The 72,089-nt window shown below is 40.5% G+C and overlaps 1 protein-coding gene across 1 annotated transcript; it reads right to left on the bottom strand.

Moving 5' to 3' along the window:
* Positions 1-2,677: 2,677 nt before the first annotated feature.
* sf3a3 (splicing factor 3a, subunit 3) lies at positions 2,678-40,045 on the bottom strand. Its single transcript, XM_060847156.1, has 17 exons — positions 39,868-40,045; positions 35,896-35,943; positions 34,089-34,141; positions 33,453-33,558; positions 31,452-31,524; positions 29,843-29,934; positions 27,785-27,867; positions 26,581-26,719; positions 24,280-24,348; positions 22,715-22,782; positions 22,047-22,151; positions 20,079-20,148; positions 14,812-14,976; positions 12,312-12,422; positions 8,549-8,639; positions 6,466-6,521; positions 2,678-3,213 (listed from the first exon to the last, which is right to left on the bottom strand). Exons 1-17 carry the CDS (start codon positions 39,961-39,963, stop codon positions 3,136-3,138), a joined length of 1,503 nt encoding a protein of 500 aa, XP_060703139.1. The 5' UTR covers positions 39,964-40,045; the 3' UTR covers positions 2,678-3,135.
* Positions 40,046-72,089: the final 32,044 nt, after the last annotated feature.

A 72,089-nucleotide genomic window follows, 5' to 3' on the forward strand; every position in this document is an offset into this window, starting at 1 on the left:
GAACCTTTCAGCTCAGCGAGCAAACCTACATCCAAAACATAATTCAATAATGAGAATTTGTCTTTTTGGTTTGGGACATCTTCCTAATTAATTTTAATTGACTTCTAATCGAATAATCACAGATCAGTTGAAATGGATGAAACCCAGTTGGGGTATCTGTGGTAGCAAATAGCAAGAAGCTTAATCTTTTCTTAATTCTGTGGGCATTCATGAAGTATGGCTTAAATGTGTTTTTGAGAGCCTGATGGTACCTCTCCAAAGCTGCCTGTGTTATTGAATGATACACAGTTATTTCAACTGTATTATACCCAAACTGCTAATAATCTCCAGGAAAATATTCATTCACAATGAATTAAAGAAGAGTCAACATTTCAATGAATACCTTAACTGGACAGGTCCTTAAGGAATAACTTGTGGGATTTCGTTTGTCACTTCTGCAGTCATAAGAGTAGACTGACTTTGGTAATGGTCCGACCCAATCTTCTAACACTTGACTGGTTCTTTAAAAACTGGTGTGAGTATCAAAAGTGCTGGTTTAATTACGTGTTGAGGTTTTCCTACTGACATGTTTACAGACCAACACATTTTTATGAGATCTTGGCCGTGTAAAGTATCTATTTACCATTTGTGGTTGCATTTTTCATATTCTGATACATGAAGTTGCTTTGGCAGGATGTATTATTTGTAATGAACCTTTTGGTGAACTACTATTCAGTGTCTGTGAGGCTGGCTCCACTTCCTCATCCAAACACATTTATAATTTAATTGCAAGGAAGCTCTGCAAGTGACAGGTGTGATGATGAACGATTTCTGCATTGAGAATCTACTGTCACGCATGGACAGCAAAGACATTACTGGGAAATGCTGCTATTAGAGTTGGTGCAGGTGGTTTGGGGGAATGGGGGCAGCAGAATGGAAGACAGCAGTGAGATGTTACAGGCAATAGTGAGAGCAGCAGAGCATAAGCCTTCATGGGAGGTGGGTGCAGGAACAGAAGTACAAGGATTGTGATGCAGCAGATGGTAGAACGTGCTCTGCCAGAGCACATATGGTCACTGACTTCCTCCAGACCATGGGAACCACATTGATACTAATAGTGACCTCTGAAGATGCTGCTGGGTAAAAAGGCATGGCCTCCTCAACTAGCACCAGGGGAAAAGATGTCGCCCTTCCTCTGCATGATTCCATCAACCAAAACCCCCAGGACCCCATTTTCACAGCAGGGCATCAATTTCCACCTGCCTGCCACATTCAGAGAAAAGGTCACAAACCACGCACAGTAACTCTAGGCACTCAGCACTTGACCAGCATTTAAAGATGGCAGGAACAGCAGTTACATCAGTCAGTTCCAAGATATCTGGTGAGTGACAAGTTCTTATGGCGAAGACAAGTGACACAATCAGGCTATCATTGAACAAAAACGGTACCATGGGGAGTGGTAGATAATGAGGTGAGTTTGGGTCAACAGAGTGAGAAATCTTGCTAGGCTTTATACAGAGAAACCTTTGTGAAATTTAGCAAAGTTGACACAGCCAAAATATTCTAAAATTCAGCCCATTGGAACTTACAAACATTCTTAAAGCGCTAAACAGGTTAAATGCAGAAAAGTTGTTGCCCCTGGTTGTCAGGTTTTTGAGGCGTGGAAGAATTTAGAACAAGGCACAGCATCGAAGTAAGGGGAAGGCATTAAGGGCAGAGTTGAGGAGGAATTTCTTCATTCAGGTCAGTGAATCATTGGAATTCCATAGAGTGAAATCTCAGCTATTAAGGATGTTCAAATAATTGACAGATTTCTCGATATTAATAACATCAAGGTAGATGGGAATAGTGTAGAAAAACATTGTTGAGGTAGATGAAGAACCAATATCTGAGTTAATCATACAGGTTTAAGCCGCTAAATGCCAATACTTGCTCTTTCATTATTTTCTGGGTTGGAACATTTAAGTGGCACTTCAGGAATGAATTGCCATCCTTTGAGGGTCCTTGGGTTGCCATGCATCAACCCTGACGTTAGGTGGCAAATTCATAGTACAAATGTAACAATTTCTTCAAATTCATGGTGAAGCTGATGACAAGTTCCCATTTTCATGAGGCGAATGACAGAAAATCTGATGCGTTGAAAATCTTGAGGGTTCTTGACAAAGTATACGAGAAAATTACTTTCAATGGCAGAAGGATTGAAAACCTGAATGCACAGCTTTGGCAACATAACCAAATGGTGACTGGAGGAGGAGAACTTTTTTTTATTGTGCCAAGTGGTTAATATCCAGAATGCACCTTCTAAAAGGTTGTTTTCGGAAGGTTCGATTGTGGCTTTACATAAGGAGTCAGATTTGCACTTAAGGGGGAAGAAAAACTGCAAATTTATGGAAAAAGGGCAAGAGAGTGGAGTTAGTGTGGGTCCGACAGGCTGAATAGCTCTGGTGCAGCAGCAAGTTATAATGCTATCGCCCTAGAGGAATGCAATCTTGCCAGCAATTTACAACACTGGCATGCCCTTTCTGTAAATTGCTATAATCTGTATTTACACCCTAACAGAACACCCATTCACTGTTATATTGCCATTAAATTCTGTACCCAGTTAAATGCTTCCACGAATATGTTGCAAACAGACCAAGTTTAAAATCAGATCTGAGGATAATAAAAAAGTCACAACGTTTCTTTATTAAATTGTGAAGAAAATGTCAGAAACAGACTTGTGGAAAGGTGACAATAAAAGTACAGGACGAAGAACTTGTTTTTAAGGAACGTACACTGCTTACTGTACATTATATTGTTCATCAAATTTAAGCCTAATCTTAAAACTTAGCAAGTTCACTAACAAGAGATTTTTACTACCATCAAGAGTTTCTAGTTTCCTGGTCAGAATAGAAACTCTTCTTCCATGCTTGTTTTTACAGACATAAAGCAAAATCCACAAGAAGTTACAAAATGTACCACTTTTGCAAAGCTAAATATTTCCATCAGATTTGATGTCAGGCATCACATTCCTTGACAGCCTTTTGAGTTTGATAAAAACTATGGACAACACAAGATACAGTCCTTGAATAAGTGAGGGGGAGAAGAGAATCTAGACAAAGCATCTTTGTTTCATGTCTCCAACAAGTTATCATTCAAAGTTCTGACAGTTACATTTTAGAGCAATCCTTGTCGTTTCAAATCTTCATACGTTTTCTTGTTAACTACATTTCCACTTGAGTCTTCATATTCTTCCTGTAATTTAAGAATACAAATAACCATTTAAAACACTGTCTTACTGAAAGCATTCAGCTTTTACTCTCAAAATGTTTATTGAGATTGCAAGTTAAATTCCACATTTCAGAAACTTTGTATAATACTTAAAAACAAGTACAGCGCAATATGAATTTAGACCACAACAGAATGACCATACTTACCATCTCAGTCACAGAATTCAACTCAGTTGGTGGCACTAACCAGTATCAAAAGTCAACTTCCATTCTCAATCCATTACTTGATCACATAGCCAAATACTAGCACTTCTCTGGAGCTCACTTTAAGAGGGGTCATTGGTTGGGCAATATGTTAAACTAAGGTCCAAGATTTATGCAAGGGATATCATAGCTCAATCTGAGAAAGAGCAAGAGAAACTCTCCTGGTGTCTGGGCAAACCGAGTTTCAAGCATTACAGTCAGATTAACTAGCCATCCACCTAACTGCTCTTTACAGGTGCTTGCAAATTATTTGCTTCGCTTGTCTGTAATATAACCATGGTCATATGTGAAAAGTGCCACCTTGACTGTGCAGCATTTGGGGTCATTCCAAGGACATCAAAAGGAACCATGTTAAGAGCAAGGCTTTTAAAACTACTTTTGACTTCACTATATTTTACATTCAAATAAAAAACATGTTTTGCCACACTGAGAAACAGGATGTTACAAAAACACTACAGACTCACTAAGCAGATGGTTGCCCTGTTTCACAAAGCTGGTCAACTCCAATTTCCCAAAGCCAAAGTGAACGCTGAGTGAATATGGCGACAGGCACAAACATGTGCAGGAAGAAAGCAGTCTGTGGTTTAGTTAAGAAGACAGAAATGCCAACTTTTTCCATCAGTTTTCAAAGACTGCATCATAGAATCCATACAGTGCAGAAAGAGACAATTCAGCCCATCAAGTCTGCACCAACCTTCAGAAGAACATCCACCCACACCCAAGTGCCCCAACCCCCCAACACAAATTCTCCTTGGCTAATCCGCATGACCTGCCAATCCTCAGAGTACGGGGGAATTTAGCATGGCCAAAGCACCTAATCTGCACACCTCTGGACTGTGGGAGGAAACCAGGGCACCCTGCGGAACTCCAAACAGATGGTCACCCAAGGCTGAAATCAAACCCATGGCCCTGGCACTGTGAGCCACTGAGTTGGCAGACTGTCAATGAGCAAGTTTGGTAAAATTTGCAGAAACTTTGAGTCATAAAGATTAGTGAGGATCAATTCAATTACCAAAGATCAATAAAGTGCACATCAGCAGATCTGAATAAAATCAACTGACTCAGTGTTTCAAATAGCTTAGGCCATTCAACAGGGGAGTGCTCTAAATCACAAACACTCATGTTAAATTAGAAGGTGAATGAGCATCAAAGTAGGAAATGCTTCCTATAACAAATACCAAACATAAATGGTGAACTAGATTCAAAAACAAGCTGGTAAGCTAAGAAAGAACAAACAGCTGAATGTACTGCAGCTGCATTCATAACACAACAGGGTGGGAGGAAGCGACATTTTTTGAATAAGTGGGTTTTGTGAACAGATGACTTCTCAGACTGGCTACTACTCAGAAATTACATTGCCAGGAAATTATGAAAGTGTCTACAGTTTCCTAATTAGTAAAGATAGCTGGAATAGGCTGACACTGAGTGCAGTGAAAGCAGCCAACCATTGGCAACAAGAAATTTTCAAACTAAAACAGGCATTGTACTGTACATGTTGCATGATATTGTGACAATTCTGAATATTGTTGAGGAAATATTGAGAACTGGGAATTTTCATAATTGTATAAAAAGACCCTTGTTGTACAGTGGTAGTGTCCCTGCTTCTTTCAAGTCTCCCTGCCCAGAAACTGTATAATGTAATCTCAAAAGGTTGATTCAAAAATACCGAGAATTATGTACAAGTAACTGGCCTTTCTATTACAAGCTAGTTATCAAATTGTAGGCATGATGTTTTATTGAAGGATGAATATAACCTGAATTCTTTAGTGGAACATTCAAACATTGCGACCAACTCGCCTAAACAAAGACATAATTTATTTGAATGAACAGCTCACCTTCCCCAGCTTCACCTTTAATCTTTCCAATGCCCTCCAAGACATTTGTACTTCAAAATCTGATTATTGGGTATTAAACCCACTTACTGTTTCATTGTAACAGCAGTTATCATTTCTGTTCTAATTCCCTCCATGTCTGGACTTTGATCTATGCTATATAATGTCCAATAATGTGAGTAACGATCATGTATTTTTTGATGCTGATTAGATATAGCGAGTAAAAAATGAGGTCTGCAGATGCTGGAGATCACAGCTGCAAATGTGTTGCTGGTTAAAGCACAGCAGGTTAGGCAGCATCTCAGGAATAGAGAATTCGACGTTTCGAGCATAAGCCCTTAGATATAGCGGCCTTCTATCTGTCGATTTGCTACCTGTGGATCTGTGTCCTTGCAAATTAGCCCCAGAACCAACCTCATTGTTTTCCCCAGAGGCTTTGCATCGCACCAAAATGATTTGAAATGTCTCCAAAAGAGCTGGGGTACATATGGATGCTGTTCCTCTGCATGAGTATAGTCATACACAATTTCAACTGAATTATACAATGTGCTCAATAAGAATTAAAAGAAAAAAAGGCATCACACCTCCCCTTAACGATATTTGTTACAAAAGCCAAACTAGCCACAAAGCCAGAAGAATACAATCCCAGTGCCTCTTCCCCACTGCTATCTTGTTCTTAGCCTCCAACTCCTAGGTCAAACAGCTGTTATTTATTAAATATCTTTAACTTCACCCTCCTCACCAGATTTACCTGTCTTGCTACCAATGTTACAATCATTATGAGCATGCCATACTACAACTGTTTTTAACTTTCTCAGTTGCTCTTACTAAATGTGCATTTCCACGCTAATGTTTTTAAAAAGTAGCATATTCCTTTTAGGTTTTAAACATTATGGGGCATAAATATGTTATTTGGAGATGTATTGGGCACATTGGAGAAGGCCTTTGCGTTATCTACATTGGTTATCAGAGGAAGTCCATGGCCCCTTATTCCTGGATAATGGGGACTGAGTGTATATCATAAATTTCTACTGTTTTCAGTTGAGTTCTCCTGCTTACATCATTACATTACTCAATGCTGGGACATCCTCAACCACTTTGAAAGCAGAACTAGCAGTAAGTAGACGCAGTAAGTAATATGCTTCACTCGCCCCTCAAGCAGCTCATTTACATAAAATTACCTCTGTGTCGGGTTGCCATCTCTCTGCGGCCTTTGAGTGCTTCAGTTTCGCCCACACTAATTGGAAAAAGAAACTTATTATTGTTCCTGTCCAAATAGAACAGTAGCATGAAGTATTTCTGCTCAACCAGTCACAAAAAAATACTAAACTGTCTGAAGTCAAAGCTTGTTCAAATGCATGCAACTCATTGTTTGACTTTAAAGTTAAATTAAATATGGCATGGGAACAGGTAGCACAATGATTCCAATTAATCACTGACAAGCAAATAAAATTAGCAGTGTTATTGTTTCAGCAGAAAATTTCATATCCACCAAAAATGAACAAATGAATCTAGTGTTTTTTCATGTCTGTTCCTCTGACTATCTTTCAAAATGGCTGCCCTCATCATGCATTTTCACAGTGGAATTTATACGTTTTGTACTCTGCGACTGTTTAGGTACCAGAAATAACAACAGACAAAAATGGAGAAGCTGGATTTTAAGAACATCAAAAACAGCCAGTCAATGATTTGAGAACTAAAATGAGAAAAGAAATTCTGCCATTTATTTCTTGAATGCATTTGCCATTCTGGGTGAATGGTGAAGAATTAAAATATCAAGTAGCAATTGGGATTAGAATACAAGGGATAGGAAAGGGAGGGTTAGCTTTTGTTTTGAAAAAGACAATTTAATCAGCAAGTTTCATGAAAAAGAATTTAGAAAGATAGAATATAATTTTAAAATTAAAATTCCAAAAATTCCACATAACAGACAGATTAAACAAACTTCCATCTCAGTTGTTATGACCTGTTAAATCACAGTATGGATTTAACCAACAACTTCCCGGTTTCAAGAAGCTCAGAACCCATCTTACACAATGCTAACCCCACCAGGGAATGCAAGGCCCTGGTGAAATGAGTGTTTAAAAAGAAGTGCAGTGAAGAGGAAAGTCTTATGACTGTGCAGCAGCATTTCAAAACAGGGTTTACTTTGGTGAGATGCAGTGTCCCAAATGGACAAATCTAAGACGAACATTTCAGTTGTTGCTACTACAATTTAGTGATCTCTGAGACTGTGTGTTAATTAGAAAGGAATGTGAACTCTTATTTGTCAATAAGCTGCATACAAGAACACAAAATTGCAGAGCAAAAAGGATTAGAAAGAAGGACCACAAGTGAACTTTGTTGAAGGAATGAAACTAAATTATTTGACAATTTTTAAAACATATAATTCACGTGTAGCATATCTTCCAATTTCTCAATTATTTATTTTCAGGAGTTTAGGATTTAAGGTAGAAAAATAATTAGATAGTAGATTAGTACCCAGAGTACATTTCTGAAATACTATATTGCTCTTATATTTTCTAATGCAAGTTCTAAGAAGCTGCTTGTCACTTGTTTGCTTCTTTGATTGTTGAAAAGTAGAAAATTAAAAATGATGTCTGTAAAAGAAACTTTGCTGTTAACTATTGGCTTAGACAAATATAAAGCATCTTTTCAATAACCTGTAATGATTATAAAGGACCAATGTTCCATTTCTTTCTGAAACTTGTTTTATAAGCGGTGATACTTGGAAATATTTACAATATTGGAAAATCAATAATCCACAGAACAAATGGATAGATGTACCAATAAGCAGCATGAATCATTAACTTGCCTTTTCATTCTAGATGCTGATGGATCTGATGCATATTTCCAGCATTTCCATGGTTTTAAATAAGCTTTGGGTATAGCAGCTGCATTCTTGCTAAAATTATCTGACCGTTATGGATGTTGGACATAAAACTATAAAAGGCTACAGAAAGTAATAACTCTGTACAATTGTTATCATATTTCAATTTAAAACGTCTATTAATTTTAGGCAAAGTACCGAATTGCAAAAATCACAAAAAAATTCCACTCATTTGAAGCAATGCCTCTGTAATCACAGCCGCTGGTAAAGACAAAGGCTCAGTATGATTTGTCTGATATTGGTGGCTATTCAGGATTAATACAACCAGTGAAAGCTGTGATAAATGATTAATAATCATTCTAGGAAATACTTTAAACTAGTGAAGGTTCACCTGTGATTTTTTTTAAACCAGTATTTGATAGAAGAATACTTACAGGACACAGCGTCCTCAATTTGGGTGACATTTGCAAAATGTGCCGTGTTAGGGATTCCAAGACACCTCATGCCATGGGCATGGCGCCATTCCTAGAAATTGTACAAGAAAATTCACATATTTGGTAAGTAATTGAGGAAACTTGAGCAAACCTAAAACTTTCTACATCATGCCATTAACTGAATAGCAGCTGGCTGTGATTTGGTTAGCAGTTCGGTTTTAAAAGTGCATAACAATTTATTCAATCATATCAATGTCAGTGGTACTGATATCAAAAATCAGACTGTGATAATGCATCATTGAAAGGTACAGTAATCCCATATCTTTGTGATCCTTGCAGCTAAGATTTCTTGATCACTTTTTTTAAAAAATCATTCATTGGAATATAGACATTGCCTGCATTTGTTGTCCATCCCAAATTGCCTTGAGACATGGTAGTGAGATGCCTTTTTGAACTGCTTTGTACCTGTGCTGGAGGTAGACACACAATGCCGTTAGGGAGGCTGTTCCCATCAGGATGGTGAGCAGCTTAGAGGGGAACTTGCAGCTGGTGGTATTTCCACGTATCTGCCGCCCTTGTCATTCTAACTAGTTATATTCATGGGTTTGAAAGGTACTATCTAAAGAGCTGTGGTGATTTTTCTTTGTGGTGCATATTGTAGATGTACACACTGCTGCTACTGTGCGTTGCTTTGTGGATCTGATGCCAGTTAAGTGGGCTGCTTTATCCTGGATAGTGTAAAACTTCCTGACTGTTATTGGACTTGCAATCATTCAGGCAAGTATCGAGTATTTGATCAACTACTTACTTGCACCGTGTAAATGGTGGACAGATTTTGGGACATCAGGAGGTGTGTTACTCACTGCAGGATTTCTAGCATCTTGTGGCCCCAGTCAATATAAAGTGAGCGCAGTTCAGTCTTTGGCTATTGGTGGCTCCCAGGATGCAATGGGAGATTCAGTGATGGTAATTACAATGAATGTTGAGGATGGTTAGAATCCCCTTTGTTCGAGATTGTCATTACTTGATACTATATGGCACAAATGTCAACCCAAAGATAGATATTGTCCAGGTCTTGCTGCATTTGGAAACAGGTTTCTTCAGTATCTGAGGAGGTGTAAATGATACTGACAATTGTGCAATCATCAGTGACCTTGGGATGGAAGGAAAGTCATTGATGAAGCAGCTGAAGATGGCTGGGCCTAGGATACTGCTTTAAGAACGCTATTTGTCCCTTCGAGCCTACTCTGTCATTCAATATGATTTTGACCAATCCTCTAACTTAAACCCTTATTCCATTTTCTCTCCATATGTCCTTGATGCCTTTAATATTAAAACTAATTCTCAGTATCAGCCAAAATGAACTTTGCTGCACTCTGATAATTATATCCACTCAGGTAGGGAGACTAAAACTGCATGTAATACCAAGGCCTTGTATAACTGCAATAAAACATCCCTACTTCTGGACTCAATCCTCTTGCAGTGAAAGCAGACGTTTTGCCTTCCAAATTGCTTACTACACCTGCCTGTTCACTTTCATTGACTGGTGTACAAGGACATTGAGATCCTTTTGTACATCCATCTTTCCTAATACGTCACTGTTCAAATAATACTCCATCTTTTGGATTTTCACAACAAAGTATAAAACTTTACATTTATCCACATTACACTTCATTGACCATTTGTTGCCTACACACTGCAAAATCATCCCAAAGCCTCCTTGTGCCTGCTTCAAGTTACAATCCCACCTAGTTTTCTGCCATCAATAAATCTGGAAATATTACATTTGATTCCCTCATCCAAATTATTTATTAAATTGGAGGTCACACGACACCAGATTATAGTCCAACAGGTTTATTTAGAATTGCAAGCTTTCAAGGGCTGCTCCTTTGTTAGGTGCTTTTGTAACTTTACCTGATGAAAGCGAAGTGCTCCGAAAGCTTATGATTTTAAATAAACCTGTTGGACTATAAAAATGGTGTCTTCTGACTTTGCCCACACCACTCCAATTCCAGTATCTTACTTCAAATTATTTACAGATCTGTGAATAGCTGGGGCCCAAGCACTGATCTCTCCAGGACACCACAAGCCACTGCCTGCTACCCAGCAAAAGACTGGTTCATTCTCACTCTGCTTCAGGTCTGTAACCAATTTTCAATTCATAATAGTATATAACCCCCAACCTTGTGTACTTTAGGTTTGCCTTCTAGCCTTTTATGTGCTCCCTTAAGAAATCCAAATAAACATCCACTGGTTCTCTGCTCATCTATTCCACTAGCTATAGCTCCAGTGCATAAGTTAAGTGTGATTTCCTGTTCATAAACCTGTGCTGACTTTGTCTAACCCCTTTAAGGCTTTCTAAATGCTCTGTTATCAAGTCTTTTATAATAATCCTCAGCATTCTCCTTCCAATTATGTTAAGATAACTGATCTGTAATTTTGCTTTGTCTCTCTCTCTCTCTCCCCAATATTGAATAATGGGATTAGATTTGTAACACACTAACATTTGCAGGGATGTCCAGGGGTTGAGATAATTGAGCTCAAATAACTACAACTATCTTCCTTTGTGCTAGGTATGACTCCAACTAGAACAGACCAGACCCATTCCTTCTAATTCCTTTGTGCAGATGGTGATGCATGAGTTGCGAGAGGAAGTAGTGGAGTCTGGTACAATTACAACATTTAAAAGGTCTCTGGATAGGTTAATGAACAGGAAGAGTCAAATGTGGCTAATATGTCAAGGGTAGTCGCTCTCACCTCACTTCTGGAATTTAGCTCTTTAGGTTAAACTATTGAGGTCAGGAGCTGAGTGGCCCAGACAGAACCCAAACTAAGCATCAACGAGCAGACTATTTGCTAAGCTGGTGCTGCTGAATAAAATTGTTGTTGACACATATCCTTACTTTACTGACTATCAAGAGTAGACTGGTGGAGCTCCACATAACTGCAAAGCACCTTCCCATGGGTCTACGTTCTCTGAGCTCGTGACAAAACATTCTCATGACTAAATTAATTGCAATCTCCATATGATTGATTTTAGATTAGATTCCCTACAGTGTGGAAATAGGCCCTTTTCTCCAACCAGTCCACACTGACCGTCTGAAGAGAACCCACCCAGACCCATTTCCCTCTGAATAATGCATCTAACACTATGGGCAATTTAGCATGGCCAAATCACCTGACCTGCACATCTTTGGATTGTGGGAGGAAACCAAAGCACCCGGAGGAAACCCACACAGACATGGGGAGAATATGCAAACTCCACACAGACAATTGCCCGAGGCTGGAATTGAACCTGGGACCCTGGTGCTGCCAATTTATGCCACGTTGCTACAGGAAGTAGGGACTGAAGTTACTCCCACAGAGTTTAGAGCACATGCAGAGAGTCTAGAAGCAATTTGTTTTCTCCTTGGCCTCTTAGCTCTAACTGGAACCTTGTTTAAGGAAAGGCTATAAGGAAAATTACAATTCAGATAGACTGTCACCTTCAGAATAAAACCATTAAAATCCCAGATATGCAATTCCTCATTCAAGGCACAACAAGCAGAAGTTTCCCCAAGTGTCAGGGGAAGAGGTCTGCATGGGAGCGGCCCAAGAAACCTCAGTATTTCACCAGAAGCCAATGAAAAATAGAATTAAAAAAAACGATACAGTCAGTCCCTTGTCCAGGAGTTAGTGTACAGCACAGGAGAGGGAAAATATAACCAGTCTAAAGAAAACCCTCAGAGGTCAATAGTTTCCATATGAAGTTCATTATTCTTACAGCAAAATGGCGCTGGAATGCTTTGGGTCCTCTGTATGTATAATTTCCACAGATTTCACAATTATAGTTGATGTTCAAACCATGCAGCTTGTACAACCAATATGGAATGGGCTGAAACAGAAAGTATAGAGTCACAACAAACCAAAATGATAAAAATACAATGCAAAATAATACATATTGAATTATAAATTCATTAGCTCTGCCATCTACTGGTGGTCTGTAACATTGCTGGTTGCTGAATCCTACAAGTGGGAAATAATTTCTAAAGCATATTGAAACATCAACGTGTCATACTAAACACAAAGAGACACCTTCAAAGTAACACAACCTGCGCCAAAATCAAACTGCTACAAAACACAGATTACAATAGTTATCAAGGACACATAATTAAACTCCAGCCTAGACATAAGTGAAGCTACTAGCTTTTGAGATTTAATTGTATTAGATATGCCATGCCATTAGTCATGTCAACACTTTTGAGTTTTCAAACTACAATACTGAGAAGAAAGGGTTACATGTGACTTTTAAGGAACTTTATTTCTAAAGGACTTGAACACAAACTTGTAGAAATATAGAAAATAAGATCTGATTGAAGATTTGTAGCTCGGGTATCCGTTGTTGTGGTTCTGCTCGCCAAGCTGGAAGTTTTTGCTGCAAACGTTTCATTCCCTGGCTAGGGAACATCATCAGTGCTGTTGGAGCCTCGTGTGAAGCGCTGCTTTGATGTTTCTTCCGGTATTTATAGTGGTTTGTTCTTGCCGCTTCCGGGTGTCAGTTTCAGCTGCAGTGATTTGTATGTGGGGTCCAGGTCGATGTGTCTGTTGATGGATGTTCTTGCCGTTTCCGGGTGTCAGTTTCAGCTGTAGTGGTTTGTATATGGTGTCCAGGTCAATGTGTCTGTTGATGGAGTTTGGGGATGAATGCCATGCTTCTAGGAATTCTCTGGCTGTTCTCTGTCTGGCTTGTCCTATGATAGTGGTGTTTTCTCAGTCAAATTCATGTTGCTGGTTGTCTGAGTGTATGGCTACTAGAGATAGCTGGTCGTGTCGTTTTGTGGCTAGCTGATGTTCATGGATGAGGATTGTTAGCTGTCTTCCTGTTTGTCCTATAGGGTCAGCTGAAACTGACACCCGGAAACGGCAAGAACATCCATCAACAGACACATCGACCTGGACCCCACATACAAATCACTGCAGCTGAAACTGACACCCGGAAGCGGCAAGAACAAACCACTATAAACACCGGAAGAAACATCAAAGCAGCGCTTCACACGAGGCTCCAACAGCACTGATGATATTCCCTAGCCAGGGAACGAAACGTTTGCAGCAAAAACTTCCAGCTCGGCGAGCAGAACCACAACATTATAGAAAATCCTGGGAGACCCCATTTGGAGTACAGAGAGAAAATTTGGACACCACATCTTAGGAAAGATATACTGGCCTGGAGGAGTACTACATAGTTTTACAAGAAAGATACCTGGACTTCAGGGCTTAGGTTATGAGGCTAGACTATAAAAATTAGGCCTGTTAGCTCTAGAATTTCGATGGTTAAGGCATGATCTGATTGCAGTCTTGAAGATAACAACAGGAAAAGACAGTAGATAAGATAAGTTATTTCCATTGGTTAGAGTTTCTAGAACTACAGGGTATATTGCGAGAATTATGGCCAGATCATTCAGGAAAGATGTTAGGAAGCACTTTTATATGTAAAGAGGGGAAGATGTTTGGAACTAATTTCCACAAATGACAGTGGATGCCAGATCAGTTGTTAATTCTAAATCTGAGATAATTAATTTTTATTCAAAGATATTAAGGGATATGGGGCAAAGGCAGGTAGATGGGGTTAGACCACAGATCAGCCACAATCCCATTAAATGGCGGAACAGGTTTGAAGGCTGAATGGTCTACTCCTGCTCCCAAGTTCCTAATACTAGGAATCCGTGCCAGGCATTCTGGATCAGACTTCAGTGTTCATCTTCAAGAATGCAATACCTGGTTTTTAGTATCTGTTTCCTTGAAAAAAAAGCCTAAGTTTACTTTCCTTTTTTGGATCCTCCCTTCAAAGATGATTGATTACTTAAGGGCTTACTGTACTTAGAGTACACGCACTTTGCTCCGCGCAGTACTCAATTCAAGGGTGAGGAGGAACATTCCTCATTGATCAATTATTAGGTCCTATTATGAAATAGAAAATATACTATGGTTCTACATTTTTACAGTGATTTACTCCCTCTTTCCACTTAGTTAAATCTATATCTCAAAAAGTTAGGAATCACTAAGTGCCATTTTTTAATCAAATTTCATAAACATGTTTTGATTGCAACCATGAGCATATATGGAGAAATAAAAGGACAGCAGAACATGGATTACTAGGTATACAGATTAAAATGGGATTCATTAGTACGTCCGAAGTCAAAATTAAAATTCAGCACCTACAACATTCTATTGGCTTATTATTTAATCATCAAGCATGATCATTGACCATTTTTCTTTAAGCTCACCTTGCCATCCCAACCCAATGGCAAATTCTTGGGATTGTAGATTATTTCATTTTCCTCATCTTCACTTTCACTCTCACTGACATGCTCCTCTTCCTCCTCCTCTCGTTCTTCACCAGTCCGAGCTTGCTTGCGTTGTACATTTTCTCGGGTTAGCTGTCTCTGTTCCTGTTGAACAGATTTTAAGAAAAAGTAACTCAACAATCAAAAGGACCACAAGCGCATGACTGCATCAAAATAAATACAAAAACAATGAGGGCACAATTCACAATCCTGAGAATAGGGAACTAATTTTTGATTGTACAGATTCTATAATCATCAGCAGCAATGGACTGATTTTTTTAGCAGCATTCTAAACAACAGAAAGTTTGCATACAGACATGGAATCTTTATTTTGACAATGGGAAATAACTCCATGTAACAAATTGCATGGTCACAATAAGTACATCACTTGTTTATTTTCACTGCAATTGACACTGAAAAAGAATCAAAAACCTTGTTCTTCTAAAGGACCATAGAAATATTTACTCATTTGCCTTCACATCAAAATACTGAAGTATCATTTTACCACTGCCAAGATTTCTCCAAATTTTGCCCTCCCAGTAGCAGTGGTGAACTCTCCCTCTTTATGGTCATTTAAGCGGGCATTGGATAAGCATATGGAGGTTATTGGGCTAGTGTAGGTTAGGTAGACTTTGGTCGGCGCAACATCGAGGGCCGAAGGGCCTGTACTGCGCTGTATTTTTCTATGTTCTATAAAGTGTTCAAAAACAACACACTCTTTTGATACAGATAAATTTCTTTCAACTTTGAGTTAGTGAATACATTTTCTGTAAGTTTAATGGGATCTATAATTTCACACAAAATTTTAAAAATTTCTTTGCAATAAATGATTAAGAAGTCTTATACAATCCTCTTGAAAACAGGTTACTCTTAAGAATGTACACAGGGGGCAGTGAAGACTGCTGACAGCCAACAAATAACATTTTAATAGCTGCACTTCTGGGATTTAAAATTCTTCTTCTTAAAGATTAGCTTTGCTGATCTCTCAAATACAGACAACAGATAGGTCGCACCTTCACAAGACTGGAACCAAATACCCTTACAGAGAGGTTCACTGGTGGTCAGGAACGTTTAGATTAAATCAGCAGGGAGATGAACACCAGTATAGTGAAGTAGCAAAGACGAATAAAGCACATAAATAATGAGGGTATTAGATAGTAATAGAGAGGGAACTAGCCCCACATAAGAAGCTGACAAAGGAGGACTAAAAGCACAGGTTTACAACACATTTATGTCAGTGTACAATTGATGGTGACTACTTAGATAAAACACTGGCTAGGGATATAGTTCCATGGTGAAAATGAGGACTGCAAATGCTGGAGATTAGAGTCAAGAGTGTGGTGCTAGAAAAGTACAGCAGGTCAGGCAGCATCCGAGGAACAGGATGAAGGGCTTTTGCCCGAAACGTCGATTTTGCTGCTCCTTGGATGCTGCCTGACCTGCTTTGCTTTTCCAGCAACACACTCTCGACATAGTTCCAAGGTGTCTGTAGAGAGGGGGGGGCCTGGGGATTCAAAATTGCAGATCCTTGAAGGTGGCAGGGCATTATGAAAGTAATTAGCAAAGTATGAAATCTGAGGTTTCATAAGGAGGCACAAATAATAAAGCAGTTAGCTGAATCTTTAAGCAGCTCTAGTTGAGCTACAACTATAATGTTCAGTCCAGTCACCAATCTTAAGGATGGAGGTAAGGTTCTTTCGGGTATGAGGCATAATAATTCCAGGGATCAGGCATTTTATATACAAGGTTAGTCCAGAGAAACTGCCATTGCTCTCCTTGCTGCAAAGGAGGTTGAGGAGAGATTTGATAAAATTGTACAAGATTATGGCCGTTTTAAATAAGGTAGACAAAGAAAAGGATTTCCATGAGCAGATGGTATAAATGTGAAGAGACAGAAAGTTAAGCTTTATTAGAGGTGAGGAAGAACCTGTCTTGTGCATAGGAATAAAAGGAGGCCATTCAGCCCGTCAAGTCTCCTCACCATACACAATGGCCATGACTAAATGAACACTTTAATGCCTTTTACTCACCTTCATTCCCATAAATCTGTTAATCAGAAATCCATCACTATCTTCTTCAAACATACTCAAAGACTGAGCAGGCCCTTTGTGGCAGAGAGTTCTAATGGTTCATAACTCTATGAGTAAAATAATCTCATCTTAGATTCAACTAGCATCTCCCTTGTTTTGAACGGTGCTCCCTGACATTAGCCTCTCTAACCAGGGAAACATCTTGCCTAGATCCACGCAGGCTTTGCCTTAATGTATTTTGTATGTTTCAATGCGATGGTCGCTTATTCCTGGAAACTCTATAGAGAACACAGGGCCCGATTTGCCAAGTGTCTCTTCATTGGAAGTCTGCATCATCCCGGGAACAGGTTTGATAAACCTTTGTTGCACTCCTGTGGCCATAATATCTTTACTGAGATAAGGAGAAAAAAAAACTGTGCCCAGTACAGTACTCCAGGTGTGGTGTAACCAAGCTATTAAGCAACTGAAGCAAGACTTCACTACTCCTGTATTCAAATCCTCTTTCAATAATGGGTCACATTCCACTAGCCTTGCTAATAGATTGCTGTATCTGCATATTAGTTCTCAGTGAATTATTGACAAGGTCACCCAGGTGCGTTTGTGCCCCTACACTTTTCATGCTTTATCACTTAAGAAATGCTCTGCACATGTGCTTCTCCTAACAAAGTGGTTAAGATCCCAGTTTTGCAGATGATGTTCCAACTGCCGTGTTCTTGCCCAAACACTAAGCCTGTCAAATCCTCCTTAAGCCACTTTGCACCTTCCTCACAACATATATCTCCACTCAGCTTTATATCATCTGCCAATCTGAAAGGATTACATTTGGTCTCAACCTCCAAATTATTGATATATATTGTGAACAACTGGGACCCCAAGAACTGATCCTTGCAGTATCCCACTAGTCTCAGCCTGCCAGCCTGAGAATGACCCATTTACTCCTTCTCATGGTTTTGTTTCTTCACCAATCATTAATCCATGCCAGTACACTGCATCTTATTCCACGTGCATTAATCTTTCTTTATCAAAAGGCTTCTGGAAAGCTAAGCATACATGTCCATCGGCTCTCCTTCACAAATTTTATTAGTAATATCTTCAAAAAACCGCACTCATTCAATTTATCTCATAAGAAACAGAGACATATCCTTGAGGCACCAACAACTCTACCCAGCCAGATACTCAGACATACATAACTGAGTTATGGTGTCTCATCCTCCAATAATTGTGTCTTGGCACAAGTCCCACATCACTAGCCACCTTTTACACAGCAGTACAAAAAAAAAATCCCTCTCTGAAATACAGCAATGACCATGTGCCTGAACACTCAGAAAATGTGGCAACAATAAACTAACTACATGTATAGATTTCAACTGATGAATAAACTGTAGCTGATTCTGCAGTATTATCCCCGAATAGAGTTTATGGATTACTTATGGAATATAGAATAGTTAGCTTGCAAAAATATAAACATAACACAAGTAGGTTGTTACTATGAGAACAAACGATTGTAAATAACATCTATGTAAAGTAATTCAACTTGTATTATATACTCTTGGACGTCACTTTATCTACAGCAATGTGAATGGGTGGTTTGATAAGGGCAAGAATATTAATCTACATAATTCACAATAATTATGTTCAGGTGGAGATTTCTCTCTTTGAAATTACAATGGCAAACCATAGATTGGAGAAAGGTTAATTGACATTTGGTCAGGAAATTTTGCAAATTGAAATGTGCTTGGCAATTTCAGGCTTCGGTTAGAAATGTATATGAGAAACACCTTTAAAAAAAACTGTTTAGTATCAGCAAGTGTGTGAGAAATGCTGTTTTAGTAAGTTCCTCATAAGCTCCCTCTGGCATGGCTTATGGCAAGTCAAATATTACATTGTTTTGAGAGGTAATTTAGAATGATCAGTGTTAACAGCGTGGACAAATAACTTGCAAAAACCAGTGCTGAGACACAGAGAGACAAGTGTTTTCTTATTGAATATTCATCAGAAACCATTAGAGGAAATTAAAATAGTTATCCTTGTGTGTTACAGAACATTTTTACCCATTATAATTAGAAACAATTGTTAGCATTGCTGCGTCAGTCAAATCTTTTTACTTTAATCATCATTTCCAATTTCTCAGCAATTCTCAAACAAAATAATTATCTCCTGCTACCTGGGACACCTTTCCGCATTCCATCTTGTTCCAAAGTGAAAAAAAGTATTTAAAGCTTGTGCCACCCCAGAATCTGTCAGAAATCATTTGAAACAAATTATTTTGTTTCAAATAATTTGGGAATAACCAGCTTAACTACTGTTAAAGGCAAACAAAATTCAAGCCTCATTTTCAGATGGAGAAAATGTAACAAAATTGTTTTTAAATGTGCAATGAAAAGTATATTCATGCTCAATTGTTCCACTTGCACTGTGTCTCAGAGTTTTACAAAAAAAGTAAGTACTTAATAACAATTTTCTTGTGAAATTTTACCTCAAGTTTAAAATTTATATTCTGGCTTGTTTTCAAATCATTTGGAAAAACAAGACAATAAATCTTAACAAAGGAAGAGATTCTTAGAAGTTACATCGAGTTAATGCCAATGAATAAATAAATGCTCTTTCCCTTGTAGGAACCAAGGAAATGCAGGAACAGGCAGTTCTGGCAACTCTGTTTAGCTGACACAGAGCTCTCTCTGGGAGAAGTATCAACTTCAAGCTTGCTATGCTTTAGAGTACTACAGCTTTGTGCCAAAACATTTTATGCAACTAAACTAATTAAATCATTGCTTTTTTTTATAAAATTGACAGATTTTGTTTATAGGTCAATAAGAGCTCGTATTTATTGCCATTTATGAATAAGATATATAAGTTAGTATATAGCAACATAAAACGTGCCTAAGCACAGCATATTCCTGTGATACAAGTGCCCCAGTTCATTACAACCGTGGTGTTAAGAGCAGATTCTTTCACTATAATTCACAGCATCTGTATTTTCCATGAATATACTAAATTAAATCTTTTACGCAAGGTACACCAAAATAACACTCTACGGGTCTCCTGGAATAAAAGCCAGTATCTGCTGTGACAAAACCAAACAAGTTATCAATTTTAGTTTGAAACAATGACCATTGTAAAATCTATGCCTGTCTAACCAAATGGGTCAGCCGACAAGTAACAATCTCAGAAACTCACCCCAAGGATTTCTATGTATTCATACACTTGAGCTTCAAGAAAAGCAATTTCTTTGTTGCGTTCCGAGTCCCTGCAGTGGTAGTGGAAGAAAAATTAATGAACTGTTTTGAAATATATTAATTCCATACAGGGAGGCATTACCTTTAGACTTTCATGCTGCAGAACACACAACAGCTTAAGACTTAGGAGCAAAATTAGGCTAATCAGTCCATCAAGTCTACTTGTCATTTAATGAGATCATGACTGATCTGAAAATCTTAAACTCCACTTTCCTGCCTTATCCTCATAACCTTCAATTCCCAGACTACTTAAAATCTATCCACCTTAGCCTTGAAAATACTCAACTGCCCACTGACAATGGTCTCAATGGAAAAAAAACCCTTACCTCTGTCTTAAATGGGCAACTCCTATTCTGAGGTTATGACCTCTGGTGCGAGACTCTCCCATAAGGAGAAACAACTTTGTGTCTCCCTAAGAATCTGAAATGTTTCAATAAGGTTGCCCCTCATTACCCTAAATTCCAATGAGTGCAAACCTACTCTTTTCAAACATTCCTCAAGAGAAACTCACTTCACATCTGGAATGAACCTAGCAAATCTTCGCTGAACTACTTCCAATGCCAAAATATACTGCTTTAGATAAAGGAAGCAAAATTGTTCATGGTATTTCTGCTATGGTCTAGCTAGTGCCTTATATAGTTTTGCAAGACCTCCCAATTTCAATACTCCATCCCATTTGAAATAAAGGCAAACATTCCATTTGCCTTGAGAAAGCAGAGTGAATATTTTGGGTCCAGTGACCATTCTTCAGAACTCTGTTCTGAAGGAGGGTCACTAAATACAAAACGCAACATTACTTTCTTGCCACAGATGCTGGCAGAGCTGCTAAGTTCTCTAGCAATGTCAATTTATTTTTCCAGATTTCCAGCATCCACTGCTCTGTGTTCTATTTTATTCCGTTTTCCTTCCCTATTATCCGCTGAATTTAAATGCAGAAGGACCTCCAAGGCCCCCTGTGCTGCAGCTTTCTGCCGTCTCTCACGTTTAATAACATTCAGCTCTTCTATTTTTCCTGTAAAATTGCATTTCCTTACATTTTCCCACATTACATTTCATCTGCCAAATTTTTGTCCAATCACTCAATTTGTCTAGATCATTCTCGTCATCCTCAATGCTTGCCTTCCCATCTATTTGTGTCATTTACAAACTTGGCTATCGCACATTCACTTCCGCAGTCCAAGCCATTAACTTAAATTGTAAATAATTGTGTCCCAGCACAATTGCTGTAGCACTCTATTTGTTACAGGTTGCCAATTCAAAAATGCCCCCTTTGTCCCAGTTCTATCTTGTGTCAGTTAGCCAATCATCCATCCATTCATGCTATTATATTACCCCAACACCACGGGCTCTTAATAAAGTATCCTCATATGTGGTACCTTATCAAACACCTTGTGGTCAAGTGTAAGTATGTTACATCTACTGCTTCCCCTTCATCTATCCTGTTTCCCAAACAACTCTTTAAAAAAAAGGTCATGATGACTCTGCTTGATCATCAGCAAGGTCTCCACTTTAAATAATTTTTAATTTTATCATGTTGGGTTATATGAACATTTTTTTTGTTTTTAAATGGCTGTAACCCATCACAGAGACTCAGGAATTTCAAGACATGATTGGACTTGGTCAAATAACCAACTGACGCTCTTTGCTTCAGCCAATACATGAAGGATGGATGGATATATGGGCAATGTACCAGACAACATTATAGCAACGGAACTCAACCCTAAGTAACTGCAGATCAGAAGAAGGGGAATAAGTTAAAGCAAGGTGTAGAGTTTTTTTTAAAGAATTTTGTGAAGAAAGTTCTGCTGAATTGATAGAGAAAGAAAACTGGAAGAATGGTCTCCTGCAAACTGGACTTAGCCTACCTGATACATCACAGGTCAAATACACAGTTTTGTTTTGTACTAACTTTTTAGTGCCTTTAGATTTAGACTTTGCAAATAATGAAGGGTCCAGAGCCTCCAGAGACTTCCCTTTAGTACTGAATAACCTCTGGGCTCTCTCTTCTAAGGTTCTGAAAAAAAGGAAAACAAATAATGCATTTGACTGTTAATTAAAAGAATAATTAAAAACAAAGCCTTCAAACTGCATTTAAAGTTAGCAGCCCAGTAATTCTAAAGCATAACTATTACAAACCTACAGACAGTGAATTTCAGAACATCAGTTTACACCAACTGCTCTCATACTTGCATATTCCACAGTTTAATAGTTATAAATTCTTTTGCAGAGTAGTTTCCAAAACATTTATAATTAAAGCAGAAATTTACAAATTAAATTTATATTCTCTTTCAAACACCAGTTTCAAGACTCTTTGTTCATCAAGGACCCAGGAAAAAAATTTTCCAACCTTCTTAAAAACAAGTTTAAAAACAATTCTTAAAAAAAATAACTTTTTAAATGCAGTTATGCAGAAGATATCGATCTTGGGCAGTGGAGCAAAATAGTGACAGTAATGGAATTGAAAATACTGTGCTGTTTCCAGCAGGCAGATGACCCAATGCTACTTGTTTTGCATCGCTGTCTGTGATGAATTTTTACTCCATTGTGTTTAATCCCTGTTATCAACTGGACACTTACCCACCACATTTCAGACCCAAAGCCATTAAGGCGGATTTCAGTCTGTCCAACCCCAAGGAAGCCAACTCCTGTTGGTTCAAAAGTATTTTTAAATTTATAAATGCCCTATGCAGTCATAAATGAGCAGAACTGCTCAGTAAATAAAACTGCAAACAGAATTCTCATGAAATACAGTACTTTTGTAATTGTATCAAAACAAAAAAGGACTCAATCAAATGATAAATCAAACAGCATCATCGAATCTCAGTCACAGCAAGTACACGAACCACTCTGAAAAACCTAGGGATAGAGTTGCAGTGTAGCATGGAAGCAGAGACATGGGATACTCAGCCACAAGTGGCAGGATATATGTTTGGTTAAATAGTGAACCAAATGACGTATATGTTCTGAGCATGTACATGTACTGGAACTTACAGCAGCATGACAATTTATCGAGAAATGCACGGCTGGTGGCCTCCCAGAGACTCCTTTGGCCACTTTGGGCCCAGAGTCTCAATGACATTCTTGGAACTTGAGTGGGCACAGTGGCACCAATAGCCACTGCTCCCACTAGTGATAGGTACACTGCATGTGGCACTTCTGCAGCCAGAACCTTGAGTACAGGGAAGCCCAATGATGGCCACTTAAGTACACAAGGATACTGGATTCTGTAAGACCTCCCAAATACAACTAATGCAAGTCCCCCACTGGCTCTCCAACCACTGGACATGTCCTTGTTATCCTGACAAAATCCATGCCTCTACAGTGTGTTCCTAACCTTCATAAGCTTGTAGATCTGTATAGCAGAAGAGACCACTTAGTTCATTGTATCCATGCTAGTCAACAAAGATCAGACTTCACTAATTCTATTTTTCAGTTCTTGACCTAAAAACAAGACGACTGTGTGGCAATTAACACAAGATATTACTTAAATGTTATGCGAGTTATGACTCAACCACTATTTCAAGCTGTATGTTGTTGACTCCCACTCTCCTCAATTGTCCTTATAGTCTTCTACCTGTTACATTAAATGTATGCCCCCTGGTTACTGACCCCTCCCGTAGATAAAGTGCCTATCTTTCTAGATGAAATTGGTCATGGTAACCCTCAGGTGAAACTACCACCAGTTGTTTTTCTCTAATGAGAGAGCAGCCCTATGGCCTTTTAGGAACAAGACAACATTACCTTACCTAATTTAGACACATCTTTCCCATAATGTAGTGCCTAGAACTACACAGTACGCGAGTTATGGTCTAAATAGTGTTTTATACAGTTCCAGCATAACCTCAGTGCTTTTACATTTTATGCCTCACTTAAAGAAGGCACTATGCTTCATGTCCCTTTCTTTATTTTAATATTGTGAAAATAAAAGTTTAAAGCTATCAAATTATTACTTCGGCACATTAAATACAGACATTTTTAAAAAGACAGTTGTACAACTTTTTCACTTTCTACCATGATAAAGTACAACTTTTAAAAAAAATTAAAGACACAGATCATTTGCCTGAGAGATTTTGAATAATGATCATCATAAGCTTCAACATAGACCAAAGAGAATAAAATAATAAACTAAAAGGATAACCTACTTCCCAGGATGAGAAAGCTGACAGATCTAAATGAGCACCAGCATGAGTCAGGGCACTGCTTGTCTCTTTCTGTCAAGACAAGTGACAATTACATTAATTCAGTCAAGATAAATAATTCACATATAAACATCATCAACATGGACATACTATTTCATGCAATATTACAAGACTTAGTGACTTAGCTCAAACTACCAGATTTAGGCTTACTACAATTAAGTGATCCCTTCATAGCACATACGTTTGATAAAACAGCTATGGTCATAGAATCATATTTAGATTACAAAGTTTAAAAATGTTTTAAATCTGCATTATAGTCCAGTGCTCAACTGTGTGAAAATGTTTTGAACTGTCTCGTAATTAATTGCTGAAATTCCAGGTTTCCTTGCATACAAATGATTCAGGTCTGGGTGAAGTTTTACCTTTTCTCCTCCTCACTGTAATAAAAATGACCATTTCGTTATACACTGTCTAGCAATTTGGCACACTCCTGACATTTTGTTTCTAGGCTAAAGCAAAGGCAGATTTCCTTCCCTTATGACATGAGTAAACCAGATAGATTTCTTTGACAATCTACAGTGGTTACAGAGATACCATAGGCCTGCATTTTATTTTTGATTTTTTCTGAATTCAAATATCACCATCAGCCATGGCAGAATCTGGACCAATGTCCCTAGGATATTAGCATGGGGCTCAGGATTATTAGCCCAGTGATGTTACCACTCCATCAAGTAAAAGTTTCAAAACATGTACCAACAGATTTAAGAACAGCTTCTTCCTTGCTGATATCAGATTTGTGAACAAACTTGCCATATTTTAGAGGTGATCGTTCTCTCCACCCTCTCTGTAATTGTAACACTATATTCAGCATTCTGTTCTATTACCCTGATGTACTTATGTAAGATATGTTTTATCTGGTTAGCACCCAATTTTTGAACTGTATCTTGATACATATCTCAATAATAAATCAAATTAAAACTACTTCCTAGCTATATTTATCTTGCTGATTTTGGGACTAGAAACATGATAAGGTACTCTTGGTAAAAATTCACATTCTATTGATTTGATTTAATTTGGCTTGATTCAATTTCATTACTTAAATTGATTTATTAGAAATTCTATAAAGAGAAACCATTTAAACTATCAATTGGCAGATGAGAAAGAGACATATGTAATGCTGCATTCTGTAAATAAGCCCATTATCAAGAAGGTATTACTGTCTAGTTTCATACTTCTGCATCTGGTTTGAAATCAATATAATACAATAGGACACTATCAGACGTAATTTAACCTGTTGTGGGCAGCTCAGTGGTTAACACTGCTGCCTCACAGTGCCAGAGACCTGGGTTCAATTCCCGCCGCTGGCGACTCTCTGTAAGGAGTTTGCACATTCTCCCAGTGTCTGCGTGGGTTTCCTCCAGGTGCTCCAGTTTCCTCCCACAATCCAAACATGTGCAGATTGGGTGAATTGGCCATGCTAAATTGCCCGTAGTGTTAGGTGAAGGGGAAAATGTAGGGGAATGGGTCTGGGTGGGTTGCACTTCGGCGGGTCGGTGGGGACTTGTTGGGCCAAAGGGCCTGTTTTCACACTAAGTAATCTAATCTAATCTATTGTATACTCATTCCCCCAACAGCTTGGTGGAGTACAATAGACAACTGACAATGCTGTCTTGGTTATATCCTAGGGGCTGGAGTGCACCCTGAAATTGGGAGAAAAAGTGAGAAGAGAAAAATAAAGAGGGGCACACAAAGTGAGAGGAAGAAAAAGATAGAAAGACAGAAAAGAGAAATTCTGTTGTTTAAAAAATGCCTCAGCATCAATTCAAACCAATTTCTAGTAATTCTGTAACGCTCCTAGAACCACATCTTCTAATAACTATTTTACTTGAAACGATTGTTTTTATATATTGTGCCCTACCTCAACCTAAAAAGGAATATTTGAGCCTCAGTATCTTAACATCTCTCACTCTCAGAACACAAAAGAGACATAATGCAATGTACAAGAAATGTATTCTACCACCTTTGTTAAACAAACAACTTTGCAAATGCTCAGCAGTAGAGTGATGCTTTTCTGTAGTTTTAACTCTCAAATGCAAAAGATTGATAGAGCCTGGCTTCACAATTGCTTAGGAACACTGAAATATCTCTAATTTTGAGGTAAGAGGAGAGATGCCAAGCCAAGTAAAAATGCTGCTGAATATAAATATTCCAAAGTTATGGTTGTCAAGAAGTTAGTTTATTTTGAACAAACATGTTTATTGCAATATATTGTCATACTACAATAATAATTAACATATTACGTACTGGCCAGCCAGGAAAGGTGCCGTTATCCCATTTTTTCTCAAAGTCAATTTGTATTTTTCCAAACAGTTCATTCTGATCCAATAAAGGTTTCACACGGTCAGTATAATCCTGGAGGTAGTCTAACAACATTTCCAGATACCTAGAGGAATTAAAAATTGACTTCAGTTTAGTTGAAATGGAATTTAACTTTCCAGTTATGCACTCTCAAGAATAACAACACCATACTAAACAGTGAAGAGGATAGTGATTCACATTTGACCCAGTTAAAGCAATCCAAACCATTGACAAGAAAGTGTGTTTGTGACTCAGAAACCTAATCAATATTAAATGAGAAGTTGTGGCCCTAAGGTTTAATTTTTGTACTGGTTTCTCCTTACTTTATAATTTTTTTAAAATCAGTCCATGGGTATTTTAAATTTTTTTGAAGACATTCATAAATCGTACTCAGACAAAAGTGAGGACTGCAAATGCTGGAAACCAGATTCTAGATTAGAGTGGTGCTGGAAAAGCACAGCAGGTCAGGCAGCGTCCGAGGAGCAGGAAAATCGACGTTTGGAGCAAAAGCCCTTCCTCAGGAATGAATCATACCTGAGGAAGGGCTTTTGCCCGAAACGTCGATGTTCCTGCTCCTTGGATGCTGCCTGACCTGCTGTGCTTTTCCAGCACTACTTTAATCTAAATTGCACTCAGTCCAGTTACCTTCCTCATTTCTGCATTACTGTTTGACTGCTGAGAAACTGCAAACTATTTGCAGAACATATGAAATAATGACATAAAGATGCAAATTGCTGTTAGCCTTCAAAATAAATAAAACTTAAGTGCAAAATTAGAATAATTAAGGCTGAGAGAAAGGAGAACTATATCAACATGCAGCATCACTGCCAGATAAATTATTCAAATGATAATTTTCACACTATCATAAAAACAGTTGTATTGACAATGTAAAATATAGCAATAGGCCATAACCCGCTCCATGATTTAATGAGACGATTATTTTTATCTTCTTGGCCTCAACCCCACTTTCCCGCCTGTTCCCTCTGTAGCCAGATTGTTGGACTGTCAGTTGACAATACTTCAAATATCTTAGCCTCCACAACTCTCGGAGAAGATACTTTTAAGAGATCAATAACTCAGGAGAATCTTCTCTTCATCCCCATTGTAAAAGGATTGGATCAATATACATTAAAAAAGTATGTTCACTTACCGCTTATATTCTGCATTTTTTCTCTCTTTTGGAATATCAAAAAGTTGGTCAAATGTGATCAAGTAAGTAATATAATCACATTTCTGTAAAAAGAAAACTTGTTGTAAAATTCACAGGAATTTTATAATCCATGTGCACATTCTGACAAGAGACAGCTACCGGAACTCTATCAACAAACACATTGACGTGGATCCCATTTATCACCCCTGAGAAAAAGAACAGGAAATGATCTGTGACCCAAGGAAACCTAAACATATGAATAAAAAGCAGGCCATATCACCAGGCTTCACCAGAAGCTCACTGATGATGTTACCTAGTATGGTGACAAAACGTCTGAAAACAGACCTTCCAGCTCAGCTCCAACTTACATCCTGAGACAGCTAGAAGTAGATAGAATTCCAAACACTAACATGATCAAGGCATGTGAACTAGAGTACGGCATTGAGACAGAGGATCAAACATGACCAAACTGAGTGGGAGAGCATGCTCAATGGGTTGAATAGCCCATTTCATGATGCAAGTAACAGTCTCCAGACCAACAGTACATGAGGTACCAGCTGTACCCCAGGAAACATCTCTCTCACTAAATTACTGACTGGAGGATCATATGTGTTTTAATCAAAATTCAAAATATACCTTTGGCCCAGTTGCAAGAATAATGCACAGGCTTGTCATAACCCTTTACTGAAATGTTCATACTACTGCAGATGGTGGTAACATTTGGATTATTTAGATAACCCAACCACTTTACGTTCCAGTGGAACTCATCTTTGTAGATATAATAGTTATAGCTCATGTTCTATTTTAGCACAACTGGAAGACAACGAGAGGCATTGACTTCAAAATGAACATACCATAATGCTTCAAACAGGCACTTCAGTTGAAATTAATGTTTCATCTTTTAACAAAATAATCCACAGGGGTACAACTATCTGCTGCAGAGGGAACATTATGCAAAGTTCTTTATTACCATGTACCAGATAAATTGTACTCTTGGATGACTATATACTTTCACAGAATAAATGCACTATGCAAATTCTTAATAAATTTAAATGAATCCATAGAATCAGTCAATGTGTGGCTACTTCATTAGTGTCATTCCATTATCTCTATTTAACACAATTTATATGAATCGATAATTATAAAATCTAAAAGAAAATGAGTACTTTAATATAACAAACAGGAATCAAATTATGCTAACACTTCAACTGATAATTCCTTTGCATTATTTACCATTTTCCATTGTCTCAATACTACAGATACTCCTCAACCACTTTAGAACTGAAAAACATGAACTGACAATGCTGAATACCTATCTCGTGTCAGTCTTTGGGACATCTTTACTCTCCCTTGGTATCTTTTTCTATAATGCTAGCAATGAACTACTGGAGAATTGCAGGATTACATTACAATAGAAACAAGCAAGAGCTCCAATGTGTTAAGACCGCTGCATTATCCTTAGCTTTAGTGAACTTCTGTCAGACCATAAGATCATAAGACACCAGAGCAGAAATTAGGCCATTTGGCACATCAAGTCTTCTCCACCATTCAATCACGACTGATAAAATTTACAAAATCATTCTTCTGCTTTCTCTCCATAATCTTTGATTCCTGGACAATCAAGAATCAATCTGTTTTGAGTATATTCAATGACCTTACTTCCACAACCTTCTGTAGCAATGAATTCCACAGATACACCATTCTCTCGCTGAAGACATTTCTCCTTATCACTGTTCTAAGGGTCTTCCCTTTACTTGAAAGCTGTGCCCTCGGGTCTTAGTTTCTCCTACCAATGGAATCATCTTCCCAATATCAACTCTGTCCAGGCCATTCAGTACTCTGTGACTTTCAATTAGATCCTCCTTCATCCTGCTAAACTCCACTGAGTATAGAACCAGAGTCCTCAAATGTTCCTCATATGTTAAGTCTTTCATTCCAGGGGTCATTCTCGTGAACCTCCTCTGGACTTGCTCCAGGACCAGTATATCCTTCCGGAGTTACGGGGGCCCAAAATTGCTCACAATTCCAGACAAGCCAATTTTCTTACTTCTTACTAACCTCTGAACCTTTCAGGTTAATGTATTTGAGGTAACAGTCATGAAGGTCAAGATAACGTCCATATCCTTCCTCATCCGTGAACTCCACGAGATCTTTAAGAAACAAATGGATTTAGTTTTCATTTGCATGTATTTCAATCACAAGCCAGAGCAAGTCATAGAGCCATATAATCCCACAGCACAGAAATAGACCCTTCAGTCCAACTAGTCCACACTGATCGTGCCTTCAAACTAAACTCCCCCCACTTGCCTATGTTTCGCCCTTATCCCTCCAAACTTTTCCTATTCATGTACTTATCCAAATATCTTTTAAATGCTGTAACTGTGCCTGCATCCACCACTTCCTCTGGCAGATTATTCCACACACGAATCACTCTCATCCAAGTCATTTATATAAAGACAAACAAAAGTAGACCAAGTACCTATTGAACATTGCTGGTCACAGGCTTTCAGTCCGAAAAACAATCCTCCATCACCACCCTCTGTCTCCTACCATCAAGCCAATTTTGTATCCAATTAGCAAACTCCTCTAAATTCCATGTGATCTAACTTTACTGATTAGTCAATCATGCTGAACCTTATCAAAAGTTCAAATAAACAATGTCTACCTATCTGCCTTCAATCTTTTTGGCTACTTTGTCAAAAAAACTCAGTCAAGTTTATGAGACAGATTTTCCTTCACACAAAACCATGCTGACTATTCCTAATTACTCCTTGCCTCTCCAAATGCATGTAGCTGCTACCTTTTAGAATCCCCTCCAACAACTTACCCACCATCACTATCAGGTCTATGGTTCCCAAATTCTACTTACAGCTTTTCTTAAATAAAGGCACAACATTAGCCATCCTCCAGTGCTTCAGCAATTCACCCGTGGTTATAGACGATACAAATATTTCTGCTGGGAGCCCCACACATTCCTAACTTTCCACATTGCCCTGAGATACACTTGAACAGGTCCCAGAGATTTATCCATCTTTATGCTTTCTAAAGCCTCCAGCTCTTCCTCTTCTGTAATGTAACCAGTTTGAAAAATATCAATATTACCGCTTGTTCACTAACCTTAGTTTATATAAAAGACATTCACACCTAATTCAGGAAATTGTAATTTTAATGCATGGTATAATTAGCAAAGTATCTTAACTTAAATATTTTGTAAAGCATTTTAACTGGGATACATCCTGTAATAATAACCTGTCATTTAGCAACAGAAGGTGTCCATAGCTTTCAAATATGCATCAATGTGGTGAACAGTTGTTTAGTAAGGTAACCTCATACCTGTCCGTGGTGTTGTAGCAGCAACAGCAATAAATACTAAATGTAGTTGCCACCATTTACACAATCATTAAGCAGATTACAAAATTTAGAAGGAAACCTCCAAACTTTAAATAAAAACACTATGTTTATGTATTGCATATTATGCATTGCTGCTATTGATTTGGTAATTATGTGTTTAACGCAACTGTACATTAAAAACAGGCTTGTTACAGTCTACTATCTCAAATTTATTTTTCATTTTGACCTGGTGTTGAATTAAGATTACTCAATGATAATAACACTGCATTTTCTTTTTAGAAAGAGCAGAATGCTTAAAAACGTTATGCAGACTTACTCTGTGCCTCCTCACTTGGATTATCCCTGGTCTTCATTAACTCCTCGAACTCCACCGACATTGGAATACTTATCTAGAAGAAAAAGGAGAAAAGCGAACGTCACTTCAAACAGTCAGACACCAAATGTTCACCTTAAAGAGAACCTTGAGAATAGAAATGTTTCAATTATTTCAGATCATATTCAATTTACCAGCTACTGGTAAATGATAGTGAACTACAAATTGTAGAACGTGTCGGTTATGAGGCAAGTGCAGGAGCAAAGCAGTAAGGAGTCATACATTACCGGATTATCACCCTCTATAGAAAGCATTTTGTTTGTATCAGACTTGTATGTACAGATTCAGGACATGGGACCACTTAATCCAAATACAGTTAAACTTTGTTTTAACCAGCACTTTATGAAACAGCACTCTTGATAAATTGGCAGAAATTATATACCTAAAATATTGGACGTTTACAGTATTACTGCGATTTCCAAGTAGTCAGTTGAGGATGCAAATAAGGAGACTCTCTGCTGTTAGGTTTTATTAAAGGCAAAGTGATTATTTAAATGAGTTATACTGTAAATAAAGTAGAAACAGTGACGTGTACACCTCCTGCATTACACTGATTATGTGGACCTCTTGATCAACTGGAACATCTGATCAACCTGTGCACTTTTGGTCCCATCAAGGCTGGTTAATATAACGTTTACTGTGTAAGTTTTACACTGGAATACTGGTTTTGGAGATTTCACATTCCTGAGACCTCAGCACTTTATGATTTATATCAATGACTAAGATGAGGGGAGTGAAGACATGGTAGACTCTGCTGAAGACACAAAGATAGATAGGAAAGTACGCTGTGTCAAGCACATGAGGATGATGCAGATAGATATAGATAGGCTGAATGAATGGGCAAAAGTCTGGCACATGAATTATATTGGAGAATGTGAAGATTTCACTTTATCAGCAAGAATTTTAAAAAAGCAGAATATTACTTCAATGGAAAACAACTGCAGAATGCCGAGATGAAGAGGAATCTCGATGTTCCAGTACAAGGTTCACAAAACATGAGTATGCAGCTACAGCAATTGATTAAGAAAGCTAATGGAATGCTACACTTCATACAGTAAAAATTGAACAACAAAGGTCAAGATGTTATGCTTCTGTTACACAAGGCATTGGCCTGATCACATCTTGAATACCACGTACAGTTTTGATCATCTTATTTCAGGAAGAACGTAATTATGCTGGAGGTGGTTCAAGCAGGTTTATTAGATTGATCCTTGGAATGAGTGTTCTGGGCTTGCTTCCACTGGAGTTTAGAAAAGTAAGAGCAACTTAATTGAGGTATACCAGATCTTGAACTATCTTGGCAAGTTGGGCATGGGGAGAGTGTTTCTTCTTGTGGGTGAATTAGGGAAAGCACGCTTAAATTTTAGTGGAGAAACGAGAACTTTTTTTCTCGCAGGGTTAACAGACTTTGGAACTTTCTGCCTCAGAAGGCGATGGAGGCAGAGTAACTGAATATTTTAGAAGTGGAAGTAGGTAAATTATTGTTAAACAAGGGAGTCAAAAGTTTCTCACGGTAGATAGTAAATTTGCAAATCGAAACACAAACAAATTAGCCATGATCTTACTGGATGGCAGGGCAGGCATGAGAGGCCAAATGACTTCCTTCTGCTCCCAATTCATAAGCATCGCTTCAATGAGTACTGTAAGCTAGTTAGGAGAATTTTCTCAAAAGAAATCAAAAAACAACATTTTTTTAAAAAAAAGGTTCCAGTCAGTTCACAAAAATACTCTGAGCAAGGTTTTCTGAATTCCAACGTGCTGCATATGTCTCGATATTTGCTTAAGTAGTATGTGAAGTGCAAGTAATTTACTGTAAAGGTCAAGTAATTTAATAGAAAGTATGATAAAGAAACAATGCTATGTATCATGCTGTTTTGTACTAATTGTATTCAGACATTTTATACAAGTTCAAACTAAATGCTTCATGTCTGTGGGTGCACCAACCTCATTTGGGTGTTTTCTGTGGAATTCTTTGATCATCTTCAGCCGATTGTAGAATTCTCCAAATTCATTTGGTCCTGAAATGGCATTTAACTCATCCTTTCGCATACTGTCAGCAAAATAAAGCCATAACAATGAAGGACTGCATTATGCAATATTTAACACTCAAAACAGAGCAACAAAGTAAGTGGACCTTCAAGGTAACAAATGTTCTCAACCAGAACACATATGCAGTCAAAGGCCAGTTATATGATGAATACTAATAGATGCTAAATATTCATCAATATCATAGCAAAATATCAATGTGTTTGCTTTTGGACAGGATCAAAAGCTATAACTTTGAGTTATGTTACTGAAAGTGAAAAACCTTTATTGGTTAAGATACAGGGAGTATTTCTGGAGAGGAGTAAACTTTTGATAGTAGTCCAACACAAAAGGCGCAAGATGAATTAGGTGGCAACACAGTGAAAACTTCACAAGCATCGTAAGTGTAATTGCTCCATTACCCTGTCAATTAAAATGCAATGTGACATTTCACATGTTTCATTAAACATTATATTGTTTGAAAATGTTCAGCTGCATTCATTTGTCAAATACAAAACTTGTTACGATCTGAAATCAATCAATAATAAGACATACCTATCTTTGTCTTCGTACAAGTCTCTTAGATTTCCTGCCACTTCCATGTACCTCTGGAAAATAAATAAACGAAAAAATCCAATTCATTTAAAACTGTTACAGGTGAACAGAAGACAGTGTTCAGCATTTAACAGGAAAAAATTTACAAGCTTCAAAATGCAGAATATTGCTCACTTGCATTTCACTCAAGTTCTTCAAGATAAATAAAATGCTAAAAATTACTGTTCATTCCTGCACAACTTGTAGCAGTAAGTATCAGACTATTGTTATTCCAGCAACACAGTCTCAAACCTCAGGTAACTTCAAACATGTGTGCACAATAGTATTGAAGACTGGCTATTTACAAATCAGAATAATGCAGCTCTACCATTCTTTTAAAAGAATGGTTTTTACTCATTGTTTGAATAAACTATACATCCTTGTTCAAGAGGAAGGTGTAGATTCAAGCACTATTTTTCTAGTGCCTAGTGATGTTTTTAAGTCTAAATTTTTGTCAAATCGTATGAATTGCTTTTTTCACAAGTAACATCTGGGAGTTTGAAATCCACCCCATCCCACTGCCTTGCTGTCAGTGTTGCCAGGATTGAATTTTTCTTTAAAATTACATCATTGTCTTCTATCACAGTACAAAATAGTTTCTTTTCATAAACCTGCTACACCATCCAGGGAGATAGCAAAGATGCCTTTGAAACGTGCAGAGTCTAATTTTGTTTGTTTGTTTGTTTGTTCCAGGACAATTATTTGGATTAGCAAGAAACTGTGAGCTCATTTCAGCAATGTTCAATGTATTTGGAAGCTTTCCTCTGCTATCACGTTAGGGTTACTGCTGTTTGCACATTTATTCTGAGGCAGCTGTGTTGAGAATTTTCTTCAATCTCTAGCATTTTTGAGTCTTTAGTTGCTGCATAAATGTTAACCTGTTAAGCAATGTCAATTACTTTAAAATTTGAACTGGGCTGTGTCTCTACTGTGGAACTCTCTTTTAGAAACACAAATTGCAGCAAGGCCAATGGCTGTAACTGCTGAAAGATCAGTCACTGTTGATGTTTTAAACAAGCTTTTGAACAAATGCAAATGTCTTACTCTAAATCCAGATCTGCACAGAGTTAGCAAATGTCACTGCAGAGGCACAGAGGGACTGAGAGAACATGGCACCGAGTTTCTGATGCTGATGATTATCGATACACCCAGCTCGTAAACGTACATGAAAATCTTCAATCTTAATCCTTCCACAGCACCTTCAGAACCCTCAAACTCTACCGCCTAGAAAAGCAAGGGCAGCAGATGCATGGAAATACCATCGCCTGCAAGCTCCACTCCAAGTTGCACACGTTCCTGACTTGGAACTATATTGTCATTCCCTCATTGTCAATGGGTTTAATTCTTGAAACTGCCATTCTTACAGCACTGTGGGCATACACACACACGACAGACTGCAGCGGATCAAGAACATTCTCAGGGGCAAATATGGATGGGAAAATAAATGCTGGCCGAGCCAACAATACCCACATCGGTTAACAAAATAAAATGCACAGTCTCCCAATACACCCATACTGCAACATTATCTTAAAGTGAATGGATTTTATTGTGCATTGATAAAGGAAAACTGATTGGCAACTTGACTTACCAAATGGATCATTATGCAGGATAAAAGTCTGCACATGTAACAGACCTGGTGTACAGTTCAGAGCTACAGCTAATTTACACAATTGATCTATACAACAGATATCAATCCAAGCAGAGTAATTGTAAGTAATCCTAGAAGGACAACCAGATTTGAAAGCCAGGCCACAATGAGCTTACTTACATCAAGCACTGCTCTGGCCCGATGATCGGAATTGATTTGGTCCCGAAGCTGGAAAACAAATTTTAAAAGTTAATATGTTTTAAAACAACTAAACTGTTTGAAAATTTAATCCTGGTCTCACCGATTAAAACCGGTCCTCATCAGCACCTTTACCACTTGCTCAGACAATGGTAAACACATCTCCCTTCATCAGAAAAACAAAGAAAACTAACCAGAGAAAAGAGCTGTTGAACATTGGACACTGGCAGTGCAATCCATTTCCAAAGTGCATGCTTGTGTGAAACACATATCATGTGTATATTTTAAAGATGGCCCAGAGTGCACTGAGACGTCTAACTCCATCAGGAGATTCACTTCAGAGTTTACTTTGAGTTTGAAGAGCTCATTAACGTTGGTAGCTTCAACCTACAATGAGCACTGGAATGTACTGAATCTCCATAAAATGGAGGTAATAACCTGCAGGTCAATCAATATCACTGCAAAAAACAGACAGATAATCTCTATGACTCTATAAGTTAACATATTTCAGGTATCGTACTCTTGCCAAAATATTCACAGCTAACACACTGAATAATTTCAAATGACAGCTGCTGTACATCTCCAGCACTGTTTGGTTTTGCATCAGATATACCTTTCTGTTTATAGTGATGTAGAGACGTCAAAAGGCTACTGCAGCTCCATGCAGTTTCATTCCAAATGGTATCCTCCATCAAATGTAGTTCAATGTTTAGCAAAGAAAATTAACAATGAAGTTCATACTGGTTTGGAAAGTTTCAAAGTCACATTCCAAAAATGAAAACAGCAACAATGTGGATATGAATGCAGGAATGACACTGAGTCCAACCAACCAACCTAAGCTTTTAAACACCTGAATAAAACAAAGAACAACTAAAAAAAATCTGAAAAAAGAATTGCTGGAGAAACTCAATAGATCTCGCAGCATTGGTGGAGAGAGAAACAGCCAAGGCTTTGAGTCCAGTGTCTGTCCCTCAGAAGAACTAGCCATTTAAATACAGAACTGGCTCAAAGGTAGAAGACAGAGTGGTGGTGGGAGGGTTGTTTTTCAGACTGGAGGCTGGGTCCAGTGCTTTGTCATTTATAGACATGATTTAGATGTGAACATAGGAGGTATACAGAGGAACATCGATTATCCAAAGTCAACGGGCAGGCAGTTTTTCATTTGGATAACAAATTTGACCTTAAACAAAAGAAGCCGTACTGCACATAATTGCCTTAAAAAGCATGTTTACAGAGTTTTTATTTCATTCAATCGCTTCGTACCACTCCAAGAAAAGTCACAAACTGTCAATAGCTTCATTAATAGGGACTGGAGATGGTGCCGGTATCAGATTTTCCTTATCATGCACAGTGTCCATACTTTCCCGTTGTTCTGTGACTATGTTGACTATCTGATCATCGCTGAGTATCTCTGTTGCAATGTCATTGTCACAGTTCACCCAAATATCGATCTCAGCCTCTACAAACTCTCCTAATCCCAATTGTCTGCAGTTTTTGGTGATGTCAGTGGTTAGCCTTTGATCTGGATAGGTGTCCTCTTCACTGTCAAGGCAACCAACACGCAAGCCATTGCACAAACACTCCGCAACTGTCGACAGCTTGATGCGGTCCCAAGATTCAGCAATATGAACAAAGCGGCCTTGACTGTGAGCGCCTTCATAATTTCCTGCACTCCCTTCGTTGCATTGCCTTCACCCAGGTCAGCATGCAACGTGTTGCGGCGATATTTTTTCATTATTACAATGATTCCCTGATTGAACAGCTGTAACCTTGAAGTGGTGTTGGGTGGTAAAACCAGACACCTTGATTGCTCTGTTTGCTGATTCTAACTAGCTGTCTTTCACATTGTGTGCCCCCACATTGCTCGAGTCCAGTGCTTGCCAAACGTGATCTGACAGCAAGTACAAAATCTTCATGGAACCAGAATGAAAGAAGTGGATGTGTCATCCATGCCTTATTTTGTGCTTTGTACTTCACAGGAAACACGTTCCTGTCACAGTTCTTGAAGCAATATGGATTAGCATATCGCCCAGTGCAGACTAGCGGTAATTTATGAGAGCTGGTGGCGTTGACACAAGGGCAAACGGTGATGGAATCTTTCTGCACTTTATGTGCAGTTTATGACACCTACTTTTCCACGGTGGATGCAAGTGTTTTGTCCAGCAGCGCACTCAAAAACAATCCACTTTCATCAGCATTGTACAATTGCTCAGGTTCATACTTTCCTTCACAATAGATGGACTACAGTTTCTGACTGTAGCCTTCCGCAGAGCTGTCATTCATGAACTTCTCCTCTCCAAGAACGCTGAGTTGCCTAATGCCATGACGATGATTGAAGCACTTTAACCAGCCCAATGAGACGCTGCTGTGAGCAGTCATACTGGTGTGGAGTCATTTATGGAAACTGGCAGCTTTTTCTTATATCATCGTGCCAGATACAGGAATCCCCTTTTCCCGTTGCTGTGAAAACCACAGAAATATAGCTGGGTCAAGTTGCTCATCCTTTGCTGGCTTCATGGATTTTCTTTTTAAAGCATCTGAAGTGTCACTTTAGCTGTCGAATTTCTTAATCGCTGGTCTTACTTTCTTGATTTTGGACACTGTCGCTATTCTAATGTTGTACTCCTGTGCAATCTTTGATGCCTTTTCACCACAATCTAGACGCTATAAAATCTCACTTTTTTGTTCAAGTGTCACTGCGGTCCACTTTCCCTTCATGGACATGGTTAGTATGTACAACAAACTCGATCAGTTGTACCAGATATGAAATGGGAACAAAGTCGTAGAGGGAATGAAGACACCGCTGATTTTGTCATGCATATTAAATCCTTTCAAAAGATTCTTTCAACACTGTGACAATTGACTGACTAGGATGGTTGCACCAGTGTCGTTATCATCCTCTTTGCTGCAACGGTTGGACATCTTCTTCAGCGCAGGTATTAGTTAATCAAAAGACGCAATCGTCGCACAATTGTCTGTAGCAACTCCAAAAGAGAAAATGCTGGAAAATCTCAGCAGGTCAGGCTGAGGGGGAGTTGGGGGGCGGGGGGGGGGGGAGGAAAACGAGGGGGGAGTAGGAGAAGGGGGAGTAGGAGAGGGGGGAGAAGGAGAGGGGGGAGAAGGTGAATGGGGAGAAGGTGAATGGGGGAGTGGGGCGAGTGGGGGGAAGAGGGGCGAGAGGGGGGGAAGAGGGGCGAGAGGGGGGGAAGAGGGGCGAGAGGAGGAGAAGAGGGGCGAGAGGAGGAGAAGAGGGGCGAGGGGGGGCAAGAGGGGCGAGGGGGAGAAGAGGGGCGAGAGGGGGAGAAGAGGGGCGAGAGGGGGAGAAGAGGGGCGAGAGGGGGAGAAGAGGGGCGAGAGGGGGAGAAGAGGGGCGAGAGGGGGAGAAGAGGGGCGAGAGGGGGAGAAGAGGGGCGAGAGGGGGAGAAGAGGGGCGAGAGGGGGAGAAGAGGGGCGAGAGGGGGAGAAGAGGGGCGAGGGGGGGAGAAGAGGGGCGAGGGGGGGGGAGAAGAGGGGCGAGGGGGGGAGAAGAGGGGCGAGAGGGGGGGAAGAGGGGCGAGAGGGGGGAAGAGGGGCGAGAGGGGGGAAGAGGGGCGAGAGGGGGGGAAGAGGGGCGAGAGGGGGGGAAGAGGGGCGAGAGGGGGGGAAGAGGGGCGAGGGGAGGGAAGAGGGGCGAGGGGGGGGAAGAGGGGCGAGAGGGGGGAAGAGGGGCGAGAGGGGGGGAAGAGGGGCGAGAGGGGGGGAAGAGGGGCGAGAGGGGGGGAAGAGGGGCGAGAGGGGGGGAAGAAGGGGGAGGGGGGGAAGAGGGGGAGGGGGGGAAGAGGGGGAGTGGGGGGGGAGTGGGGGGGGGGGGGGGGGGGAGAGGGGGGAAGGTGGGGGAGCCCTGGCCCTGAGCCTGAGCCTGAGCCTGAGCCTGAGCCTGAGCCTGAGCCTGAGCCTGAGCCCCTCCGCACTCACCGTGGATTTCTTGACCATCATCTCCTTCACCATCACATCCATCAGCCGCTCCTTCTCCTCATGGTAACGGCGCTGCTGCTCCAGGATGGTCTCCATGGCGGCGGCAGCGGGACACGACGACTTTCTTGAAGCTGACGGATGGCATAGGCTGCCGGACGTGACGCAAACCGCCTTCCGGAACCCCTGGTGCTCATTCTACAGCCTTCCGCCGTCAGAGAGCGCCGCATCAATGTTCCGCCCCCTCCTCCCCCGGATAGACCTCAGTGTAAACAATTATTTTCTATGAATTTATTTGTGTCAGTTTGTTTCTCCTGTTAGAAAAGGACTCCACCATTTCCACCACTTCTAATCCTTCGGCAAATTAAATAAGTTGCTGTGGGAGACCCATATAACTCCACCAGGATTCTCCAGGTTGACAGCTGCTCCCTGTCAGATCCACACAATCCTCAATATGTTTCATAATAACTTACACAGGAGTGTTCAAGGAAACATCTTCATGTTTCATGTGGATGTTCTGGGGAGCTTTATCCAGGTTTTCTCACCTCACAGTCCATGGAGACTTTCTGAATCTCCAGAGGACGCAAGAGTGTTGGCCTTTCAATGAACTATCTGGATTAACTTGATGAATATTTGGAACAGTCCCTTTAGCAATCAGCTTCCCTCAGAACCCCTTCCTCCATGCAGTGACTGTGATCATGCTTTTTGCTCCAACTCATCAGAGATCACCCAGGAATTCAGCATTTTGTCCCACACAGTGTCACAGAGCACAGAAACAGATCCCTCAGATCAACTTGTCTGCACCGACCAGACATCCCACTCTGAGTGTGTTCAATTTGCCAGCATTTGGCCCGTATCCATCTAAACCCTTCCTATTTGTATACCCATCCAGATGCCTTTTAAATGTTGTAATTGTACCAGCCCTCACCACTTCCTCAGGAAGCTCATTCCATACACATACTGCCCTGGGCATGTAAATATTGCCCCTCGGGTGCTTTTTTAAAAATATTTCCCCTCCCACCCTATTCCTATGTCATCTAGTATTGGACACCCCTCACCCTAGGAAAAGACCTTGGCTGTTCATCCTATCCATGCCCTTTGTAATTTTATAAAGGTCACTCCTCAGTCTCTGATGCTCCAGCCCATTCAGCGTCTCCCTATAACTCAAATCTTCTCGTCCCAGCAATAGCCTGTAAATCTTTTCTGCACTCTCTCAAGTTTAACAGCATCCTTCCAAGAGAAGGGTGACCAGAAATGTATACAGTATTCTAATAATGGCCTGACCAACATCTTGTAAAACCTTAACGTGACACCCCAATTGCTATACTCAGTATACTGACCAACGAAGACAACCATGCCAAATGCGTTTTTCATTCTGTTTACCTGTGACTCCACTTGCAAGGAACTGTGCAACTGCAATCCTCGGCCTTTTTGTTTGACAATACTTCCCAGGACCATACTATTAACTGTAGAAGTCATAAAATTATACAGCACAAAAATAGATCCTTCACTCCAATTAGTCCATACTGAACATAATACCAAACCAAATTACTCCCATTGGCCTGCTCCTGGCCCATATCCCTCCAAACCTTTCCTATTCATGCACTTATCCAAATGTCTTTTAGAGATTATAACTGTATCCACATCCACCACTTCCTCAGGAAGTTCATTCCACACGTGAACCACCCTCAATGTAAAACATTTGCCTCTCATGTCTTTTATAAATTACTCTTCTTAAAAAATTGTCCTGTTGCCTTGAAATCCCCCATCCTATTCATGCCCTGCTTTTACATATCCAGAGTCAGACCTGCTCAAAATGGCACTGAACCATAGTACAGAGTACACTACAGCCCTTTTTATTTATCTAATGTGTAAGAATACTTTCCCTACTCAGGTGAGGAAGTCAGTGCTGGGGAAGTCAAAGTCTCAACATTTATTTCTCATTCTTAATTTCCCTTCAGAAGGTGAGCAACATCCCTGAACTGCTGCAATCTCCCACACTGTTCAAAGGGAGTTCTAGGATTTTGGATTTTGAACTGTTGTCCCATTTCCACCCCCTCCCCCTCAGTTGAAGCAACATGCTCAGAGACAGTATAGTTTTACCTCCTTCATCTTTATTCTGGGCCCTGGAGGAAGAGAGAACGATCACCCGTGTGCACAGAGACATGAGTTCACAGTCTTCTTTGGAACAGCAGTTTCTCCTTGAACTATACAGTCATTTTACAGGGAGAAGCATCCAGGTAAGACAACATACATATTATGTGTGACCGTTACAATCAATGAGTATCAATAGCAAAGGTTAAACTATCTGCTGTTACACAGTGAATAACTGGCTTCACATAATGAATACTTTTCACCTTGTTAACTTGTGAATCAACATATGCACACATTTTATTCAAGGTCACATTCAGAAATTTTTTAAATAAATTGTTAACTTTAATTTTAGCACTGAATTTCAATTATTATTTCAAGAACATGGCAGCAAAGTCCCTCAATCTTGTGCAACCATTCATGATCTGTGTTTTGACTCCACCAACCTATCTTGAACTCCTAACTCTTAATGTCCTTGCCTAACAAAAGAAAATGTGAAATGTATCCCAAAGTAATTCCTGGAACTTGGAAATAGGTTCAGGGAGCAGGTTGGTAAAAACAATGACTGCAGATGCTGGAAACTAGATTCTGGATCAGTGGTGCTGGAAGAGCACAGCTTCCAATGAGCAGCGAAATCGACGTTTCGGGCAAAAGCCCTTCATCAGGAATAAAGGCAGTGAGCTGGAAGCATGGAGAGATAAGCTAGAGCAGGGTGGGGTGAGGAGAGAGTAGCATAGAGTACAATAGCTGAGTGAGGAGGAGATGAAGGTGATAGGTCAGGGAGGAGGGGATGGAGTGGATAGGTGGAAAAGAAGATAAGCTGGTTCGACAAGTCATGGGGAGAGTGCTGAACTGGAAGTTTGAAACTAGGATCCACATCCCGCACCTCCGCCCTCAGAATCGCAATTTCCCTTCCCACGTGGTTAAAGATGCCCTCCAACGCATCTCGTCCACATCCTGCACCTCGGCCCTCAGACCACACCCCTCCAACCGTAACAAGGACAGAACGCCCCTGGTGCTCACCTTCCACCCTACCAACCTTCGCATAAACCAAATCATCCACCGACATTTCCGCCACCTCCAAAAAGACCCCACCACCAGGGATATATTTCCATCCCCACCCCTTTCCGCCTTCTGCAAAGACCGTTCCCTCTGTGACTACCTGGTCAGGTCCATGCCACCCCCCCCCACGACCTACCCTCCCATCCTGGCACTTTCCCCTGCCAACGCAGGAACTGTAAAACCTGTGCTCATACCTCCTCCCTCACCTCCATCCAAGGCCCTAAAGGAGCCTTCCACATCCATCAAAGTTTTACCTGCACATCCACCAATATCATTTATTGTATCCATTGCTCCCGATGCGGTCTCCTATACATTGGGGAGACTGGGCGCCTCCTAGCAGAGCGCTTTAGGGAACATCTCCGAGACACCCGCACCAATCAACCACACCGCCCCGTGGCCCAACATTTCAACTCCCCCTCCCACTCTGCCGAGGACATGGAGGTCCTGGGCCTCCTTCACCGCCGCTCCCTCACCACCAGACGCCTGGAGGAAGAACGCCTCATCTTCTGCCTCGGAACACTTCAACCCCAGGGCATCAATGTGGATTTCAACAGCTTCCTCATTTCCCCTTCCCCCACCTCACCCTAGTTTCAAACTTCCAGTTCAGCACTGTCCCCATGACTTGTCCGGACTTGTCCAATCGGCTTATCTTCTTTTCCACCTGTCCACTCCATCCTCTCCTCCCTGACCTATCACCTTCATCTCCTCCCCCACTCACCCATTGTACTCTATGCTACTCTCTCCCCACCCCACCCTGCTCTAGCTTATCTCTCCATGCTTCCAGCTCACTGCCTTTATTCCTGATGAAGGACTTTTGCCCGAAACGTCGATTTCGCTGCTCGTTGGATGCTGCCTGAACTGCTGTGCTCTTCCAGCACCACTGATCCAGAAATAGTATACAAAATCTGAGCTAACTTAGGGACCATCACTGAGAGTATATCTTAATGGCACTGCTGTTTGACTCACGAAACATCATGAATGAAACCAAATTGTCTGAAATGATGTGTTTCAGTTCCAAAGTATCTAAAAAGCTGCAATTTTTTTGCTGCTCCCCAAATCAACCTCCTCAAGGCAAGCGGAATTGGGTACTGCAGACACTGGAGATTAGAGTCAACATTAGAGTGGTGCTGGAAAAGCACAGCAGGTCAGGCAGCATCCGAGGAGCAGGAAAATCAACGTTTCAATTTTCATGCTCGTCAGATGATGCCTGATCTGCTGTGCTTTTCCAGCACCACTTTAATCTTGACTGCTTAAGGCAAGCATCTAGTATGGACAATGGCAGTTCCAACCCTGCCCTTCAGACAGCTTTTTGGCAGCAATAGTTCAAAAGTTCCACTGCATTTTGTGAGAAGAATTACTCCCTGATCTAGCTATTTGTACTTTTTATGTGGCATCAGATTTTTATTACTGCAGTGACTTTAATTTTTGTTTTGTGTCTGTTGCCAATGATTTCTACTATCATTGTATCATAACATCAAATGTCAGAATGCACTTCAACATAACTAAAAACCTATGGGTGATGATAATTTTAATTTGCATGAATTAATATTTAGGATGAATATAATTTCATCCAGATTTGAAAAGCATGCCTGAATAAAGAAATGCAGATGTCAGTTTTAAAATAAAAGTTTTCCTAATCAAACTGCCCAGTGATGTTATTATGCACCTCTAGAGCAGGTGAGACTTGAACCTGACCTCCCAACTCAAAGGTAGGGATACTACCAGTGGGCCACTAGAGACCTCCAACTGTCAGCTTTGGTATGCATTGTCTAGTGACACCCACATAAGGGACCAATTGGAAAGGCAAGTGCTTCCAGATTTCTGGAAAACCTCAGCAGTTTCAGAAAGTTCCACAAAATAATTAGGAGTTCAAATGAATTCTTCAGGTGAACTTGTCAGCAGCGTTTCGAGGTCTTTGCTTATACAGTGCTTCTTTCCTCCTCCAGTTTTCAGTGGTTGGTTTAATTGTTCAATGACCACTAGATGGCACCAAAGCTGTCTTTTGGATGGTGGGTATTGTGCTAAGCTTCAGTTTTATTTTGATAAATGTTGCTCCAGTGTGTTAGACCAGTCTCTTGGACCCAAGACCAATCGTTATTTCTTCCATTACGAAAGTTCATAATTTTTTTTCCTAAAAGGGTTCTGGATGACAGTCTTGATTCAGCTCCCAATGGATGAGAATTGTGTGCATAAAACTAGCCTCGCACGTCACAGTTACCGCACACAAATTAATAAATTTGTGGCTGAATATAGGGAGTCAAGGAGTCAAGCCTTACTTTACATTATTGATTTAATCAGTAGCACTTTTATGCAAACAGAGTGCCTGAGAGTATGATGGAGACCAATTCAGGTGGAGCACTTAGAAGGCAGTTGAACTATCTAAAAAGGAAGAATGTGTAGTGTTACAGGGAGAAGTTGGGAAAACAGTACTAATGGAATTGCAGAGAACCAATGCAGATGTTGTGAGCTGAATGGTATCCTACTGCATTGTACCTGTTCTGAAAGTCTCCATAGAATCATAGAGCCATACAACATGGAAACAGACCCTTCAGACCAAGCAGTCTATAATTTCACATTAAACTCGTTCCACTTTCCTGTTCCTGGCCCACATCCATCCAAACCTTTCCTATTAATGTATTATCCAAATGTCTTTTAAATGTTATAACTGTACCCAAATCCACTACTTTGTCTGGAAGTTCATTCAACACATGAACCCTCTGTGAAAAAAAAATGTGCCCCTCATGTCTTTTTAAATCTCTCTCCTCACCTTAGAAATGTGCCTGTTAGTCTAGAAATCCCCCATCCTAGCGTAAAGACAACTGCCATTAATTCAATCTATGCCCCTCATTATTTTGCAAACATATATAAGGTCGCCTCCCAACCTCCTATGCTCTCCTGGAAAAGATCCTAGTCTATCCTGCCTTCTTTCTCGCTCAAGCCTTCCATACCCAGCAACATCCTGGTAAATCTCTCCAGCTTAATAATATCCTTCCTATAACTGGGTGGCCAGAACTGGACATAGTACTGTCAGAAGAGACCTCACCAATGTCCTGTACAACATCAACATGACTTTCCAACACCTGTACTCAAAAGGCTGAGCAATGAAGGCATTGGATGCTGGAACCGAGCATTAAGTTATTATTTTCTTATCTGGATAGATCCATTAAGCAGGGAAAAAGGAGGTATTAAACCTAAAGATTTTTTTGTCATGGAGGTGAAGGTCCAGTGGTTCCCTGATAGTTTGGTGTTTAAATGAAGCACATTAGCTGCCCTTCATGGACAGAGAAAGAGCAACAATTAGTCACAAGTCTGCTAAGCTATGAAGGGATGCAGAACAAGATTTCAGTTCCAAACAACTATTCAGAACATTGTACATGTGAAAGTGCTGGGTATAAACACTGAATTGTGCCCATTTGTATGCCCATAGTACAATACTGCTGTTAGTGATTGACATCCATGCAGAATGTTACTTTATGGAAAAAGAAAGGAAAAAGTTGGAGGGGTAAGAAAGAAGTCGAGGATAAAGCTGGAGTAAGAACAAGGGTGAAAGGGTGAGAGGTTTGTGTGATACATTGTCTTGATCTGTTCTCCAGATTACTTGGGGGTGGATGTATGAATGATGTCGACAAAAATCAAGGAGTAAATCTGCTGGGCTTAGGAATGAAAAAAGAAAACAAATCTTCAAACCTGAGGTAAGCAATCACGATTGATGTAACTGAGCCAAGAGACAGAATGGAGGGAAAGTAGATAATTACTGTAATAGTCACAAAGAAGTTGGTGGGGGGGGGGGGGGGTGCAAGGGGGAAGGGGAGTTGTAGAGAACACACATCATTTACAAGAATAACCCACTGTCAAAGTTGCCAGGCATGTACTGTAAATGTCTGGCAGACCCAATCTGCCTGTTGCTCGTATTTAACCAGAACACTGCCAAGAGTTTATTTAATGTTTGTCAGCAGGAATTTGGGATTTGCAAGTAAGAAATTATTAATGACACCAGATCTGACTGTTCTAATTAACTAGTATTGTAAAATGAGCAGCATGCCTTGGTCTGATTCCAAAACGCACTCGCCTATGCCACAAATGTGCTGGGAGTTTGCAACAAAAATAAACATGAGAGTAACGAAAATAGACAGATCAAATGAAAGCCTAATCTCCTAGATTGTAGTATTGAATGCTCTTAGGTGAAATAACTGAAAACACACACACACAACCTCGTTACCAGGGCTGCCTTGTGCTCTTTATAAATGCTGAAATCATTCTGTGTTTCTGCAACCCCATAATTTGGGCTGAGGTTGGTATCCTGATCCAGCCACAAAGCTCCTCTTTGCTGTTATTCTGCAGTCAGAGGTCTGCTTCTGCTGCAATGCTTCACTTTTTGATTTTCTCACAAGATTTCCACAAGTTAGCTTTTTCTCCATTGCCTGTTGGTTACTTCAAACTATAAAATTCCTTTGTATTTGCTTCATTGCCTGTCTTCCAGACCAGTCTCCATAAACTCTCAGAACACATCAGAACGAATGTTGATACGTCCATGCTTTTAGCCTTTGATTCAGTTTCTGCTTATCCTAATCACTTTTGTCGCACTCTCCTCTTGTCACGTTCCAAAAGCCTTGCAGTGATTTCCAGTGCCATTCTTGTTGCTTCCAGTATCATCATAATTCTCAAGTCACCTTATCCTCAGTTGCAACATCTTTGTATTCAGCCCTAATTTCTTGTTGCTATGCTTGCTGCGTTTGTAGCAGAAATCTTTCCCAAATGAATGTTGGTAAAAGTGATCTTGATTCAAGTTAGAGTTTAGCTTTTGTGTTACTTTCAGGTGAATGTTGCCTTAGGTTCAGATGTATGATGAACCTGAGGCTATGATGTGGGAGTCATTTAGCTCAGGTGATCAGAGTGCTCATTGACAGTAACAGCTTAAGTTTAATCTGTGTATTAACGGTGGTGGTTCATGGAAATCTGCCTCAGTCCACACTTGATGTGGAGTGGTGCATCTCAAGCAATAGGGAGGAGGTGTTTATTTTCCTTTGTGGAGCAAGGCTCAGTGAGCATTTAGGATCAAGCTATTTCAAGGCTGACTTTATTTAATTGAAGGAGAAAGTGAGGACTGCAGATGCTGGAGATCAGAGCTTAAAAATGTGTTGCTAGAAAAGCGCAGCAGGTCAGGCAGCATCAAAGGAGCAGGAGAATCGACGTTTCGGGCATAAGCCCTTCTTCAGAAATGAAGAGGGTGTGCCAAGCAGGCTAAGATAAAAGGTAGGGAGGAGGGACTTGGGGGAGGGGCGTTGGGAATGCAATAGGTAGAAGGAGGTTAAAGTGAGGGTGATAGGCTGGAGAGGGGGTGGGGGCGGAGAGATCGGGAAAAAGATTGCAGGTCAAGAAGGCGGTGCTGAGTCTGAGGGTTGGGACTGAGAAAAGGTGGGAGAGGGGAAATGAGGAAGCTGGAGAAATCTGCATTCATCCCTTGTGGTTGGAGGGTTCCTAGGCGGAAGATGAGGCGCTCTTTCTCCAGGTGTCTTGTTGCCATGGTCTGGTAATGGAGGAGGCCAAGGACCTGCATGTCCTTGGCGGAGTGGGAGGGGGAGTTAAAGTGTTCAGCCACGGGGCGGTTGGGTTGGTTGGCGTGGGTGTCCCAGAGGTGTTCTCTGAAATGTTCCGCAAGTAGGCGGCCTGTCTCCCCAATATATAGGAGGCCACATCGGGTGCAGTGGATGCAGTAAATGATGTGTGTGGAGGTGCAGATGAATTTCTGATGGATATGGAAGGATCCTTTGGTGCCTTGGAGGGAAGTGAGGGGGGAGGTGTGGACGCAAGTTTCACATTTCTTGCGGTTGCAGGGGAAGGTGCCGGGAATGGAGATTGGGTTGGTGGGGGTGTGGATCTGACGAGGAAGTCGCGGAGGGAGTGGTCGTTTTGGAATGCTGATAGGGGTGGGGAGGGAAATATATTCTTGGTGGTGGGGTCTGTTTGGAGGTGGCGGAAATGACGAAGGATGATATGATGTATCTGGAGGTTGGTGGGGTGGTAGGTGAGGATAGTGGGGTTCTGTCCTGGTGGCGATTGGAGGGGTGGGGTTCAAGGGCAGAGGAGTGGGAAGTGGAGGAGATGCGGTGGAGAGCATCGTCAACCACATCTGAGGGGAAATTGCGGTCTTTGAAGAAGGAGGCCATCTGGGTTGTTCGGTATTGGAATTGGTCCTCCTGGGAGCAGTTGCGGCGAAGGCGAAGGAATTGGGAATATGGGATGGCGTTTTTACAGGGAGCAGGGTGGGAGGAGATGTAATCTAGGTAGCTGTGGGAGTCAGTTGGTTTATAGTAAACATCCGTGTTGAATTGGTCGTTCGAGATAGAAATGGACACCACCCACGTGCTCCACTTCCTCCATGATTTTCGCTTTCCTGGCCCCCAACGCCTTATCTTCACCATGGACATCCAGTCCCTGTACACCTCCATCCCCCATCACGAAGGCCTCAAAGCCCTCCGCTTCTTCCTTTCCCACCGAACCAACCAGTACCCTTCCACTGACACCCTCCTTCAACTGACTGAACTGGTCCTCACTCTGAACAACTTCGCTTTCAAATCCTCCCACTTCCTCCAAACCAAAGGAGTAGCCATGGGCACCCGCATGGGCCCCAGCTATGCCTGTCTCTTCGTCGGATATGTGGAACAGTCCATCTTCCGCAGCTACACTGGCACCACCACCCACCTTTTCCTCCGCTACATCGATGACTGTATCAGCGCTACCTCGTGCTCCTACGAGGAGGTTGAACAGTTCATCCACTTTGCTAACACCTTCCACCCCGACCTTAAATTTACCTGGACTGTCTCAGACTCCTCCCTCCCCTTCTTCGACCTCTCCATTTCTATCTCAGATGACCGATTCAGCACGAACGTTTACTATGAACCGACTGACTCCCACAGCTACCTAGATTACACCTCCCCCCTCACGTCCCTCCAAGGCCCCAAATGATCCTTCCATATCCATCAGAAATTCACCTGCACCTCCATACACATCATTTACTGCATCCACTGCACCTGATGTGGCCTCCTATACATTGGGGAGACAGGCCGCCTACTTGCGGAACGTTTCAGAGAACACCTCTGGGACACCCGGACCAACCAACCCAACCGCCCCATGGCTGAACACTTTAACTCCCCCTCCCACTCCACCAAGGACATGCAGGTCCTTGGCCTCCTCCATCACCAGACCATAGCAGCATGACTCCTGGAGGAAGAGCGCCTCATCTTCCATTTAGGAACCCTTCAACCACAAGGGATGAATGCAGATTTCTCCAGCTTCCTCATTTCCCCTCCCCCCACCTTTTCTCAGTCCCAATCCTCAGACTCAGCACCGCCTTCTTGACCTGCAATCTTCTTCCTGACCTCTCCGCCCCCACCCCCTCTCCAGCCTATCACCCTCACCTTAACCTCCTTCCATCTATTGCATTCCGAACGCCCCTCCCCCAAGTCCCTCCTCCCTACCTTTTATCTTAGCCTGCTTGACACACCTTCCTCATTCCTGAAGAAGGGCTCATGTCCGAAACATCGATTCTTCTGCTCCTTTGATGCTGCCTGACCTGCTGCGCTTTTCCAGCAACACACTTTTAAGCTTTATTCAATTGAAGGAGACAATCAATGATGCTTTATAAAATGGATGCATGCAAAATATTTAAATAAAAAGAATCTATTATAAACACAAGTATATATCATGAAACCAGCCTTACTGCTGTTATCTTTGGGATACAAAATTATATTCAGAGTTAAGTATTGCAAAAGCAAAATCAAAGGTGAACAAACAGCAAGAGGCAATAAGTGAACCACTTTGACTAATTATCTAACAGTCACAGGCAGTACGACCCAGGAGGCTGTGTGTGAACTTAAATTGTCAATTTATTGTATTTAATTTTTTAAGAGATGAAATTTAATTCACTGTCCTTGCAACCTTTATCTTTCTGTAGACTGACAACTACCACCACCACCCCATTCCCCACTCCCCCACCCCGATGAGAAAGATTGAAATGTACCCACCAGTCCCCAAGTAAAAGGTTTGGATAGCCCTGGTATACAAGATGCCCTGCAGCAACTCAACAAGGCTCCTTTGGCAACACCGTTCAAACACGTGACCTCTATCATTCAAAGGGGCTTGGGCAACAAATGCATAGGAACAACACCATGTGCAAGTTGCCCTCCAACTCGTACACCACACTACACTGCCGTCCCCTCACTTTTGCATGGCCAAGTTCCTGGAACTTCCTTCGGAACTGCACTGTGGTGTCACTACTGCAGCGGTTCAAGAAATAAGCTCAACATAAGGTTGTGCAATAAACGATGATCTATCCACATATTGTGAACAAATGGCAAAGGAAATGCAGAACCTCCAGTGACAACGGACAAAAGTACCACTGGCTGCAGCAATGTGTCATACACACTGGAGAGTGTTTGGTTCCGAGTCAGTTCCAGTACATGAAACTGGCAGATTATCTTTGAACTCTTAGATCCTTAAATAAGGAGCATCTTAACGACGTAGGCTGAAACAGCTCATGGGGTTGTCTCCTGACACCTTCTCTGGACAACTACTGATGAGCAACAAATAATGGCCTTACCAATAGTCCCTACATCCCAGGATTTGTGAGTAGAATAAAAACCAATCAAGGTTCCTACTTCTAATCATATTAATGAAAAAATACTTTCTATCAGCATCATTTATGAGTATAATTGAGTCCAGTTACAATTAGTCCATAATCAGATTTAGGCAATCATTACAATTTGAACATGGTGTTGTTCCTATGCATTCGTTGCCCTTGCCCCTCTGGATGATAGAGGTCACATGTTTGAAAGATGCTGTCAAAGGAGCCTTGGCGAGTTGCTGTATTGCAGCTTGTTTCTCAGGGCTATCCGAAGGTTTGCATGGGATGCACATTTCAAGTTTTCTCCTCCTTTTGGTGTGTCTTCAAAAAGGTAAGGGATGCTGGAACAGTAAACATCAACATCATGAAGAAAGTAATCAAAAGCAATAAATTAATACTGTAAATAAGTCATTAATGGAAGTGACCATTAATGTGTGCAATGCAGCAACTGTACAAAGATGATTCTTGCTTTTCTCATTAAGAATTAGAACTAAAGAGAGAAAAAGAATCAATTCTAATTTGTGTTCACTAGGGAAGGGTGTGGTGACTGGGAATGAGTTAATGAGTTATGTTTAACGAGTGCTGGCCTTGTGTTGCCTCTGATGGGCGCACTCTGAGCTGGTCTGTTGTGGGGAGTGTAGTGCATTCATTTTCAACTTGGGGTTTCCTCTTCTCACAGCCTGCTTTGTGGATAGGATTTTGGGGAGGGAAGACTGGGGTCCAGTTCAGTCTCTCTCACACACACACACACACACACACACACACACACATACACACATTCTAACCCTCATCCAGTTAGTCACTTGCTCACCCATGTGTGTGTGTGTGCTTGCGTGTCTATGTGTTTCTGCGCATGCATAGTAGGTGGTAAGCTGATGAAGGTTATCTTGCCTATGTTCATCTGATGCTACAACTCTTTCTGAGTCTGGAGTCAATGTTAAGGGATCCCAGAAAAAACTCGTCCTGACTGTTTATCACAGTGCTGACACCTCTCATGGTGTGTCCTGTAATGGCTAGGACATAGGGTGATTGTGCCTGGGTGATTGTGTCTCACTTTGTGTTCCCACAATCCCTGTCCACAACCATCAGCACCAAACCTTCCCACTTAGTGTCTTGCTCTCTCCCTTTCCTCACTATCCCTCACTCCTCTCTCCCACTGTGTCTCTCAATACCTCTCTCCTCTCTCATGCCCTCCCCTCCCTCTTTTCCACCTCAGTCTCTTGCAACCTTCTCCTTTCCCTCTCTGTTTCTCTTCCTGTGCCCCAGGCTGCCATTCTGATTCTTATTACCTCCTTTTCCCTTTCCCAGTCTCCCTTTCACCTGCTCCACATTTTTATCTGTCTTGGTTTTCTTCCTCACTCCTTACCCCGCTCTCTATCTGCTCCCATCTCTTTTTCAGTATTACTCAGCCCCATGGAACTTCAAGGCTTTGCATTCCCAACATTTCCATGAGGACTATTACCGCACCAGCAAACCTTTCACCATGAAAGTGATCAAGTTTTTTTTTCTGGAGAGTCTTAACGTGATTTGACGAATCGTGATTTATTAAAAATGAATTATTCTGAGTGTGAATTCGCATTCAGCCATGTGCACAGAAGTGGAGGGTTTAAAAGAATACGCCCATGGAATCCCTAATAGAAGTGTCCTAATCAAATTGCCAAAAAGGGATTCTATAGGGCGACCAATCAGGGTAGTGAGAAGCCAATCGATGTCAAGTGATTTTGGGAAGGAAGATGAGTCAAAAAGACCCAATAGCCAGATTAACATCCCTCCTCTTCACTATCATGACATGACTCAACAGTTCCACTTCTCCACCTGACTCTCCATGTCTTCTCGCTCATGGTGCAACTCTCAACTCCTTCCCCTACTCCCCAAGACAGAGTCTACCTGAGAGTCTACGATTCCCAGTCCTGGTTGCAATTCCAGTGCCATGGCTCCAGATCTTGGTCACTTCACTGCTCCACCAATCACAGGCTGATTCTGATAATTGAACTGTCTCTTGTTGGAGATGGTCATAGCCTGGCACTTGTCTGGTGTGAATAGCAATTGCCATGGATCTCAAGCCAGAATATCACTGCAAGCAGGCATAGAATGTTTTGATACCTGAAGTAATGAGAAATGGAACTGAGCATAGTGCATTCATCAAAGAACGTGCCATTTCTAACCATAGCTACAAAACATTTGTCTGCTGTAGCTCAGCTGGGAGCAGGCTCACCTCTGAATGAGATGGGTGTGAATTCAAGTCCTGCTCTAAGACTTGGTGTGACTCCCCATGCAATACTCAGGGATGCTGCATTGTCAAAGGTTCTGTCTTTTGGTTTGCATGTCTATGGATGCAAGAGGTCCCATGGGGCTATACAATATTTGGTAAAAGCAGATGCTGGAAATGACAATTTCTGGTTTAATTCACAATTGGCCTCAGAGTTGTTGAGCTTTTTTTAGTGGAAGCATTGGCTTAGCTGGGTAAACAAAGGATCAGACTTGAGTGTGATGCCTTCCACAGTTGGATAGTCTATCTGTCAAGTCTATGAAAGCACACGTATTTTGGCCAGGTGTACATAGTACTGGAAAATGAATACTACCTGTTCAGTTGTGTACAATAACAAATCCAATCAAATCTTTTTGGAAAGATAGGGAGAAAAGTGATAAAATGAGAATGTAAGAAAATAATGGACAGGCTATTCCTAATCTGATAGCTGTCAATAGGCCAAAATTCTGATGTCATGGAATAGGAAAAATCTGAGTTTACTCTCATGGATTCAGCTGAATCTTTGGCTTCAGATTATCATCTCATCCAGAAAGATACAGGAGCAGTTGGATTAGTTTGTTCAGAATTTACTTCACAGGAGGAGAATAACAGAAACAAAGCAAATAGTTTATCATACCTGATTGATGCTGAGTGCAAATATTGTTTCAATATGTTGCATCCTGATAGTGAAGGACCATTATGTTAGTCAGCTCACCTCATGCACTAAATAATGGAAGGGTTACTGTTCATTTTACATTTGCTCCATCTATTCTACTGATGCCACCTACTCTGAGAGTGGACACAAAGAGTTGTTCTTTAGCTGTCAGAGTGTGTAGATGTAACTGTGTGAGCACTCTAAGGTCCTAGTAATAATGCCTCACCATATATAGTTGCCCTTATTGCTATTATGCAATAAACCTTCTCGCTATCTAGAAACATTGCCTCTTTTGTCGACACTTTGCATGGTATATCTCCTAATCACTATAAAGCCCAATACAAAACATGGATAAAGGAGAATTGGTGGCAGTGAACTACTTCAAATAATTTACCTAATACTACATGCTGGTCAAAGTGGCAAATACCACATAACGCCAGCATAGATCCTCTGGGAAAATATCACAGTCACCAGTAGTACATGAGTGCCTGTTGGGAAACGGTTGGCAGGCAGGAGAGATGTCTGGCCCAGAAGTTAAGTATAGATCATATGGTTTTAAATCAACGTGGTAAAGTTCTTCCCAGCTGAAAATAAAACTGTTGTGTGGCAGAATGTATAAAAATACACTTTTTGAGGAATACAGTCATTTGGCCTGATTTTGAACTCACTGAAGACCCATTCACTTATACAGATGAAGTTACACCCAAGAACATTCGTTCATGTTAACATTAGAGGCTGTTTGCCTGAGTAATCAGGAGAGGGCAGCAGTGACCACCAAACCACTTCCATTTGTTCAAGGCCTCTTGCCTCCTCTTATAGACAAGGCTGAATTCTTGTGGGAGTAGAATTCCATAGATTCGACCTCACTCTTATCTCAACAAGTAGCCAATTGTTATGTTTGAACTTAGTAAGCATTGACAGACTGCCAAGTGTGTTACAGTGCAACCCTAACTTATGCTGAAGTCTTACCAGCAAGAGCCTTTGGCAAATTCTATCCTCCATCCGAAGTCCAGCAATGCTGTGTTCCCAGTTAAGGTTAACTAACGCAGCATTACTGTCCCTTTCTGTTCATCATGTCAGTTCATTAGGTCTTATTGTAAGATCAGGCCAGACTTCTTAGTAACTGATGAATTTTGTTCATTGTTGCACAATACAAGATGGGAAGGCTAAGAACAGAGGCTCTGAACTGTATTGGTTCCAACTGGAACCCCTATTATTGGAACACATGACATTTGAAGTCGCAGTAATATCACAGTTTATCTTCAAACCCATCAACATGCTTGCTAATTCAATTACTACACTGCCCTTGATCAAATCTGGAAAAGTTCTGGTCTAGATCAATAGCAAATGGGGTTGAGCAATGTGTTCATTCTCGATAACCAGATCTAATTAATGTAATGCACACATAAAACTAATAAATCATTACAAGCAACTCCTGTGTCTCCTCCACTGCCAAATCAAAGCCACCCACCAACTGGATGAAGAACGCCTCATCTTCCACCTTGGGACTCTACAACTACACGGCATCAACATCGACTTCACTAGTTTCCAAATCTCCCCTCATCCCAGATCCAACTCTCCAACTCGGCACCATCCTCTTGATTTGCCCTACCTGTCCATCTTCCTTCCCACCTATCCGCTCCACCCTCCCCACCAACCTATCACAATCACCCCTCTACCCGCACCCACCAAGTACCTTTCCACTTACCTTTCCCCAAATCCCAGCCCCACCCATTTATCTCTCATGCCCCTCCACGTTCCTGATAAAGGGCTTATGCCTGAAATGTCGACTTTTATGTTCCTGTTGCCTGACCTGATTGTGCTTTTGCAGCACCACACTTTTTGACTCTCATTCTCCAGCATCTGTATACCTCACTTACTCCAATTTATAGGCTGCTGAGCAGAACCTGGGATACAATCTAGAATTGCAGTCTGGGACCATAACCCTCAAATGTTGCACTAGATGCCAACAGCTTTCCATATTGTTGCAACCAAGCTAGGTGGAAGATCAACTCTGTTCTTACCTTTCCTTGAAGGTTACAACAATTTTATTTGAACATGTAGCAATCACATTTTGATTAGAATAAGTGAACTAGCTGAGGGTGAAGGAGGGTGAATTCTAAGGTTTTCTTGAGTGAAACGAAGTGGTGACTAATTCCCTATTACATAAGAGAAAGTTAAGAAAACAGCATCCGACACATACGCTAACTCAGGTAATAAACTTATAAAGAAATAGGGAAGAGATTTCTAGTAAAGACAGGAAGGTAAAGGCAATTGCAATGAAAAGAATTTAGAGATATTGCATTGTGAGAGTGAAACTTGGTTTGCAGCTGTTCAGCTGGTATCTTGTTTCCTTAAGAGTGGTAAAGCTTGCAGAAAACATTGATTCCTCAATGAACAGTGGTTTCTCCAAGTTGCTTTTTGATCAGCTAGTTTCTAAAGTTGACAGTGGTTGAGAGAAGCGGGGAGGGAAGAGCTTTCAGTATCCTTGCTCTTATCGATCCATGTTGCTTTCTCTATACTTTGTTCCTCACTGACTGTTGTTGATGTGTGTCTCCTTTGCAGATCCTGAAGTGTGTGTCATTGTTTCATCCCATTGTTGTAGGAAACGTTTCATGACTCAATATGAAAGTGTGAGTAAAACAGGAGCTGTGCATTTCTTAACACCTCACCAAGTTTCAATGTTTTAAAATTAAAATTGTAATTCCAATGTAAACATTTTTCATATTTCCACGTGATTTGCCTGGGCTTGTAAGGTGAGCATGGTAGCCATTTTAGGTCAGTAATGTCCTTTTTAAAATCATTTTTAGTCCATGAAAGTGTCAGGTATTAATGTCAAGTACTGGAAGTTAAATATTAACAGTCCTTTTCTACCATGAAAGGAACAAGGTTCACACTCACTAGGCCTATAACATGTTGCCCAGTAATTTCAGTGAACAGAACAACACAGGCTGAGACATGCAGAGGTATGGCTACAGATGATGCAAGAAATGAAAGGCAGAACCAAAGGATCAATCTGGCTGATTGAGACATGGCAGAGTTTTGACAATCAATTTGTGATAGGAAAGACAAGTGATTAAATATCTTTTAGAAATCAGTAAACATGATGAATGATACCCCATCCATTCAGAGACACAAGAAAGAGAATAGTTATTAAGAAAGGTCAAACGAATTTATCACACACTCAGTCCTCTCATTAAGTGATTACCATCTTCAAAGTGCTAAAATAGAATGAGTACTTGTGTACAGAATTGGAATGCAAAGTGTCTGATTTAAGTGTGGGTTTTCCTGAAGCCATAACAATGATGAATGAAGCACAGAATTTGCATTAATGTGAGACAATGTTCTGATGGGCTCATCCATAATGATAAATCCTTATCGGAGGAAATAAGAAAGGTCCAGTTAACCTTTAAACTGCTAGTGCTGTTCAATTCCAATGAAGACACAGCTTGGTCAGCAGTGCAGAGGTTAATGCATGTTTTAGCGATGGGACATCTGCCAAAACCATTTATGGTTTCTGGATCTGCTCCAAGGCCTGTTATGGTTTCTAGGCCTTGTGTTGTTTTTTTTGGTACAATCAAGTTAACCCTCTGAGCACTGAATGTGGCTTCCAATCCCCCACCCAAAATTCCATGGCCTGATGGCTGACCAACATTTCTGTCACTGAGCTACATTAGAATCCCTAATAGGCCATTTGGCCCATCAAGTCCTCTTTGATGAGCTTCCTGCTCCATCCCTGTAATTCCTTTGGCTAATCCACTTAGCCTGCACATCCGTGTACACTGTGGGAAATTTAGCATGGCCAATCCCCCTAACTGGCACATCTTCAGACTGTGGGAAGAACCCAGAACACCGGCAGGAAACCCATGTACAGGGAGAAGGTGCAGTTCCCACACAGACAGTGCCAGGTCTCTGACATTGCGAGGCATCAGTGCTAACCATTGAGCCACCATGCCATTCCTTGACTGTAGAAGATTATAGAAATATGAAAAAGCATAGTGAGATTTAAATATGAAGTTAAGAATTGTACAGGTAAGACCTTTGTAGGAGTACAGTCCAGATCCACAAAATTTACAAGGATTATAAAGAAATAAAAATTAAAACTGGGAGAAACATTAAGCTTATTATGTTCAAGCTTATAGGAAATTTTGAAGTGTTTTTTCATAGAATACCTAATATTATCAAGATTTAGGACACAAATGGATAGTAACATTGGGAATCATTTTAATTAACCTCTTCCTAGCCACACCTCTGCCACTCCACCCCCCCCCTACTGAGGAGAAGGGACATTAAACTGGTAAGTATAAGAAACCCAACACAAACCCACTGGAAGCATATATACTTTCAATATAACTGGACAGGTTTGAAGGCTTTTTGAGCAAATTGCTCTAGAAAATTCACTCTGTAATTATTGTAGTTATTAGATTTAGATTAGATTAGATTAGACTTACAGTGTGGAAACAGGCCCTTCGGCCCAACAAGTCCACACCGACCCGCCGAAGCGCAACCCACCCATACCCCTACATTTACCCCTTACCTAACACTACGGGCAATTTAGCTTGGCCAATTCACCTGACCCGCACATCTTTGTGACTGTGGGAGGAAACCGGAGCACCCGGAGGAAACCCACGCAGACACGGGGAGAACGTGCAAACTCCACACAGTCAGTCGCCTGAGTCGGGAATTGAACCCGGGTCTACAGGCGCTGTGAGGCAGCAGTGCTAACCACTGTGCCACCGTGCCGCCCACCCCTACAGTGATTCCCTACAGTGTGGAAACAGGCCTTTCGACCCAACAAGTCCACACCAACCCTCTGAAGAGTAACCCACCCAGAGCCACCTGAATTTTAACAGTTGAGGGTTGGGTTTCTTCTGTCAACCAGGAACCTAGGCAGAAAGGGAAAAGAGAGTGATTGGCTGCAGCAGCTAAGTGATTTTTACAGCATTACTGATGGTCTAGGAATGCTTCCTCCCTCCCCTCTGACCCTCTTGCTGCTTTGATCTATTTTCCACTCCTTGCAATCAAATGACTTTCCTAATGTATTTACTCCTATCTGATCATTCCTCCCCTCCCTCCCTCCTCAATGTTATGCTTGGAGTTGCATCAGAGAGTGAAGCATGTCAGCACTCACTGCTAAGGACATGCGATAAAATTGGGGCTTAGAACAAGAAACAGCAATCTCTAAAATCAAGCAACTAATGATGGTAATGCCAGAGCTAAAGTATTGTGACAAAGATGATGAGTTCACCCTGTGAATGCAAATAGAATGACATAATATTCACATTGAGAAAGAGTGCCTTTACATAATCTTTGCTTAGGAATATTTAATCAATTCTTACCGGTAAGAGAAAAAGCCAGGCCACAAATTACTTCAAAGTATTTTACTCAAGTTGCTGTTATCTACTCCTTCTTGCCTTTAAAATTGTTACTCTATTTACTGAGATATCATCTGGATGTGACAGACAAATAAGAGAAACAAGTGTATATTGCTGAGATGCTGTCAAGAGCAGCACTCTCTATGAACAAAATAAAGGATAAAGTGTTTGAAACTTCCAAATCCACTTGAATATGATGTGTTCTCTAATTCATCAATGAGGCAGAGAAATAAGGCTGAATTTCACCTCAATGTTTGGGCAGTTTCATGGAAGGTTTCTCTGTGTGAGCTCGAACAGATTTTCTCTTTTTTTTCCATAGCCCACTTCTTAAACTATGCACCACACGCCTCTAGCAACCTTTTCACACTTAGCACTGGAGAAGCTACTGTGTGGAATGAACTTTCTGAGGAAGTAGAGGATGTGAGTATGGTTCCAATGTTTAAAAGACATTTGGATAAGCACATGAATAAGAAAGCTTTGGAGGGATATGGGCCAAGCGCAGGCAGGTGGGACTAGTTTCATTTGGGATTGTGGTTAGCATGGACTGGTTAGACCAAAGGGGCTGTTTCTGTGCTAATGACTGTATGACTCTACTGCTGAGACCTCCCTGGATTCGCGCTGGAAATGTTTTTAAAACTGTGTAACGTTCTCTTGTTAAAGCTGTGTACCAGGTTATGTACTGTCAGTCTGGAGCTGCCCTTCATTGCTTCAATGAATGAAGAATTTCCCTTGAGATGGCTGAGAAAGGGACATTAGCCCCTTGCTTTGGTGACAGGGACCTGAAGGTCCTGATGGTGGGGTACTGCAGAGAAAGGATGGCCTCTTTTCTTCAAAGCTGCCAGAGGAGAGTTCAGCACCAAACCCTGGCAACCAGGTCGGATGTTGCCATCCAGATTAATGTGGTGCCGACAGTCTGCAGAAACACTCAGCAATGCCACAAGAAATGTAATGGCATTCTGCATTCCATAAGAGTAAGTGCTACTATCTTTAATCTACTTCCTCACACTTAATCTACCTTTACGATCCACCCACCAAGGCCTGTGGTGCACCACTCTCACTATTGTATGCACCATCTTTCTTCTCCCATTCCAATCCTCCAGACTACATGACCTCTGTGCCTCTTACCCAATTGAGATATTTCACCACACTCCCCCACAAAACAGTTTCATGCCAGCCGGTTTCATCTCGATCAGTAAATCCCTTGGTCTCATTTCAGGAGAAAATAACTGACAACAGGGTAGAGACAGCCAAGACAGGTGGCCCAACATTCATCTCATTTCCTACATGAGTAGTTCTTTAGTGGAAGAGGACAGAGATCAGATAATGATGCTGAGACCAGATGTCATGTAAGAATCATGTCAGGTGCTATGTTTAGGATAAATATGTAATACTGTCCAAAATATACTGGCTTGTCAGTCATGTGCTATGAGGCAGGCATCCTCTTACAGCCAGTTCATAAAGCCATCTTACACACAAGCCTAGTGTCTTGAGAGCTGGAATCAATCACTCACGATCCTTGGCTGTCACCATCTATTGCTGCCTTTCCTGGCTCAGGGCTGCCCCATGTCCTAGCCTGGCGAGTTGCCAGGTGAGAAAGGAACAACAACCATGCATTGCTGATCTTTTTGGTTGTACCAGACACAAACCTGTTCTCCACCCACAGCCCCAGCCCTAACCTCCCCACCCCCACCCCACCTCCTAGTCAATACAGGGTTCCTGATGAAGGGCTTATATGTGAAACTTCGATTCTCCTGCGCTTCAGATGCTGCCTGGCCTGTTGTACTTTTTCAGCATGACATGCTCAATACTGGGACCATGCTACTTCAGTGAAAGAGGGGGTCTTGAAAATGAAGAGTTTGTTGTAAGTCTAAACGCAAAAGATTTAGATGAAACAACAGGAGCAAGCTTTTCATGTGCAGGGTTAAGAGACTATGAAGCGCACTATCAGGACTGCAGCAGAGACCATAGGTGATTGAAGAAAATGGGTATGGGGTCAGAGAGGGCACATGTGATTAAGAATTGTTGTAAGAACCACAGAGCCTGTTTGGATCAACATTCTGTTTCCAGGGGTGATTCCTGAGCAATTAAGTATAACCACTCTCATGAAAGAATGTTACCTTGCCGTGAACAGCCACACAAAATCTGCTTGGCAACTTGAGAAATTAGCTCATATTTCTGCATAAAACCACAATTGACATCATGCTCCTGTGAATTCACAAACCCACTTGAACCACAGGGAACTGCACTCCCCCCTCCAGAGAAATGACCTAATGAATGTTTGGGATTTTTTATTAAATGATCTCATCAGGATTGTGAACACTTGTTTTTACCTTTGCCCAATTCCCTTCTGCCAGTTTCTCATGTCTCCCATAAACCGTGAACGGCACAAAGAAAAGCAGTTGCAGTGATCTAGCATCATTCACAACCTTAAAAGAAACAGCATCAAAGTTGCTTTATACCAATGAAGTATTCTCAAGTTGAGCCATTGCCATAATGAGTCTGGCTGCCAAACTTACAATGGGAGAAATGCCCAGGTGACCTCTGTTGGCTGCGAGATAACGTTGGGGAGGAAACTGGACCAACTCATTTGCTCTTCTTGGAAGTAATCCTCTTCTTAAGATCTTTTGCAGTCTGGCTGGAAGGTCCGATGATTGAATGACTCATCTGAAAGAAAGCTCTTCTGACAATGTGGCACAGCACTCCCACTGCGCTGAAGTGTCAGCCCAAATTATACAGACAAGTATCTGCAGTGGGACTTGAACCCACAAACTTCTGACATGTTTCAAGATGGTTCCTACTCCGTTAATATCCAACTAGTGGACATTATGTGATTTTTTTCGCGAGAATCTTCCAGCCTCTCACTGGCACTCTTTGACCCTGCACATGTGAGGAAGTTGACTGAATGATATTAAAGACTGTATGATGCACCCATGGCTTTCAGGGGACATTATAAAGCCAAACTATGACATGCTTCTTCTGCAGAACTTCCAAGTTGATTCATGGAGAATAAATAAATTTGATTATTAAATAAAAGACATATTTAGTACATCAAACATTTGAACAACATAAGGAAACCATTATTAGTCTAGATGTGAAAGAGTTCTAGCTGATAATTTGGAGAATTTAGCTCCACCAGAATTAACCAATTATAAAAATAACTTCAGAAATTACACTTTACAGTGAAATTGTCTTGTTTTAATTAGAGAGTGTTTTGCCATATTTAAAGTGAGTTCAAAAGTGCCAGCAATTATACCTTTCAGAAACATCTTGTCTTTAACAAACTATGTAAATAGTTATTTAATGTGCCCCTTTGTACTCCACCATTTGCTTTGTGGTTTTCAAGATACACATTGTATAACAAAGACTCTGACAATAGCTCATGGAGCAAGATATGGTCGGCAGCAATTAGACAGTAAATGGTTGTGTGCTGGAAAGGCAGATTCATTAACAAGGCATTCAGGCGATAATGTGAACTGGATGAGCATCCAACTGTGATATTAAAACCATGAAAACATAGTCACGGTGATTTACAGAGATACCGCTCTCACTAATTTCTATTTTTTGACCTATATTAATTTGGAATAATTCCACTTAGGTTCTTGTTGTGTAATCAAGTGGTTACAGAGTACAGTCATCCAACCGCCTTTGGCAACAGGTGTCTCATTCAGTCCTGTGACCTGTCTCTCCAGCACCTTCGTAATGAGATCCTATTGATAAGTGATTGTTTCTCTTGACACCTACTTTTCCAGGTCACACTTTCAGTTTTAAACCATTTAGAGAAAAATGTGGGAGAAACTGTTTTGGACTATTTTTGACTGGGGTCCTCTGTCTAGTTCCAAAATGCTACACATGGTTCAGCATCTATAATATAAACAAAAGTGCTAGAGAAACTCAGTAGATCTGGCAGAAACTGTGCAGAGAGAAACTGTATTAGCATATCAAACCCAGATTGATTCTAGATCATCTCTACATTATATACATTTAACATGTATAAACCTTTTTGTTACGGATCCATGGTCTAGTTTATGTAGAATTTTTATTCATTCTGATGTTATCTTTGAGAACTTTACTCTTTTTAAAAGAAATTAAATGACAGCTTTTGAATGCTTGTTGATTTTTTTTATCCTAAATACAACTGGCATTACTCCCTAGGGAGATATTACACACTGCCCGGAATTGTGACAAACTGCTCTTCAATGCAAAAAAGCCCAAGAAGGTCAACATCCATTGGGTCATCTGCAGTACCAAAGCAGTCATTCAAACTATGCCTTGTGGTCAGTGCATCAGTATTCTTTTAAAAGACATGGTCATGATATCATCACACTATCAGAGCATGTAACCTGTATGTATGAAAGGTCCCTGACACCATCTTAATTTGGATCACTTGAGGCAAGACATGCTGATGAAAGCAAACTGCTATTTGTAACCAAATAGCTTAAAATTAATTCAAACACCTCAGTGTCTTTGAATCTGATTTTGTTTATAACAATGAGCTGCAATACCATGCTATCTACATATTGTCCTGACATTATGGAAAATAACATACATATTACTGCATTAGATGCATCTACACTGCTGGAAGAAAGAAGTATACAATGGATAGCAGCAATGGCCACTGACAAAGAAGATTCCAAAGTCTGAGTGGTAGATATTTTGAAAACCTAATTGAAGATCAATTTGATAATAGCCCTGGAAATCAAAGAATTCAGACAATCAACACTATCCATTTCTGAGTACAGAAGACAGAGCTAATTCTTTCTGATTGAAGTCTAAGTTCTTTCAAGCTTGAGGAAATTTCTAACAGTGAAGCTGTAAATAAAAGCAACACTATGGATACGGTCAGCAAAGGACTCCAAACCAATAAGACTTGTAATAAATGCAGCTGTCACACCCACCCAAAAGGTGTTCAACTTGTTGAAATATATAGTGGCACCAAGGAATACTGGTGAGGTATGTGTAGGAAATGTGGTTCCAAAGACCAGACCAGACCCTAGAACAAAACACATGACCAACAAGACAGTTCAATATCTATCACTGGCAGCAAGGAATATGTTAAGAAGGTACACAAACACATCTACAAGGCTCAGAATCAATCATATGAAAGACATATTTTTTAAAAAATCAGGTTTCCTTTACCTTCAGATGCTATACTGATGGTATAAGGTGATTAGAGACTTTTACAACCATTAATATCACATGCCCTGGAAAGGCAACTTGACATACTCTAAAGGTAAAATTGACACAGGAGCTTATGCCGCTACATTACCACTACTAAAAGACATACTTTAGCAAGTGATGCTCCTTGCTGTGGTCTGTACGAGACAGTCTCACAGCCTATAGCAGATCAGCAGTCTCATGCATTGGAACAATCACATGGCAGTGCCAATGTGCAAGCTTATCTTAGGTTTCTCAAAATCCTTTACTTGGTAGATATCAATGGTCCAGCAATAGCAGAATTGCTAGTATTCGCAGATCTTGGTGTTGTCAAAACTCATGAGATTCAAACTGCACTCACTGTGTTAGAACAGACTACGCATGATGCAAATAAATCAGCTCAAACTGTAAACTTTCTCAAGGCAGCTCTGATACACTTTTGCCAAAGATTGCAACTACAAGAGTTACAAAGAACATTATCCAGGGAATTTCCTGAGAAGATTTGTTCATTTTTGTCATAGAAACAAACTTAATATTTCACAAGAAGCATTTTCAAGGACAAACAAATTTTAGTCCTAAAGGAATTATAGCAGAATATCAAATCCATGTTACACAAGTTGTACATGGGTAAGGAACACACTCGATAGATAGTATGTGAATTTGTGTAATGGCCAGGAATGAATCAGAGCATTCAATAATTTGTAAATGAATATTAGGCAAGCTGAATGCATCAACACCGGCAGTCAGGGGAGTCTCTACATCCACATAATGTTCCACCCAATGTTCGATTGATGATGAAAACTGACATCTTCACTGTGCACAAGGAAAGTACATCCTTGAGATTGGTCACTTCTCTGAATTTCCCATCATTAAATAACTTAGCAATAGAATGTTGTTTGTGAATCTGATGTTTCAGTACAACAATGAGCTGTGAAAATATTCTGCTAGATTCTTCAATATCATGTTAGCTATGTCTAGTACTTAGGTTATGGAAGATAATGTAACCAATGCTTATTACATATGGATCCCTGCTGGGGGCGAAATGCATATCAGCCTGAATTCCTTGTTGCACTCTGACGTGGAAATTAAATCAACTTGACTCAAATGCTAGCAAGAGCAAAGAAAAATTTTATTACAGGCCTTTGCAAAGGAACCCTCTGCACTTGACAAAATGCCTTATGTAAGGGGTCCCGAGTATCATTCACATGTTTCCTTTATACCATACTTTGGTCAGCCTTATCTCACCTCAAGGACAATCAGCTTGGGAACAGTTTGACCCCTTTTCCACATAAGGAGTTGTTTTCACATTCCTTTACTCTTGACAAAACTACTACTGCCCTTGTGTTTTCCCCTGACTGCCGAATTAGATTGTTTCCAAAACTTTCAAGGACAGGCTGTCTGTTCACAGAATTCAGCGAAGTCAGGCTGTCTGCATTAAATTGACTTAGGAAGGTATTCTTTTACAGATTTCACAATAAATGTTAATTTTGTCAACTTTTCATTGCACACTCTCACAACAATGTGGGTCAGCTTTGCAATATGTGTGACTTTCTACAATTGCAGTTATACCATGTTGGATAGTTCTAGTTTAAAGTAGATGGACATGTTCGGAAGTTTTCATTGTTCCCTCACTCCCACTAGTCTATTAGGAAACGTACCTGATGACCCAGGTTGGTTCTCAGTCCGCACTAAGAAAACTGATTGTGAGGATAGAAGTTTGAAAAGTACAATTGGCTTTAAATGCCTTGGTTAAAAAGGACAAAACCAGTCTGCCCCGATAACTATTTGACCTTTCTTTTAGAATGCATGTATGTGTGTGGATAACAAGTGAGGTGAAGGCCAGTTCAATTGTGACAAACACTGTGGTTTAATAGCATGTTGGCATTTAAGGATAGAAAGACTTATATTTATATAATTCTTTCACAACCTTGGAGCATCCAGAGTCGTTTGAGTCAACATTGTGCTTTTTGAAGCGTGTATCATCATTGTTGTGGCTTTCCCATGGACCCATAACATTTATTTAGCATAAAACAAGCTCTTACAAGTTGGCAATTTAATTATCTGTTTCAATTATGTTGGCTGAGGAATTAATATTGAGCATAACGTCAAGGGTATGTAGCCTAGTCTTCTTTGAAAGCATGGTTTGGGATCTTTCAGGTCCATCTGAAAGAGAAGGTGGGCTCTCCTTAATGTCTCATATGAGAGGCAGCATGTCTGGCAATGCAACCTCCCCTCACCTCTGCACTGCCAATGATGAATGGCCAAATAGATAAGATATGTATTACAGCAAGATCTTCACCAGGAATCTGAGAAACCTTTTGAGAGGAGAAATTTGTGAAAGATATTAGCATAATTGGTAATAATTCCACAAAATTACACCAATCCTCCAGAAAGCTGAATGATCATGGATCCATGGCAACAAGTTTATAGATGCTGATCTGTGTACAGCATTCAGGACCCAGACTGAGGACCTCAGTCAAACAAAAGTAAAATATAAAACAGCTTCCCCTAGCTTTTTCTCTAAATTGACTAAAATTGCAAGTATACTCAGGTAACTAGAGAGGTGATCAGGATTTCACGGCTAAGGAACGAGAGAGAAGGGTCACTGGACTGAAATGAGGGACTTCAAAGGCAGCAGAGTGATGTTGCCTTGTAACCACTTGTGTGTATTACAAAGAGCTGAGTGGACTTTTGACCTTCGAAAGAGAACACCTCACAGTTTAGCAGGGTGCTTTTTGCTGTGGAAATAAGTGTTGTGTGGGGAGTCACTGTAGGGACAGCTTATATAAAAACAAAGTGTTGGAGGAACTCAGCAGGTCTGCAGCATCTGTGAAGAAAAATAAAACCAGAATTATGTTTTGAATTCGAAGCAACTCTTCTTCAGAGTAAATTGCATGGTATACCCCCCACCCCATAATCTATTAGCCATACCTGCACAATTCTAAATAGAAAGGATTATTTCTTCAAATTTTACCTTCAATTGCTTATGTTGAGGTCTTATTCATTTCCAAATATCATTTTTTTACAATCAAGAAGCAAAAAATGGTGGTGCTCCTGCCCAACCTCAGAAAAATAAATCTGTTCTTTTAATATTCAAGTCAAAGAACAGCGGCAATTGTTCCTGAAATGTTTATAAAGGCTATTCAATCATTTCATTCAGGCAGCAAGTTAATATTTGACAGTACAGTTCATTGAAAAGCCTCAGATCTCATCAATAAACACATACTGTATTTTTATAATGTATGACACATCATAATATGATACTGGATTTGATGACAGAGGGGACCTCTTAGTTTACCTGTTCTGACACAGAAGGCTAATATCAGACTTGTTCAAACAACTGAAGCACCATGTTTCTTCTCCTACCATCAAGTTACAAAATGGGCAAACTCACTTTAAAATGGTAGGCTGCACCATTTAACCAAGAGAAGATTTACAGCCAGCTGATGCTCCCAATTTAAAGTGGCATTATCACTGACGTATGATGCCCTGTTTAAAACAAGAGAAGGCATTCAATCCCCTATATATGTGGTTTATATATATTTTCAACAACATTTATTTAGGTTTGGGTTTTGAATTTTAAGTTAGTAATATATGGGTTTTCTGTGTGTCAGAAGTAAATAGTTAACTTGTAAGTAAGTATTTCTGTAGTCATGGGGATTTCTTTTAAAATAGTTTGTGATGGCTACTTTGGTAGCCTAATAGGTTCTTGTTTACTTTAAGATTTGATGACCTAACAAGATAAACAATTATATCTGAAGTAGACAAGTAGGACGCTGGAAGAGCACAGCAAGCCAGGCAGCATGAGGAGATAGAGAAGTCGATGTTTCGAGTATAACCCTTCTTCATTCCTAAAGAAGGGTTATACCCAAAACATCAACTTCTCCACCTCCTGATGCTGCCTGGTTTGCTGTTTTCTTCCAGCCTTCTGCTTGTTTAATTTGGATTCCAGCACCTGCAGCATTTTTGTCTCTAGTTTTATCTTAAGGTTTTTATTCGGAGTTTCTGGACTGAAAGTTTTTATTTACAATGCTTAAGAGAAACACCCATAGTAGAGAAAGAGAGAATTTTGTTTCAGTTTTACTTTGAGTGGGCTGCATAGTGCTTGCATGGAGATACATGTATAAAGCAGTACTCCTGAGAAAGGAGGAATATTGTAAAACTTGATTATTCTAGAGAAAGGAGTTAATGATAGTCCCAAACACTGAAGAAGTAATTTGAAGTTTAGTGCGTTTAATCTTGAATATATGGTAGCTCCTGGAAGAAGTCACCAGTGTCTCCAAGCTAGCAGTTAAAGTCACAGTTGCCTTAAACCTATTGAGGTGCTTGAAAAAAAGGGATTCTGATATGAGTACTGTGCAAGATTGCTGTTGGGTATTGCACAAGGAACTTTTTAAACTTGTTTTGGGAGGATTGGAATTAAACTTTTGCTGTATGTTTAAAACTCTTTGAATTTGTGTTATAAGTAAATAGATAGCTTTATTCTCATTTATCTTCATTTATTTTGCTTAATAAACTTTTTTTATGTGAAAGCAACATCTGCAACATGGCATGCTTTTTTCTCAATGAGAGACTATCTCTTTAAAAGAAATACAAAACAAAATATGTTCTTTCAAGCCATATTTCAGTCTGGGATATGACTTTTCCAGTAATAACATCAGCTGGAGTCATAACAATATCCTAGCTCAAGCACAAGGCCCCTTAGAGCTGATAAAGTGAATTTTAGTCACTTTTGTACTATTGGAAACACTTCAACTCATCTAGGCACAGCAAGCTTCTATTAATAACAGGAAAATAAATAACTAGATTTTCTCCATTAGGTGTTGGTTAATGGACAAGTATCAATGTGAAGACTGAGGGAACTCACCTGCTGTTCCAGTGTCATGGAACCTTTCACATCCACCTGAGAGGACAGACCCAAGATAATAGTTTACCATTTCGTCAATATGGCGTCAACCATAAACTATATTAGGGGCTCAAATCTCTGGAGTGGGACTTGAACCCATGACGTTTTGAAACAGAAATGAGAGTGCAACCACCTAGTTAAATCTGACCATTAAAGAAGAGGGAACCATTGATTTGAAAAGGTGAGATTGACCTCACATAAAAGTTCTTATAATAGAGATTTAACAAAAGCAAAATTGGATTCATGAAGATGATGGTACAAAGATGGTGCAAGAACCTGAGGAAACTCTTTTGAAGAGAAACTTCATTAGGAAAACAGAAAAATCACCATGGAGTTTTTTAAAATACACCATATAAAGAATGGGAGCAAAGAAACGGCTGAACCTTTCCAGTGAAAATTACCGGTTGTTGTTCTTGGTGATAGAAAGCAGCAAATTGTTGTGCAACGACGAATTTGGGTGATCACATGTTCTCTGTTGGGTGTTGGTGTATCACGTATTTCTCAGCTCTTAGGTAAAACAAAATCTTGTGAGTTCAAAAACTCAAAAGGTCAGTTATAAATGACAGAAATTACTGAGAGAAAATTTATTGCAACCAATAGCTTCTGCCTTCTTCTGCAGTGCCAAGTGTGTTCTTATGGTGCGGTAAGACCAGGTCTACACTCAGGTGACTGAGAATTAACAGGCTTTTCTGAGCATTAAAATAAATCAGCGATAGGAAGAAAAGGTATTTCTAGTACCCCCCCAAACTTGATGCCAGTTCCATGTGATCTGTTATTGCTATGAACTAACTTCTTACGCACATACTCATTTGTATTTTTAAAGGAAAGATGTAGTTAACGCTTCACTCTATAGTTTGAAGCAAGTTCAGTCTTCCCACAAACTGGCTACTTCATTAACCTTTTAGGCTATTTACATTGCTTCCAAACTCCACCACCCACATGTTGTGGCAATGCTTTATAATCTTGGAGAAAACTTGAATATGCACAACATTCATTTTGAAAAGCCAGAGTGTGGAGAGATTTAGAATATGCTGCACACTGATAGAATCATAGAGATGTACAGCCAATAGTGGCCTAACCAATGTCCTGTACAGCCATAACATGACCTCCCAACTCCTGTGCTCAATACTCTGACCAATAAAGGAAAGCTCACCAAATGCCTTCTTCACTATCCTATCTACCTGTGACTCCACTTTCCAGGAGCTATGAACCTGTACTCCAAGGTCTCTTTGTTCAGCAACACTCCCTAGGACCTTACCATTAAGCGTATAAGTCCTGCTAAGATTTGCTTTACCAAAATGCAGCACCTCGCATTTATCTGAATTAAACTCCATCTGCCACTTCTCAGCCCATTTGCCGATCTGATCAAGATCCTGTTTTAATTTGAGGTAACCTTGTTTGCTGTCCACTACATCTCCAATTTTGGTGTCATTTGCAAACTTACTAACTGTACCTCTTATGCTTGCAACCATATCATTTATGTAAATGACAAAAAGTAGAGGACCCAGCACCAATTCTTGTGGCACTCCACTGGTCACATGCCTCCAGTCTGAAAAACAACCCTCCACCACCAACCTCTGTCTTCTACCTTTGAGCCAGTTCTGTATCCAAATGGCTAGTTCTCCATCTCCTAGAAGAAAACCAGAATGCAAAATCCTGACTGGAGGACTCACATGAGAACATGGAAGTGGACACATGAAGAAGATAGATTAGTCTTTATCCAATATAACTAAAGTCAGAGCCTGCTAGATCTATGATCACTATGTACAGCAGTACTTAGAATTAATGTATTATAAATAGAGTCACTTTGAAATCTAATCCTAAAAACAGTTCTTGACTTTGCCTTCTCTTTCACAAGCCTGTCATGAACCCAAATCCATAGTCTGGTATTGACCACACTATAAAAGAAGACCCCTGCCCTATGTGGGTCTGGGGATGTTCCTGGGTGTGGTATGTGTCTACAGTGTAAGGTGATATGTATTGTTCATTTTCCCCAAGCCTTTAAAAATTTTTCAGGTTGTTGTTTAAACTAATTTGCTGCTTCCTAACTGATAACTACCTACTTTAAGGAATATCCATACAGACTCCTTGCTGAGCAGTGAATATGGGTA

Source organism: Hemiscyllium ocellatum, chromosome 30 (assembly GCF_020745735.1).
Source record: "Hemiscyllium ocellatum isolate sHemOce1 chromosome 30, sHemOce1.pat.X.cur, whole genome shotgun sequence".
Taxonomy (NCBI): Eukaryota; Metazoa; Chordata; class Chondrichthyes; order Orectolobiformes; family Hemiscylliidae; genus Hemiscyllium; species Hemiscyllium ocellatum.

Excerpts from the sequence above, each read along its gene's own strand:
- sf3a3 (XM_060847156.1), bottom strand. The coding sequence starts at position 39,963 with ATGGAGACCATCCTGGAGCAGCAGCGCCGTTACCATGAGGAGAAGGAG. Across the intron at positions 35,944-39,867 it reads TGATGGTCAAGAAATCCACG|CTTCGGGACCAAATCAATTC; the intron begins GTGAGTGCGGAG and ends TTTGTTTTCCAG. Across the intron at positions 14,977-20,078 it reads AATACATAGAAATCCTTGGG|GAACAGAGACAGCTAACCCG; the intron begins GTGAGTTTCTGA and ends TCTGTTCAACAG.